This window comes from Hetaerina americana, unplaced genomic scaffold (genome assembly GCF_022747635.1).
Source record: "Hetaerina americana unplaced genomic scaffold, ioHetAmer1.1.p SCAF_1, whole genome shotgun sequence".
Taxonomy (NCBI): domain Eukaryota; kingdom Metazoa; phylum Arthropoda; class Insecta; order Odonata; family Calopterygidae; genus Hetaerina; species Hetaerina americana.
This window is the reverse complement of record NW_027286069.1, coordinates 57810204-57882292: the sequence shown is the minus strand read 5'-3', so window position 1 is coordinate 57882292 and position 72089 is coordinate 57810204.

Below are 72089 nucleotides of genomic sequence, written 5' to 3'. Positions count from 1 at the left end.
TCTTTCTTAACTCCGCACCTAATTAAAAAGTGAACTAAAGATAGTGATGGTAAAAAGGGGGAGAGGAAAACAAGAGGGAGGAGGAATCCCTTCCTTATTTCCAATCACATTCCTTTTATTACTAAGATTACTCTTTGATCTCTCATAATTAATACTCAATGAGTCCAGGGCATGTATTAATGCTGCGAGCGTAACATCTGATATTAAAAATGACGTTTTATTCGTAATAACACCTTAAATAACCTTCGTGGCTGGTAGATAATTTATCTTTCGCTGAATGACTGCACGGCGGAACATGGATAAGGCTGTAAAACGGCAGTTACGGATCGAATAGAAATCCTCTTCAGTTCCTCCAGAGAAACTGACCTATTTTATTTCCGCGAATGAGAACTCAACAAGCTAGTTACATAGTTTTACATGAGTTGATAATGTTACCGGTTACCTAATAAAGCTCATATCTAAAAACTTTCAATTATTTATTTAAAAGTATGCGCCATATTAAAAGGATGTACGAAGAAGAGACACTAATGTAGAAAACAATAATAGCTCCCATCTTAATTTTACAAAAATATTTTAAGTAATTTACCATATTTGGCTATTTTGGATTCATTTGAGTCAATTTTAAACAGAATTAGGAATACTATTAACATCAATTGCTCTTTGTCCTTGTTTATCATTTTTAAAGCCCACTTGAGAAACTAAGCCCATTGGGTTTGGTGTTAAACATGTTGGAGGCACTCAACACATAAATGTTAATTAATCAACCAACTTCTTATAAACATTGTTGGTGGCTTGATTAAAAAGTTATTTGTCTCAATTTGTAATTTTCTTTTTGAAACCGATAACACGTGACCACCGTAGAGGTATTTTCTACACTATGCAACCACAACTTCAATTGGAAATTTGTTTCAGGTTAATAAAAAGCCGCACCGATAAGATGAAATTTTTCCCATTTTAGTGGTTTTGGAGGTATAAAGCCCTTTCTTATAATGCGTCGGGTGTAACTCCATTCACTTATTTGTGTTACCTTGTCCAAAAGATAGAAGATCAAAATTAAGAATAGATGTCAAATTTTATTGTTCCAAAACATGCCCCATCTCCAGCAACAAGTTCAAGAAACGGTGTCCAACAATATTGCCTCTGATTACCCAAGTACCCCTTTAGTTGAAATACCGATTTGACAAGCGAAGGTTACATCTCAAATGGAATTATTAACCGACCTGGTAATGATTCCGCAAAAGTTGATTACATAGATTACTACGGTACGCACATTACGAATGTCGATCATATTTCAATGGATTTTAAGATTTATTTTAGTGAAATTTAAATCATTAAACCATTTTTTTATCAACCACTCTAGAATATCGACTAGGATTACATACTAATTTAACTGTGTATCAATGATAATGGTTCTATTACAGTTGCAATATTCATGCTGAAGCAGTTTGGATAAAAAATCAAAAACTTAAATATGTTACCTATGGATCCATCCGTTTACAACTGCATTTAGGTGTAGCCAGTAAAAACCTACTTCTCTATTCTTCATTAGTAGCTTAAATACATAAATGCCAAAAAAATAAATGCAAAAAATTTAGAGTAAATTTTTCGCAAAAAAATGATTCAAATGAAACGAATCTAAGGTCTATTTTTCTAATTTATTCTTTGTCAAAGAATAATTAGCAGTTCTTTTTCTGAATGATTTTTTCCAACGCAATTGGTTAAAAAATACGTCCCTTCATCACCATTCAGTAACGCTCTTCCTGTTTTATCCCTTGTAATTTCGCGTAAGCCGGGTGCATCAATTCAAACAAGGCCTCAATTCTTAATACATTGCTTTATAACGCCTCGGAATATTTCAATCCTGCGTCATCTTGTCCCATTGTCTCTCATACCTCTTTCGCTGTTTATCTTCACCACTGCGCCTCCCCGTGATTCCTTACGCTACACACCAGATATCCCTCTCGCACCCCTTTTAATTTGTTCCTCCTCCGTTCCAATAACTTCCACTCTCTCTGCTTCTCTCTCGCCATCCATATTTCTCCATACCCTTCCTCTTCCTCGCCAGTCTTCCCATCCTATCCAACCCGCATCCTCCAATCTCCATTCTCCTTTCCATCTATTCCCTCTGGCGATTTTCCGCTTTCGAAAATTGCACGTCAATATTCCCGACAACTCTTTCCCCCCTCTTCCTTAGCAGCAGCCTTCGCATTTTTTTCTCATCTTCCAATCTTCCGTTTCATACTTGCCGGATCCGTATTTCTCTTTCTTTTCCCTGGCTACTGTTGAAATTCCCTTTTACTCTTCTTTCTCATACCCACTTCTCACTCAGCGTGTTGCCACCCTCGAAGACAAGGCTCCTCTTGATACGTCCAATTCGGTATGAGCGTGCGGGAAAAGTATTAAAAAAATCTCACGTTAGCTAGATATTAATTTTTTCCCATCTTATTACATTTTTCCAATACACACTTCTACATTACGCCACTTGTGAGCATATATATATATATATATATATATATATATATATATATATATATATATATATGTGTATATATATATATATGTGTGTGTGTAGGGTGCGTAAAACCGAATACATTTTTTATTTATAGCCGGCGCATGTATATATATATTATATGCACACACCAGCCACCGATGCTTCACTATCCAAGGTAGCTATATACGCTTGTGTTTTTCACCCTAGAGCATATAATTTATTTTTTCCTCAAATCCATCTCAATCTTTGTGCACGCGTTTCCTTCATCTCATCTCCCCTCAGCAGTTTTATTCTTTCCCCTTCCTCGAAACTTCTTCCATCGCCACCCGTTTCGCTCCTCACCCCTTCCATAAATGCACCTGTGCATTTTCCCACACGGGGTGAAGCTAAGGGAAGTGAGGATAGGAAGAAGCGGGGTCGATGGGAGGGGTAAGAGAAGAAGATTTAGCTGCCGAGAATTTCTTCAAAGCCTCCTTAAGCTTGAGGATTCTTTACAGGCACAGTTCCCCCAGCCTTACCTTCAGCTCCTCTTCCTGGCCCTTCAAACTCTCCACCTCCTCTCTTATTTCCCTTCTCCATCTTACGTTCCTCGCTAAATTTTTAGGCAATTAATTTTTACCTTCACCGCTTCCAATTTCTCGTTCCCAAGCCCGCGCCTATGTTTACTCTCACCCCCTCGATCTTTCCTCTCCCCTTCGTCTTTCCTTCTCTAAACAAACTACGCTGGATAATTGAGTATCCATGAAGACCCTCCATGCTGCCTACGAGCTTCTTCGAAGAAAAGAAAACCGAGGATAAAAAAATAAATAGGACTCGGATTGAGAAAAAAACGGGACGATTTCAAAATTAATTGGTCATTAAGATGAAACTCCGCGCCTCCCACAATTTTTGTTCCTGGTTGGAAACTTTTCTCCTTTTCCTGTTCTATATTTCTTTGGTCTGTGCATACATTTGAATATAGAAAAGTATAAGAGATAATCTTTCGGGCGATTCTGATGGTGAATAATTGCTTCTTTATAATGAAAATAGTTTTTTTTACTGTTTTCATGGATTTCCTAGAAAAATTTAACCGGCGTTTCTTATTAATTGCATGAAAAAATTCAATTAATTTCCACGGAACTACTTGTACCAGTAAACTTCAGGAAAATAGACGATTAATCAAACGAAAAAAGATGGGCTTAATTATTTGTAAAATATAAATTAAATGCAATGCTGCAGATGATTGTACAAGCATCTCTTGACCATCAAACGTTTATTTCAATAAATTTGGACCTTTTGAAGGATTCAACTCTCATTATTAAAATTAAGCTGTATTTACCAACACATTAACGAGAAGTATTCTGTAATTATCCCCACCACCATTTTTTTCAAATGTTTGATTGCTGTGCTTACTGAAATATTAAGAGAAAAAATAAAATGTATCGGCTATCCTAACCCATAACGTTTATAAAAACAATTTTATTAAATTCTCGTTCGACTTTTACATTTCTAAAAAATATGGTTTCCTTTGTAAATATTTGATGACACGTAGCCATGAATAAAAATTCTGAATTAGACCGATGAAAGCTAATGAGAACCGTGAGTATTGCCATAACCGTCCTTTGTCAACGCAACACGAACAAAAACTAACATAACGGTGACATTACTTCCGGACTCTCTCTTACCGAAGAGCTCTTTCCTAAATGTCGGCTTAAGGAATTTTTCTCCAACTTTTCCTTCTTTACTAACTTTAATGTTCATGTAGTCGCGTCTCTCACTACTTTTGATATCATTTTTTGGTACTTGAATTTTTCATGAATCATGAATACCGATTCCTAGCAATAAACGTCATGAAAGCAATCTTTGGGCCATAAAGGAACATAACATCACGCGCGTTCGTTATCCTATAAATTAATCCTTACAAGTGTGCAGGAATATATTTCATGCGTAATCACCTAATGCGTGAAAAATCGCCAAGGAACAAGTCATAATAAATGTTCAAAGCACAGGATTATATTAGTTCACATACTGTTACACCTCTGAAACGTGGATATGCACCATTTTCTCCTAGTGGTTGCAATTTTATGAGAATATTTTAATAGATATTTAACAAAAGTATTCCTCAAAATATATAGCATTCAGGAATTTTAATTAGGTCCCCCATGATGTGGATTTAAATTTTGGCATGCAAATACAAATAATCCTTTGTATTTAGTAATACTGGCCTTTACAACGATATTAATTAAGCAAGTAATTCATTCAAGTACCTCAAAAAGTTCAAAAGCTTTTAACGTATGATTTTAAGGACTATTCTTTCGCGAAATAAGGCCAAATATTATCGTGCAATCATATTAATATAGCAGCTGGTATGAAAATTTACTTATTCTTATTATAAAAATCCTGCCGTTTGATTTTCATCTTCGCACTGTACTTTCAAAAGAGAGTGGAGGAGCACATAGGCCGATTTCCTCAAGAAACACACCATGATGATTCTTTATTACACTCCGGTATTGAACTAATTCCTCAGAATAAGAAAAACCTAAATATAATTCCCTCGAAAAGGGTTATCTGGCAAAATTGCAGTTCTCTAAATTGCGTCTGCTACCCCGTTCGATTCCTCCCATTGGCACCATAATCTTACTTCCCACGAAGCTCCTACCCCACTCCGTCATCTTCTCACTGCTTCTTGTGTTCCCATCCCCATAGTTCTCCCCCCCCCCATGGTTTTGGGCCCTCCTTCCCTCAGAGAGTGCGTCTGGCAGTGGTTATGAAGGCATAATGGCTATTCTCCCTCTCTCGGTCCTCACGGCACCCACCTCCATCCTCTCGGTAGTTCTCTGTCTCCCTCCACGTATGAAACCGCCTTTCACGCCTACCCGGGCTTTCCAGGAGTCGTTCCCTGATTATGCAGATGACTACTCCCGTTCCTACGAAATGCGCCCATTGTTGGTCCAATTGCACGTGTAGATGAGCACGATGGGAAATCGCACCAGATGATTAGGTTGGGTCACAGATTAGGACACGGCGTATGAATGCATGTAAGGTGGATAGCGCCGGGGGAAGGGTAGGGAGAGGAAGAGGAGGGGGAACGGCGGTAGGCTAGACGCCGATGGCGAGCTATAGATTCGCAGGACAATCTGTGGATGAATGGATCACTCGCGTGAGTACGGCTGTGACAGAGCACAATGAGACCTAGTAGCACGGGCTGGATCGCATTTCTTATTTTGGGCATGTAGTGGTTATTCGCGACGACACAGGGAGTAAGTTTCACACTTAAAATATTTCAAGGAAAGTGATCGTATAATTTAAGTGAGTTTTATATCTTGATTGTAAAGATAGGAATAATGGAAAACTAGGGAACGAATTTACAGATTTTTAAAAGGAAAATATAACAGTAAGAATAAAATATTGAACTAAAAAGATGAGGTTTTTCACGGAAGAGTAATTGAAAGCATTTGAAAAGCCGTACTGTAAATATTTAAGTATTCGGATTAGGATCTGGACGGGGTATTACGATTTTGCCAAAAGTTTAACTCGGTAAGCCAAATAAGTCATCTAATTAAAAATACCGAGATCGGTTCCACATCTTATGAAGTTCTAATGAAATTGTTACACAAACAATTACATAATCTTATTCAAAAAGACTGGTTTCCCAAAACTAAGAAAAGTTACACCTTGTAAAAGACATTATGATAGCGAACAAAGGCGAATTTTTTTTAGAATATGGAAACAAACGATCAGAAACACATTAGAGTTGGACAAAGTAAGTTGAATATCCTAAGTGACCATCATTTGAATATATGAAGAAGTTAGTGTGGTGGCTATCGTACTGGCTTCCCACCTAGTGGGCCCTGGTTCAAATCCCAGCGGTGTTGAATATTTTTTAGTGTTATCTCGATCCCTACTTGAGATGCTTTGTGGAGAGCACTTTGAGTGAGTACGCTGTCCGTCGGATGGGACGTTAAGCTGCGGACCCTTTGGCGCCTTTCGTAAGGAGTAGGCCATTACCGACGCCGGGTTTCACTCCAATCTTCATCCTTCCCTAATGGCGCTAATCAATTAATCCAAGAGTTTAGTCTCAAATTGGGGATTTTACATTAACAGTTAGTGCCATTTCCGTTTCTGAATTCAAGTAAGAACTATTTCTCCTGAGAAAATATGTTGATTATGATAACTATGTACTTATTTTGTTTGATACTTTTCACTGATCAAATATGTTCATCATGATCATCATTTTCACTGATCATGATTCATGGTTTATAAATTTCACTGATCATCATGGTTTATATATTAAAAAATAAAGGGACAAATAATTTATATTATTCTAATTTATCCTGTAATTCTATGAAACCAGGACAAGCTTATTTGAATACTTCAATCTCTGGTTTCACATTTATAGTCAAACATGCGTTATTTCTCAATAGCGAACACTAAATGACTATGTTTAACTCGGCTCAAATTTTATTTCAGTGAAAAACAAAAAATCATGTTAGCGTAAAAACGGCTTCCAAATGTGTATCAATTTAGTAAACCAATACCAAACAACATGCAACTATTTCATTCGGTCTCTTACACAAAAAAAATTGATCCAAATTTTTTGACCGAAGCAAAATAAGAAAAAGGGTGTTGTCAGCTAATTCTCTTTTAGCGTTCATTGCTGGCGACTGAATTCACTTCCGATACAAAAATTCCTATACTCACTAATGTGTTCCTCCGAAATAAAACTCACGCTGCTCTAATAATATCTGACAATCGGGCGTTTAAAATGTTACCACATTTTAAATAATTTATAACATGCTGGAATCATATTCACTTTGTTTTTCACCGGATTGCGAAAAACATTCTTCAGCAAAATTTATAAGCATGGCGTGAATCCCGGGAATGTGCTCGCGGAAGCCAAGATTACCAAAGAAACCTGGCCGGTAAGTATATTGCAGGAATCAAAGCGTTCTCTTACGCTTAATAATTCCCTTACGTTGACGAATAAGCTATTAAAGCAGTAAAAAGAAGGGCAATTAAAAATGGGAAATACATTTAACGACTCGAAATTATAAATGAAGTTATTATTTTGGAAACCAAAAGATAAATTATTATCTTACTAAAAATACAATACATTAGGATCAACATAATGTTACTAATATTTTACTAAATGATAGAATAATAGGAGATAGTAAGAGTTAAAATTTGTTATCGCAATCAAATTTTTATCATTTATATACTTTAACAGTGTTTGTGTGTGTGTATATAAATATATATATATATATATATATATATATATATATATATATATATTTATGTTTGGTAATTGGTAAGCAGTGGAGATATACATGTAGAATGAAAAGCAGAGGCTTGAAATTTATCCTCAGGAACACTTCAGATACTTTCCTGAGAAGTGGCAATTAGCGTCAATAGTGCCGCTAGGTTTTTTGTGATGTTTATTCAGACAATAAAATTTCAAGCAACCATCAAGTAGGAATAAAATTGTTCAATCATTACGTGTCTTTTCTGACAGGCCTCCAAGTTTCAATAAGACTTCATCATTTTGCTTCCCAGAAATAAAGCTGCTTACTATAAACATTTAATACGAAAAAGAACCTCGCCAGATTTTGAGTTAAGCATATGTAAAATTTACCTAAAAACATTGATTTCACGCAAATCATAGTCTGCATACAGGCTGCCTGTATAATCTACGAAAGATACCCTTTTTATTTAAATAGAATTGGAATTCTATGGAGAGAATATCTGTTGTAATCCAAACGAAGAGGCAAATGGCAAAGTAGTAAGTCAAAAGATCAAACGAAAATAATTATATCTCTAAATGAAACCTCTTTAGCATTAGAAAATCACAAAGGGATAAAGAAGGAGCATCCCTCGTAGTTTCAGGCATCTGCGATTGTGGAACGGTTTATGAACTCCCTATGGGAGCCAAGAGAGAGAAAGACATGATTTACATTCTCATATCCTTCTTCCACGTCACCGGAAAGCGACGGACACGTGTACCAAGGGGTTCCTTTCTGCCTCCGGTGGCCGATTAGTGTCGAATGATGAAGCGAGCATGTGATATCGGGACGTTCATCCTTCACTCCCCCAGTCGCCCCATCTACCATCTTTCTTCCTCTCTTCCCACCCACTTTGAGCGCCGACGGTCACATCCCAGCCACGGGAATGACCGAGTGACCCCATGAACTGCCTCCAATCCACGTGCAACCCATAAATACATTGCTTCTCTCTGATGTCCCTCCTGGGAGTTCGACGTCCTCTATGGACTCCAACTGAAGACCTCCAAGTTTTTACCATATGGGACACGTCCGGCAATCATACGAAAGGGTTGAGCAAGCGTGGATAAACGCAATTGACGTAACACATAAATATTGTGTATGAAAATCTGTAAAGCATCACATAAAATGCTATGGGTATTGCAGACACTTATTCTATATAAATTAATATTTCTATTGCTCAAATCAAATAAAATATTCATCCATGTTCCACTCTCATACATACTCTCAAATATTGGTGCATTATAGTTTGTTAATCGTTAATTCGCAGAGGCCATTCTCCTAATGTCAATGAAACTATCTTAAATATTTTTAAAACTTTATTTTAAGGAGCCTATGAGTATCAATAATTCATTTCCTCTTCTTTTCATGATGATTATTTTAATTTTTTCATCTTCTCTGGGATTTAATGACTTCATTGACTGAACTAAAGTTGAAATTGATCGCATTATAGTAAAAACTACGAGTACCCTTTCGTAAGGTAAATGCACATCTGTATTCCTTTAATGAACTGCTAAATTACCACATATGTATTCCATTTTTGCTCTTCGATTGATTAAGTCAGGTTTAATGGACCTTTCAAGCACTCTTATTCGCAAACAATTGTGCAACGTAAGTTTAGAAGCAACTATCGTGCAGCATATTGAGTTTATTTCTAATATTTTATTCCATTCACCCATTCTCTATATATATCGAGCGCACAGGAAGTTAGAATTTTCCTTACAAGAAATCGAAATATCTTAGGCTGCTTTTTTGATTAATGAATATAATTTTTAATTAACGTGTTAGAAAATATTTTATAAGACAATATTTATCGAAATATCCGCTCATTTTCAAAAACCACACGAAGAAACTTAATTTACTCCTATTCACATATATCAAATAAAATATCATTCTTCGCTCTCGACTATAAAGGAAAAAGGAGAAAACACCATATTAAAAATAATCCATGTCATTTTGTATCCAAGGTAAGCTAGTGATGGACATAATTGATTTCATCATAATTTTCTGCTTAAGCGATACATTTTTGGAAATAATGACTTGCACCATTTGGGTGTAGAAAGGGCAAGTGTATCATTTTAAAGCATTACTTTAGACAGTTTTAAAAGTGAAATTTTTTTGGAGAAAATATCAATATTCGACATAGCGGAATTGCATTTTATATAATATCATAACTCGTAAGTATTCCTTCAAAACGGATATTGCCCACATTAAATCCACTGATTTTATTACTTTTACTACGGCAACTCAAATATGGTTTTTCCATGGAGCAACAATAATTGATCTATTTATTCTCAAACGATATCTAACGTCATCAGTTCCATTACGATAGAAATGAAAATATGTATTTAAAAGAATAATATCGGAAGAAGTTTCTGTGATTCATTGTTAGTAACTTATGAATAATTAAATGAGTGGCCGGTCTCTCCAGCAATAAGTTTTTGGGATCATCGCACAGGCAGATCTACGAATTTACACACCAATACATTGGAATAAGATGATATAAAATAAAGATAATGAATTTATCAATTTCATCTTTTGAGTTAACTGTATCTTTTGAGAAGAAAAATTAATGAGGACAATAATTATGTGAATGTAATAATAACCCACCAGTTAAATAAAGCTAATACTTTTATTTCACTATCAAACCAATTTAAATTTCACTTACATAGACTTGTGAATTTTGAAGCACGTTAGCACTTGCTTGACCGATATTTCAGAAATGCCATAAGAAAATTAAATACGTGCAATAAATTTAAAGGGCATTGTAAAAAAAAGGCAAAGGAAAAATATATGGATAGGATGGATAAACCTGGCATAAGTGTCGGAGAGGATTCTCTAGCGGCCTCGGATTCTCTGCCATTGACCATTAACCATTAATCCGGCACGCCTTAGATAAATAACTCAATAGGTTCATTCCAATTGATGTCGACTGATTGCACAATGGCTCCCGGATCAAAAATGCTCTTCTCCATTTCATTCCCTTCTTTCTACAATAATGGCAAGATGTTCCCGTGAACTAATTCAAAGTACATTAAAAGAGAGGCATAGATGGCTGTATACATCGTACCATAAAGAAATCCCACTCTGTTCCACGTCCCACATGTTTAACGGTTACGGGAGAGAATATTCGATTTTAGATTAAACGGGTACAGCTTCCGAAATGCAATATTATGAAGCCCATGTGCTTTTCCCGAGATATATGAAACAAGTTATTGAAACTTAATGCCATAACAGCCATCAATGGCTTATTTATGACCACACGTTAGACCAGCTGTTATACTCGAGACGCAGCAAGCTGCGATATTACAGCAGAGGCGTTTGCTACTTCAGGAGCAACGGGGGAAAATAACGTCATTTCCGACGGTTCATCATTTATCGACATTTATTCCAACAAGGTAGCGGCTAACGGGGGATACCCTCTTCGTTTGTAAGCTTAACATCCATTTTATCTGGTAAAGATAAACTTTTAACAAGGAAGAATTCAAATTTTTAGATGTTAATTTTGATTTAAATTGTCTTCGTCTAGGGGTAAAATAGAAAAATAAATGGTGCGCCCAACTTGCGAATTGTGGATGCTAAATGAATACTTTATAAATCAAAACCTACAACTGCAGTTTACCGGAAGTGTCCAAATAGAACCCTTAGGATAACATCGGCCACGGTGCAATGGAAAATATTTCATATTCCTTTTAGATTGTTGCACATAATGGAACCTGGTTCAAAAGGTATTCACGCTATCCTAATGCTAGCTTCATTTGTTACGTTTTGATTTCTTAAACCATACCTGTTTTACGGAACTCGTTTAGTATCAACACTATAATAAATAGGCTTGCAATAAAAAAATTGTTTTTCAGGTTATGCTATCATATTATAAGTATTTTTATAATGGTATACAAACACGATCATGCTTATGTAAAATTAATTTTTTAAGCATGGGGTACTCAATATAAGCCGTGAATATAACTAATGAAAACCAAAATTATGGAGGAAAGTATTAAATGCTACACCGTCACTCCATGTTTATAAAGACACAAATGAAACTTCGAATATATTTATTAAAGATAAAATTAATGTTCATGGTAATCAAGCAATGAAATAATCCTAACGCAAGATCTAAAATTTAATAATACGAATAGATAACATGAGTTCGTCTAAATTCATGTGCAGCTATGAAGACATTTCTTCATTGAGAAAGCGTAAGTAATTATTATGTCAGAGCGCGTTGTGGATTATAAAAGTATTGTTAACCGCCAATAAGTTAACGTCCTTATAACAAATAACCATTCGACCCTTGTGAATCTATATAAAAGGAGATCTTTAATGGTGAACAATTATAGACGCCTGAAGATAAAGCTCTACCGCTATAAATGTATTTCCGTAAATATTTAAAATCAATCAGTTTTATCACACAATTCCTAATTTTAAACAAATAAAATACTCATGCTCTTCTTGAAATTTTGTGACGATTATTAATTTTTTCCAGAACTGGAATTGCGACAGTTATTGAAATCGCGAATTGATGGCGCAACCATGAAACTGTACCTCATTTCTTATTCGCCAATTTTTTGTACATGAAAGAAGAGATTGAGTGCTTCAGCTCCCTTTCCCCAAAACTGACACGTACTAGAGCTCAGACCTCCCAGAAACTACTGCTCACTACGCCGTCGTTGTTTCTCCTTCCCTTTTGAACGGTTTTTTTTACAGGTGGTCATCATTTATTCCCTCGTCCTGTGCTGCATTGTTAACCGCGCTCATTTCCTAATCTCTTCCTTTTTCTCTCTCCTCATGCTTCTCTCGTTAATTTAAGATACCTAAACAACCGCTACTTTTTGCTGTATGCTGGAAGTCCTCGTCACGTCAGAGGGAACAAACTGATTGGATGTCAATTATTGAGAGACATTATTTTCTTTTTTTTTAAAGAAAAAATGTATTCATTTTAAAATTTTTATTCTTTGAATTATATTGAGCTTGGGAAAATTTTCGTAATTTTATTCGCTCTTTCAAAACCAGTTTGAAAACCTGAAGGAAAATGAAAGATGGCAAAGAAATACTTGCCAAAGCGCACGCCAATATCATCTGGATTATTCAATTCTCTCAGAGAAACAATTCTGTCTGGATGTTTATATCCTTCTCCATCGCTACTTCCTTGTCCCCTCTTAATCCCATGTGCCATATCGTTCCCCACATTTTGGTGCTATGTTCAGATGAGAGAAAAATCAATCTCTACCTGCTGCTGGCGAATGTTGAGAATGAGTGAAAGCTATTGCTACAAATATTTCTACCCGCGGCCAAAAAGTGTATTTTAAAGAAGCCTTATGATTGATTAAACGAGTGTCCAGTTAATTAAGTCAATCAGAATAAAGAGACAAGATAGCGGCTCTCTTGTTTGAATAGTTTTATTTACTAACACACTCAATTTAATAAAACATTTAGAGCATCTAATGCATGGTTCTTTGTGTTGTTCAAAATTTTATACATTTTTATAAGTACAAATAAGTCATAGGTTAACTTTTTCTTCAAAATTAGTAAATTAAAAACCTTGAAATAGAAGTTGGTTGCATTATATTATCCTGTCATAATATTTAATGCTGAAATTCATCAGGAACAAAGTTAACGAAAGCCAATATTATAATAATTAAAATTTATTATCTTATAAAAATTTCCTTACTAGGGATGAGACTATTTTTAGGTAATTAGAAAATTATATTTTACAGAAGGATCTTCAAGACAGATGAAGCCATTCACGTAGGAATAAAATAAACGGGTTTCATTTTATCTGATAAAGTACATTCCCCTAGTTAAATTGGTGAAAAGTATAGTTTTGATATTTTATGAAAATTTCATTGAAAATAATGCACAATTTTGGTGCATATTAATGACACACACTTAAAAAAGATATGCTGGGCAAACTCCAATGCCATAAACGATTGGGTAGCAGATCGACAAAAAAACACCCAAAGATGATTTGAGTACACTCCTGGCCAGCAGCTGATGGGCGAGGCTGACAAAGCACAAAAGCAACCTAATCCAAACGAAGATTGGCATTTAAAAGCAACCAGCGCCCATTATAAATTTTATAATCGAGGACCTTGCTTTTCTTCCTACTTAATCTCGCAATTTTCTCGTCCAATTCAATTACGGCAAGAGAAAGGCACAGGACCAGGGGGGAAACGTAGAAAATTCGACTTTCAGACTCAGGGGCGTAAAACTAACTGGCGCTACCATACTGAGGGCACGTGGGCACGACATGTAAACACAAAATCCGCGACGGCCTTTTTATCCGCCTCAAACTACCCAAAAGTCGACGACTCGAGAGAATTGAAAGGGCAGAGAAAGACGAAGTTGGTTGGCAAGAAGGGCACGTGGGATCGAGGGAGGGATGGGGGTCGGTCGGGGGGAGTTCCAGTGTGGGCGTCGTCGGTGAAGGAAATATGAAGGAGGCATGGGAGATGGGACGAGGCAGAGCTGGGGAGGGGGAGAGGAAGGAAAGTGAGGAAAGGCGGGGCGTGGAAGTCGACTGCCGTCACCAAACTCCTCACCCCACTCATCTTAATTGGAATCCGTCGGCGCCGTTTTGTTTTCGCCACCGTCCCTCATCGTCAGAAACCCCTCCTCTTTCACTCTCCTTTTCCTTCACGTCACCACCCTACTCCACCCATCACCGTTCTCCACCATTTATCCTTTATTCTATTTCACCGTCCATACTTCCCATTCTTCCAAAATTTCCCCTCCTTCACTCAATAACGACACATCTTTAGCTAATCGTGATTTGTGTTTCATATTCTAAAGCTTTGCAACATTACACATTAGCTTTTCCGTTCATGACCAGGATGATCTTTTTGGCAGGAAGCAACGGATTAGGATACGGGCGCTCAATAAAAAAACTCAAGGAAAATAATTGTGTATAGCTGTCCTCGTGTTTACCAAGTAATATGGCTGGACCCTGAGTCCAGATCCTTAGAATCCAAGACTTTCATCCAGCGAAAAATAACTACTACACGCTCGTATTCCTAAGTTAACTGGTTGACTTTCCAGCAATATATTATATACTCATTTCTTTAAACCTATCGTTTACCTGAAATATTTTATCCCACATCTAGTTGGTACTTTTTTCTCCCTTTCCCATTTCAGGGAAGCAAAAAATGCCACTGAAAACGCTACCATTACTTGGGTTGGGATATTTTGCAATAATAATAATCATAATAATGGATGTCTACGATATTATTTATGTTAATGATTAACACTGATCTATTTAGAGAAAAAACTCCTTCTCCAAAAGCCTTTGTTTTTACAGGTTTCTACACGCAGCATATTTATGCGTGCCAATAAAGACCTCAAAAAGAAGGGAAATTTCCGCAGACGAGTCTTATATTTGAACTAAGTTACAATAAAAATCTTGCACCAGGGTTTATTCCACTAATTTATATGAAGCACAATTTTGGTTAAGGGATTATAAAATGAGAAATTTAAAGCGGTGGGGTTCCAATGTAACAAAAATCATATTTGATTTACTTTCATCAGGGAATGAAATAGAAAAGAACTTATATATAGTTTTTTATAAATAAAAGGTTCATTTGTAGATATTATTGATTTTTAGTGTAGTGCGTACGCATTGATGTATAGTGAGTGCTCCCTACTTCGGCCATTCATACTTATCGAAGCAGAGAGTGTGTTCAATTTGCATGGTATTTAAGATTCTTATGTCATACTGAGCATTTGGTGTAAGATTTTATCAGAGGCACGTATCGCGATGGTGAATGTTAATGGATTCATAAAGTTGCCGAGAGTGAAAATTTTCATTATATCCCGTCGCTTTAAATAGTGAATTATAGAGAGTTATGATGTTGTTTTCACTTAAAAAAGATTTAAATTTTAATAAATTTTCATTAAACATCAGGATTACCATTATCATTTGCTAATTATGGTAACTTCCCATGTACTTGGTTGGTTCAAAATGAGGAGAAATATTCCTCCCTTAAATAAGATAGGTTCCTCCCTTAAATATTAAGTTAGAATTTTGCTTTTGGTTTTTGCATCTTGGCTTTATTTTTCAACGCTCAATTTTCTTCCACCTACAATTGTTTTACGTACCCACTTTTATACGTTTTTCAATCCCTGCTTCATTCTCAGCTTATTTTAGAATGCCTTTCTCAACTTATTGCGCATCCTATTATCTCTAGGCCACCATTCAATAATTGCTATTCTTAGCATATTTCATTACGAGGCCGGGGATAGGTTGAGAAGTGTGTGTTAGCGTATTATGAGGAATAGGAGTGTGGAGAGAAGGCATCCAAGATTCGTTAGGGAAAAAATGAGAAAAAAAGGGAAGACTGAGGTAGAGATTGCGGAGTAGGTGGATAGTGGGATAACAGCAAAGAGGAGACTCGAGTGGATGGATGAGAGAAATGGATTTTAAAGCCGACACCTTCGCCGTGTGACGGGAATCCGTGTTTTTATGCTTCACGAAAAGATCAATCTTCTGTCTCCACGAAACTTGAGTCTAATCGAAACTCGACTCCCCAGAAATCGGTTCGGGGTTGATTGAAGAGCGGAAACTTGGAAATGATGGCATAGGGGAAGTTGCTTCATGTAGGGGTTCAGGGGTACGGGAAGGGAAGGTGGTGGGAAGGAAGACGGAAAAAAGGAGGCGGGAAGACTCTGGATAGGGATGAGGAGGAAGGGCTTGGGGATCCTCCGGCAAAGAGAGGTGAGTTAGAACCGGAACTGTGGAGAAAAAGAAGGGAAAGAGATAAACAAGAGATTATGCTACCAGCGTGAAGACAAGGAAAGGGATATTAAAGAGCTTGCTGCCGAGAGAAAAGAAGTAGAGGAAAGAGGAGCATTAGCTCCGCGGTGGAAAAAAATAAGGGAGGTTACCGGAGACGAGAATTGGACTCACGTAACGAAGGATAACTAGGCGTATAAAAGAATCTTTTACTCCTGGCTGCTCATTACGGGCTGATACTTTTTGAGAAAGGTCCTCTATAAATTGGCCATCATAAACATCATAATTCATCGTTATGTCGAACTGGTTTTACGAAGAATAACGCAACTCGAGTTAATTAGATTGACGAGTTTTCGTTGGATGCGTCTCTTTCGATTTGAAAACACGAATAAAACGAGGGGTATCAACGAAATTAGAGAAAGTTTCTTTAAGGCAATTAAGAAGAAACTTTGGAGGTGTAAAAGAAGACGTAAGTCATGATAGAAAAAACTATGGAGCGGCTGTAAAAAGATATTGTTCGATATGGGTGACTACATAAAGTAGATGTAAGTGGAGTTATCAGATATTAGGATAGAATAGGAAGGATATTACCAGAGCAATAATACAAAACTAGCAGGCACAAAAAAGAGAATTACTCGTATTACCCAGTGTGGCGACGATATACTATATGCTAGCGCGTTGAAATTAATTTATAGGAATCCATTCCGAGCATGGATAAACTTCACTTACCAAGAATTTAATTTTCCGTACTTCATCATCATGCTAGTTCAAATGGCACATTATTAAAGAATTGAAAAAAACGATTTTAAAATCTGCATGAGTTAAATAGTGACTTAATTATGATAAACACTTAGAAAAATTATCTAAAATGATGTTTGACGAAAAATGACATTTGGAAAAGAAAAACCTGCTTGGTATTCATCAAAATCTAGCACTATAAGGAGGAAATAACTGAAAATAATAGATTTAAAGCAGAATGTCAGCTTTAAGCTACAGAAACAAATTTTATGCATGGAAACTTATCGCAGCATTTAATTGGCAAAAATCAAAATTATAGAGTATTTTCCGGTGGTTGGCCAATCCTAAAAATAGGTTAACTTGAACCACGAACTCGAGAATAATTTATATTTTTTATGAATTCGTTGTGATTTTTAGATAAATTAATTTTAAATGGGAATGGGTATTTGGGAATGGGTATGGTAAATAATGAATAATTAATGTGAAATAGTATATGCAGAATAAATCAGGTAGAAAAGGGACTCGGAAGCCGATTGAAATTTTGGATCTGGTGGCATTGGAAAGCAGTAGAGACCCTCTGAAAATATTCCACAAAACTTATGAGAGGGACGTCAGAAATCAATACTGAAAATCATCTAATTTACATCACTTAGTGTAGAGGATGTTGTTAACTATATTTTGAAATTCTCATTGTGTTTGTGAGAATAATTGGCAGTTACAGCCGACATCAATTAAAAATAATGAGGGAGAGAATCACGGTAACAGTGACATCAAATAGGTAACTCTCAGTTGTGACACAGGGAGAGTTGTGAGTTGAATTATAGTGGAAACATTGTGAAGAATTATACTTGAAAGAATACCAGGTGACAAAACGTCTTTAGGATAATCGGATTAAATTTCGGGAAATCAATTAACAAATGCAAACAATCTTTACGAAATTAATTCAGGAAAATATCGCATAATTATAAGTATACGGAGTCTAAATTAATATTATGAAAGGAAACACTTCTATTGCTTGCATAGCGCGAAATAAATCTTTTATCACCGACAATATTCGATTTACTACTAAGCTATTAATGGATATTTAAAATTTGATATTGATCAATATATTTTAAGAAACTTCTGTGCTATAAAGTACAGGCGATATTGAAAGCCGTGGGTCAAAGATCTACGTACAACAATAAAAAACTGAAATAATGAAAATCCGTTTCGCATACAGACTTGATTTCCAGACTCAGTTTACAACTTGTAAATGTATCCAAATTATTTAATCTGAATATATTTCGTATACAATACATACCTTCAAGATCTATTTTTCATTCCCATAAAAGCAAATCGTTTATATAATGTGATAATAGTTTTCAAAAGAATCGAATTTTTTAATATAGCCTCACATATAAGCCAAATAAACGCTTCCTTAAATAAACAGTTGGAGACACCGGTGAAGGCATAAACAATAGTTTCCAAGTGCACATGTTTTTACCGAGAAAATTTACTATTCACTTTCAGCAAATAAAGAGCACCTTCTATTATTCGTCTTTTATCAATGCCGTTTTCAATTTAAAAAGAAATAAATTCCGCCTTCCTTCCATAATAAACCTAGTTTCTCATTCTTATCGATTCTTGGCTTCTTTTATCTCTATTAAGCTTGGCTTGGAAACTCTATAGTTACATGCTACATCCAAGGAAATACATGAGCCAAGTTATATTTTTCAGTTACTTGCATCTTCATTTTACTACGATTATGGAGTGGGGGAAAGGAATTCCGAAAAATGGACTCATCAACTAATGACTTGAGTTTCAAGACGATTTCCAAGAGAAGTCGTAACTCTAGTCTCCAATTTAATGGAAAATATTTCGAAGTATTCATATGAAACTTCAGAGAAGGGAATAACTCGACGGAGATGGGAGTCCAGGAGGACACGCTACAATCGAATGAGACCGGCGCGTAAATGAGAACGTGAGGTCAGAGTGCAGAGTCGACATACGGAAGGACTCGAGGAAATCAAAAGGGAAGGAGTGATAGCAATGGAAATAAATACACAGTGAACATATTTTCTCGGTCAAATGAATAGGAGAGAAACGACATAATCTCGAGGAGAGGGTTAGTTCATGCACCGATAGCGAAGGAAGAGGGGGAGAACGAACGGGAGATCAGCGAAAGGATTGATGAGGATTGTTGGGATGAGGAATAGATAGGTGTTCACACGTTGGTGGGAGGCGGGTCGGACTAGATTGCGATGGAGGATCGAGGAGGGAAAAACCAGAGCAGCTGTGGAAGGAATGAGGACGAGAGAAGGTAGAAGAATGCGGGAATAAGGAGAAGGGGAAGATGGAGCAGAAAGAGTCCACGAGTGAGATGTGAAAGATTGATGAGTGTTGGGTGGCGTATCTTTGCCTCCCGGAGCTATTCGAGAAGAGTCGTCCCTCTCCCCTCATTAATGCCTCACTCCCCTCATCCCTTATATCCTTTCGGATCCCCTCACAAACCTTCTACCCCACCCCTCCTCTGCCATACGACTCTCCTTACCCTCCGGCCTACCCCTTCCTTCAATTCCCTATAACACCCTCTCTGCCCCAAAACCCTTTCCCCCTTTTTCCTATCCCCTCCACCACATAGTCCCCATCCTTCCTTCCACCTCACGACCCACCTCAAGGCTTCTCTTTCGGAATAAAGACGGGAGGAAGATTACTTGGGGAAAAATAATATAAAATGAACAGGATGGGACAAGAACAGAAAGTAATACGCGGATGAAAGACCTTTCCCCTGATGGCTGCTTGCTTCGAGGAGGGTGGTGACACGATTCTGCCTCAGCCTACGTTTTTAACCTACGTTTGTTTTTCATCATATTTTTCTCTCAATTCTATCCCCATTTTTATCCCGTTACCTGCCTTTTTATGTATTCAATGTTCTCCTCCCCCACTCTGGTTTCCTATTTTCTTTGTGAACTGTTTATTCTACCCCATTTCAAAACGGATAACACCCCATAAGTCACTTTGACGAAGGAACACGGAGACGATCGTTCCTCGTTTAACGGCGCCTGTGTTCAGTTATAGCTCTGATCCGGTAAGAAAAGAATCATTGGGATCTCTTAGAATAAGCTAATAATTGTTGTTCCAGACTAGTCCAAGCATTAAATTCGTATTGATTTCTGTGTATAAGAATGTATCTCACAAATACATCCATTTTACTCAAGAATTAAGAATCGAAGTTTGGCCAAGCATTTGGGTAAAAATTTGAATTATTGCAACAATCGTTTCTGAAAATTTGGTTTGAAAATGATAATTTTATAATTTTTTATTCACAAGTAGATTTTCCTAGTTTCTACAAATTGAAATAAAAAAATCATTCATGAAGTCCGCTATTATCTAAAACAAAATTTTATTTTAAATAGGTCGATTGGCTCTAAGCTCTGTTCAGGAGAATGCTTTCCTTCTGACATGTTATGTTAGTACCAAAAGTAAACCACTTAGGCAAATTACTTACAGATATCACCATCAAAATTATTCCCTCGTGCAGAGGATGTATAGGCAGAGAATAGAGCATATGTAAAGCATTGATATCTTTAGGATAAAGTGCGCATTATCTAGTCGAGGACATAAGTAACCCTAGGTCTGTCTTTTATATGACATTAAAATTGAAAATAAACAACTTGGCTTTTCCACATAGACATTTTAGGTGGAAAATTCTATGCGGAAAACCAAGTTGTTTATTTTCAATTTCAACGTGAAGATTTTCACGTTGAAACAAGTCACGCCAAAAACTGTTTTATTTTATATATCACTCAAGTTTTTTATTTTATTTTATATATCACTACACCATTTACACTATCACTACATACAGGGTTTTACAAAATCATTACGGTGGTTTTAAACATTGTAGTGTTCATTTCATTTATCTTACAATTATAAATGATACATTGTATAAAAGAGCTACGAAAACAATTATGTTGGTACACCTGCTCACGCAGTGTTTCCTCTGTCGCTCCTTAGAAAGTTCTAGTAGCTAAGGTGGCGATTAGTAAACAGAGAGCGTTTTGTGTTTTACAATTCACAAGGACTGAATCAGTAGTTAGTGTGCTACGTTCACCCATTCAATATCTCACGCCATGTGATTTTTACATGTGGGGGTTCTTAAAGGATCATGTGTGTACCTCCATTGCCAATTGATCTACCCATTACAAGAAACAGGATTGAAGCAGTTGTTGCAATAATTATTCCTGACACACTGATCAAGGTTTGGGAAGAACTCGCCTATCGACTCGATGTGTGCCGGGTGACAAATGGAGTGCCACATTAACCACTCGTAGGAAAAAATGTTAAAGCTGCTCTTATATAAATTGCGTCGCGGTAGTCCAGGGGTAGAGCGGGAAACCTTAATCGACAGGAGGAAAAGACCTGGCCTCCTTACCCTCATGGGTGTATTTCACACGCCGTCGGGCTTGATGCAGGGTTAACTCCACCAACACCAAAAAACCAACCTTCGCCTTGATTACTTGTTTTGTGGATATATATATATATATATATATATATATATATATATATATATATATATATATATATATATATATATATATATACCTTCTTTTCCTAGAGGAAGGTGGCTTGGCCTCTGAACATTCGGAATGTGTGTGTTTCATTTGTATGTTTTTCTCTGTGTTTCTGTTCACCAGCGCTATCCTGCTTTTTAGTTTAAATTGTTATTCACTTCCAAGAAACTTTCCTTCAAGATGTTTATACATATATATTTATTTATTTATTTATATTTATATTTATACTTATATTTATGTTTATCTGAAAATTAATTTATTTGTGTTTATTTAGTTGCCACCAGGACAATTGCCTATTTGCAACGTAATTCTTAAATAAATAATAATAATTTACGGACCAATCACGCCAAGGAGCCTTCGCAGATAGTGCGTAGTAGGGCTTCTAATTTTTTGCATAAATAAGGTAAACATTCCGAAAGTAACATAGGCTATGACCGATTTTGATATCCTTTTCTGGAAATTTGAAGATTGAAAAACACAATGAAAAAAAATATTTCTTCGTATAGAGATAGAAGCACGCATTTATCTCAGAATTAAAATATAAATTCAATCACTTCCACATGGAGGGACAATTAAATCATCCATTATTTCTCTATTTATTATATCTTTTACAAACGCATATTATGATTTTTGGCGACAGCTGATCACATACGATTCAAAAATTGCAAAAAGCTGCAGCAAAATTCAATAGTCCCGGAATATTTCTGTAAAAGTGCATAATTTTTCAATTATCTGCCACTACCAGCTTCGATGGTATTAAGTTAATTCTTAATAGATAACTTTTAAGTGTATCAGTTCGTTGCTGCAAACTCGTGATCATTATGGTAGGGAAAATGTCTCAGGAACGCTTACAATTATTTCCTCTGATCGTATACTCTCTCGAATTATTTATCCTTACGTTGATGACCTGCTAACATGTAGATCTGATCAGTGACGAAGTTTGTTATTCAACTTTCACATCAATAAATGATATTCAATGACCTAACTGCTCTTTATTCAATAAGCTTATCTCTATTCGTTAATTAAATAGTACTGCAATCACTCACCGACCATCTCCCTTACCGCTCTATGTTTATCTCATCTACATAATACCCCCCAAGGGCTTGTGGTGGGGGGTGCTAGATCACGACCCGTAAAAGAGGACAAAACCACATGCAAAATCAACACATCCACGCAAACCACCGCCCACAGTGGCGTACACATTCATACAAAAACCTTTTTAACTTACACGCATGCAAACACATATACTATCAATTAACAAACACATGTGCCTAAGAATGTATTCAAAATTTATCCAATAACGTGCCAACTAGGCTTTGAAAAGTAAGAACACGAAATTTCACCACTATATGGACATGCAATGTACATTGATCTCCTCCCCCAACGACAAAGTTAGGGGGAATGTGACCCAACGCTTCAGATAGCGGAAGGGTCCTCCCACAGAGAGAGACGAGGGATGGATGGGGAAACTTAAAAACATACAAAGCGAGCAATACTGTAAAGAGCTCTAAATTTTTTAATGGCACTCAAATGCGGTCAGGCGGGAAGGGTTTTGACATCAAAACACACGAGGCTAGTGAAAGTGCATGCAATTGAGTAGAACTAATTATTCCCTGGACGCTGTGGCAAATGGAATTATTGCTATCTAAAATCCTACAGTTGCTATCCCGTATTTTTCGTGGGAAGGAGTCTGCTAGTTCTGATATCTTTATCCCGAATTTTATATACATGATCCAAGCCACCAAAGTATATAAAAGTGCGAATAATTTGCAAGAACTCGCCGCTGAAATATGCAGATCTGAATTCATTTAGTAAGTTCAACCTAGCATTGAATCGTCTTCCTTCTAATGATTCCCACCCCAATTCCAGAAGCATTTCAGTGACTCTATTAGTTTTATCGTAAGGTTTTTTAACATAACGGGCTGCCCGGCATCGAACCTAAATTTTACAAATGAGGCCTTTTTCAGTCGGATATCATACATCACATTCTAAATGAGGCCTTAGAAGATCGTGCTAACAATGTTCCTTGACCTTCGAGTGACTTCTGCCAACATTCCCAATTTTTTATATGCTTGGCCGCATATTTTACGCATGTGGGTACCCCAAATTAAGTCTTTAGTGATTGTGGCGCCTAGGTATTTTAACGTATCAACAACTTCTAGGTCAACTCCAGCTAATTTGAAAACAAATCTCGTTAACCTTGTAAAGAAATTCACCACCGAAAATTTATCAAGGTTTAATGACAATCCCCATTTGGAACATCTAATCGAAATAAAGTCTAGATCCTGTGCTAAAATGAAACAATCCTCATCCTCAGATATTTCCCGATAAATCATTGTACCATCCGCGAACATCCTAATCTTACTTTTCACTTTGCGGTTCAAACTGTCAACGAAAATCAACAGCCCGATTACACTTTCCTGAGGAACCCCCGAGGTCACTCATACGCTGTAGATACTAGCGCCATCAAAGGCTACAAACTGTTCCCTCTCTGACAGAAAGTCTTCAACCATATTTATTTTTCCCTTGGTTATACCTGCGAACTTCAATTTATGAATTAGTTTATCATTGGGAACCTTATCAAATGCCTTTTGAAAATTCAAAAAGATCGCATCCATTTACCTACCACTTTCACCCGATAAAAGCAAGTCACGTGTTAATAATCCTGATTGGGTCTCACATGATCGGGTTTTCCTGAATCCGTGCTGATTGTTACTAAAAAGATAATTTTATCGAGGAATCTCACTATGGAACTGGCAGTAATAGGCTCCAAAATTTTGCAGCATATAGAAGTGAGAGAAATGAGTCTTCAATTACTGGGGTCAACCATATCACCATTTTGGCGTTATTCGCGCGATTATCCAATTCTTAGGGACTTAGCACTCTTTGAAGGATTTGTTAAAAAGAACTACAAGATACGGGACGATGTTAGGGGTTAATGACAAATCCTTGTTCATCCGCTGTTACATTTGCCATGGGTGCAGTATGCATTGCTTCTGGGAGATACGCGATGGCAACATCGTTCGTGTAAACGCCTTGAAAGAATGTATGTAGAATGTTAGCTTTTCCCTCATTGTCAGTGTGAATGGTACTGTTACAATCTCTTAAGCAAGCCACGGTTTGCTTACCCACTTTTACTTCCCCAGCATTTGACTAGAAGGCTTTAGGGTCCGTGTCCAAAAAATCGTATAGTACTTCTCGTTTTAAGTCTTGTATGGCGCCTCGTAATTGCGTTTTGGTTTCAATTTTAGAGGATCTATACTTGTCTAATAAGCATTTATTCTCAGAGAAAAATATGTTCACGCCTGCTTTCTTTACCTTCGAGTGTAACACTCTCTGCTTTGGAAGGGTTTTCCGAACACCTTTATTCTACCACCTGTGGTCGCGATTTATTTTAAAGTAATTAATAGGAATGAAATCTGTTATGCCTTTTTGCATAATATTGACTCATTGTGTCCAAGTTTCTTCTACGTTGGCATGACTGAAGCGCGTATTGAACTTGGGTAGTGAAGAGTTTAATTGACTGGCAAAATTTTCAGTATTTTAGTAAATCACGCCAAACCAAACCACACACATCCAAATTATGACACCAGTTATCCCCGCTTTCCTTCCATCTCACCTCGTGCAGCACTAAAATATCCATATTTACTCTCTCCATCATCCGCTTTATATTTTCATTCCCTTGTTTTCAACATCATCCTAGAATTCCAATCAAGTATTCTAATTCATTCAATCCTCGTCTATATCTTCTGTGCTGCTCCTTCAAAATATGATTATAGAATATGAATATGGATAGAGAAGCATATGAATAGGGAAGGAAAATTTGCTCTCTCTCAATAAGGGAGGTATGAATTTTTATATTGGAAAACGTGGTATTTGACACCAGAGCTTGAGTGTAAACTAGAGACATCTAAAATATGCATATATTTGCATATGTAGGAGAATGGACGTGACAGAATACAATAGATGAAATGAGGGAAATTTCAATTCGATTAGGAAATATGAAGAATAAGGGACAAAATATTTGTGGGGGATAACGTTATGAATATGACGAAAATGTTAATTAATCGAAGAAAAAGGAATATAATGGACATTATTCACTGAGTACTATGGAGCAATCTAAGAAAATAAATACCGCTTGGATTTAGGAATTAACTTCATAGTGGGTTTTATTATTCCCAACAATAATCACATTTTTCATAAATCACAAAAAACCACCATCTCCCGAAAAAGTAAGTGATATTAGGCCTTATGAATGACTCGTGCAGAATAAGTCCGAGTTGAGGTGAAAATTCGTCGATGTAATATCCGAGTTCTACGTATACGTATAAGCGCCTCTAATGAGAAAAGAACTCCTGGACCCTCGTCCAATACCGATTTACAATGTCCCATAAATGTTCAAAGTTTTCCTTCCAGGGACATCCGAAATCGTTTTCTCTTATTGATTGTTTGCCTTATTTCTTCCTCCCTGTGATTGCTTATTGGCTTTTACGTAGACCTGAATAATCACCGTGGTGCTTGGTTCAGATTATAATTCTACTGATATTTTATCACTCGGATTCCCAGTTTACGCCTCTTCCAATCTTTTTACGCAATACGATTGCCGCTCCACGCAATTCTTTACAGAGTTAGTTATACGAGTTATACGAATTCTTTACAGAGTTATGTACAATACAGTTACCGCTCACGCTGCTCTCTTCACAATGCCGCATATTACTGTATGGCTTTGTACTCTATAATCCCCGCTACCCTTCTATCAAACCTCGGAAAGAATAATAATATTTACATTGCCTATCTCATGAATCATGTTTTTATATTTCCCTGTTTTCGGTGCCGTCGTAACATTCTATGTCCCCTTTCTAACTGGCACGGTCCTCTCCTTTATATTTTGTGCTGCTGCTGTGAATTTTGCTTTTCAAGTATTTTCCATAATGGCTCATAGTTAAATAAATGTTGGCCTTTTTTTCGTGGGATAATTTATTTAGGTGGTTACTGGTTGCATCTCTTAATACTGTTTTTAACGGACACCATCAAGCAAACGTCCGCCTCGATGAGATCAGGCGCCTTTGAAGTTCCCTCACTAAGGAACTATTTTAGTAGCTGGGTGATTCTGCTGATGATCCTCATTTTTTTTAATTTTAGCATTTGAGGGGACCAATTCTTTTCTCGGTCGCAATCACATCCAGAGACCTTTCATTCCGCCATTCACTCTGCCTTTTGTTATGACATATTAGGAGAATTATACCTGAGAAAATGACATTTATTTATCTGAAACATGATAAATCACTTATCCATGGCTCATGGTTATTATTATAACCCAATAATGCATAAAATTGGAGAGATGGATATTTCATGTGATGTTTTTCATTCCTTTATGAGACAAATAATTGTTGATTAGTATGTGATGGCGTCATTCATAATGGATGTTCAATGAAATGACAACATTTACTATATTAACTAATTATCATTATCTCCAAGTTTTATCGTGGAAATTATTTCCTAAACCTATTTCACTGGGATTTATCATTCATATAACTGCCAATATTGTTTTTTGGTGCAACTAAGCAACCTTTCAGCTTTATGCATATATTTAGAGCTATACCTCCAGCCTACCAATGAAAGCAAAAAGATCACTGGAAAACCCATGGTAGATAGTCTTCCTAATGAATTCCCATTCACGCAGAAAAATTGGCATAATAAACACAGATTAAAAATGAAAGAAATCTCAGCATACCAATTAGTGATGATGTCAAATACTGCAGAAACAATATTTGATTTTGTGAAAAAAATAGGTAGCAATTGGTGCCAGAATTTCACTAAAGGTTCCTGAAATGATGGAGGTAATATTTTTCCTTGAATGCCCATCGATAACTTTCACTCGACCGCTCCCTCCTCCATGTATTCCAATATCAAAATAATTCACGGAATGACGTGCGCATTAGGAGCTTTTATCAAATTAAAACAATTAATATTTTTCTTTCATTTCCTGTGCTTTTTGGACCGCTCCAGTGGTCATCATTTCATTGTGACACATACGCTTAGTTACCCGCACGGAGAGCGAGAATAAATATGCTTTTAAGCAAGAAAGTTATTTGATTGATAAGTTTTTCTCTGTCAGTTGTCCCATAAAATATTTCAGCACCATTAAATTTACATCTGCAGAGAAAATGACAGTAATTTAATTTTTCACGGGAAAATAATGTCCGAGCACGTAATCCAGCAGCGAGTTCAGTCAAAGCTGCCTCTAATCTGCCCATCCCTCCATTTTTATCCATTCTTTGTCCTAAAAAATACATCCTATCCCCTATGAGTTTTATGTGAAATTTACCAAGTCCAGAATATCGTTTCTGGTTAAGAAGCGAACCGGTTGCATCACTTGAGTAAATTGGTTCGTGCATAAACTTATGCGGCAAAATTATTTATGTATATTGATTATTGAAGCAGGATTATAGGCTTTTGGAATGTGGGCGCTAACTAGGATGGAAAAGGTTATGTGGTCTGAAAGCAAAACAAACGAGGAAATATCAGGCATGGTGGAGGAGGAGAGGATATTGTTTGGAGCAATCCAAAAGAGGTAGGAAAGATGGGTACAGAATAATTTGATTGGAAAAAGGATGTTGAAGACTGTCATAGAGGGGAAATGTAAGGCAAATGAGAAAGGGGCAGGAATACAGGAAGTTTCTTAGGATAAGGATGTTGGACGGAATGAAGGGAGGGAGAAAGTATGCGTAATGGAAGAAGGGTGTATTGTAGAGTTGAATTTTGGGTTGTGTTTTGCTAGGAGAGAAAAATGAAAGTGTCGTTCGAAATCTCTGCCGTTTGGTAACTTGTATCCAAAACATACCTTAACTGGCACAATACCGATAGTAATAATTGATCATCTATTAGTTCACCAACACTTTTCTAGGAGGAAGAGAAACTTTCTCGTAGGAAGAAGGAAGTTAGGTTCTAAGGTTTCAGGTTCTAAAAATTAAGAATTTCTCTTACTTCCAAAATGTTTATGATTCCAGATACATGTGCGACAGCATTTGGTATTTGGGCAAAAAACATTAAATAATTTAAATGATGTGTAAGAAAAACCAAATGCAGTATCAGGGAATGTATACTATACAACAAATTAGTATTTTATTCGTCAAAAACCGTAATCTTTATGATTCATTAATATTATTTGGATACGGTGTTATTAGGACCTCGATTGGAAAATTGATTGGAGTGGCTGGCTTTTATTATGCATGTACAAGTGACGCTTCAACGCTCTTCAATAATGGAACTCTGCGCAAATGAGGGCGAACTTTGTGCAAATACACCAAACAACGTTCCCGCTCTTTTGGCTGAAGAGTTCTAGGAGCCTGAGAATTTAAAAGCGATCTCCAAAATAGCAGTTTACTACTGTGCATTAAAAATGCTACTGATGCACCGGCAAGGGTTGGTGTTCCTCTCAAAAATCACCCCTACTCCTCAAACGGTACACTACAGTCGAAGATGTGCAATCACGCTAACCTTGCGTCGTCACCTGGCTTGGATGAAGGTGTTAGGATGCAGAAGAGGAGTAAAAATTGATGAAGTGAAAATAGTATTGAAAATTTGTAAAACATCTTCATTGTAGTGATTAACCCGAAGGTTGGTTCTTGATGGGTGAGGACACAGTTTACTTCGCATTAAGCATTTTAAGGCGTGCTAAAGTTAGAAATTCAGAAATTCACACCAGAATATATGAAAGATTGTTAACAAAGCAGAATTTTTATATTGTGAATGGTAAATGGAGGTTATATGGACAAGGTAAAGCATAAATCAGTTAAATTGTGCTAAGAAGTGTACGAAGAAGTTTATTGGAAAGCCTTGGAAAGATCAGTCACAATTTCTATATTATAATAAATATGACCTTCCTTAAAATGATTTAAATCGGGAAAAAAATGAAAACAGTAATGTATATTCATTAACAAAATGCGTCAGTGAATTGAAAACAATGAAAAATGGTAATCTTAGAGATAGAAATTGGTGTCAAAATTTCCCAGGTTTATCTTGTTAAGGTTATCTTAGAGGAGAATGCAAATGTGGCCTTATTTTAACAGACTTTTGAATGATAAATGCTGATTATTATACTTCTTTCAGAAACCTTTACCTTTTTTTCACTTTGATTATGAATATTAAACTAAGTTTGGGGCTTATTCTTAGTTATTAGTTTTAATTGTAAAAAACCCTTATTTTTTATTAAAATAATTTAAAATTGTTTCATTGTCCTTCAGAATAGTTGCCATGTTTGCCAAAGTATTGAATTTGTTGAACAAGAGTTAGTAGTAAAAAATAGTTAATTTTCCTGTTTGGAATAAACCTTGAATTGAAGGTGGCGTGATTTAATTACTGAACATTCTGGGGCGCAAGAGAAAAGGTAAATCCGAGGCAATACTATGACAAAATAATAATTGCAAAAGCGTCGATAAATTTATTTTTTGATAAATTTAATATCTTTCTGATTTTTTGCCTCATATTCCAGTTTTCTGTTATTGTGGATCTGAGTCGAGTCGTTGGAATAAATTATATATTCCGAGGACGAACCTCCGTGCACACGATTTGATATCTCCCAATCTTTATCACTGAAGGGTAGTATGCACAAAATGTTTCCATTTCGCTGTTTAGGATGTCTAAGAAGCTGAAAGAATACCAAGCAATAGTAGCTTGGGACAAAAGAAAAGACGTGAGGGAATCGATATACCCATACAAACGCACTCAGTAAGGTGGCGCGTTCTGGTCGGAGGCGCTGCTTCATGGGTGCACGACTGCGAAGAAAAGGAAGGAGATGGGCCAAGCAGCGGTAGCGGTCTTTTCGAGGGCGTATTCTGGTAGCTCAGCACCCCTCTTTTCTTCTTCTTTTGATCCTCATTCTTTCTGTTTTGAAATTCTGACTAAATTAATTATCAGTGTTTGCTTTGCTGCAACGTTACTATAAAACATTCATATTCAAAGTTTTTCTGCCTTTCTTTTTGCCGTTCGCAGTCTGTTCCGCTGGGACATCGCCCTTCTTCCTCAGGTGCTGTTTTCGCATACATGTGTAGTATCTCTGCCGTCAGTGAGTGTAACTACTGCTTGAATGCGTTTCACACCGATTCACTTCAGTGCTTCTTATCCTTAAACTATTCTAAGGAAAATCCTCCAGGAATATGTATATCGGCAACATTCTAAGACTATATCCTCATTGATATATGGGTATTGGAATAGGTTACCTTTGAATTCATTCAAAAAATTCGGACAAGTTCGCAAGAATAAAGCAGGTCAGAATTTAAATGCATTTATCATACAAAATACACTACTTCCGACGCCTTTTTGATTTTCTACGAACAGAAACTTTTACAAAGAAATTGTTCCGAATACAGAAATTTGAAAATCGTGTTGAGCAGTATAGTTAGACAAGTTCAGTGACTGCATGCATTCATTCTATTTATGAAGAGAGTAAATTTTATTCCATTATAAATTAGTATGGGGCAAATTGCACATTTTACTTGGCCTATTAAAGCTGGCCTGTAAAATCCTATCACCTAATAGTTTATTAATGCTAATTCTTCATTTTATTTGTTACAGTCAAAAGCTATTTTATATCTTATGAGGAATTCTCAATATCAGGTCAGGACAATGTTAATTATAAGGGTATATTATATTTCTTTATGTGAATTTACAGAATCGGCTGATAACTCTGGCCATTTTCAACCAAAACTAATCATGTATGAAGGATGAGAAACACCCACATTAGATATTTGTTTAGATCTTATTTTTACATTCCTCATTTTAATATTACAGATATTTCCCATTGATAAGCACTTTAATATCCATTTTTCTGAGATGTTCCTAACTATGTGAAGCCAAATAAATTTAATTTCCTAATAGTCAGTATACGTTTTTAATTACCTTTGTGATCAAGAGAGCGTTTTAAACGCTAGCGTAACCAGAGATCACAAATTTGGCACGTTTCACAATCAAATATTTTCAGTTAGAAAATTCTCGCTGACCCTTAGAACTCGTTTGAACTGCCAAATAAAAAGTAAATTTCGACTTAACAAAAGGCAGTCATGCAAGCCGAACATTGATTCAAGTTCACTTTAAAAATTTCAATTCGGATTGAAACCTTTTTCACATCCATCTCTGTCCTCAAGCCACTCTCTTTATTTTATTTCTTCTAATTTTCACACTTCTCATTTACAAATCGGCTTCTATTCCTTTTTCTTTAACATCCTCTTACCCCTTACCACACCTTCTTTGCTTCCGAAAGCCATCAAACACTCCTACACTCTTTGCATCCCTGCCAGCCGCGCATAGCCGCGCCAAACGACCACGCGCACTTATCATTCTGCTCTTCTTTTATTTTCCAATCTCAAATCCCTACGCCCCCATTTCTTTCTTCTTTTCCTTCGCCTCATTCATCTGGGTCGCGTCACGACGGCGAAAAAGAAATTGAGGGAGGACGGATCTGAAAAACTTTGCCTAATTAAATTCAGGGGAGGTGCTGCCGCCGCACCCGCTCCCTCGTAGTCTTTTCCTTGTTTTCCTCGTCTGAGGAAGATGTGTAGGAGGCGCGCACGCGTATATCTTTGAACTTGCAAAATGGGTCGGGCGAAAAAAATATCGGAGATTGCTTGGCATTTTTATCGAAGTAAAACTTTTTTGCTCTTGAGCGTTTACTTTTTTTTCTCCAGGAATCCTTCCGTTGACGAGGATAAACGCGCCTGCGGCGGAAAAGGACAGAAGTTCTCCTCTCGTGTTTTATCAATTTTGGGTTTTGGAATTCGTTTTTGGATTCACACTTTTTCCTACTTTGGTCTTGTCTTTTCAGTCACGTTTCGAGCCTTACATAATTTCTGCAACGCTGTAGCTCTTATACCGGTGCTCCTGGTTTTATCCAATTTTACGAGACGTTTTCACGAAACAGATTACTGATCACTTGGAAACGAAATTATATTGGGACACTCTACTATTGCGACAACTATTAGGAAAAAATGGTGCAATTCTTATAAAAAAATTACATATAGCAGTCACGTAAAAATTTGAATGTTATATGTAATTCTTACATATAAAAATGAGTTAATCCAATGGCAGCTAATAATTGAAGAAAAAAGGCACATAAAAAATTAAGAAAATTTATTTGACTGACGTGAATTGGTCGCTAGCATTCTTCAAGACAATTATTTTTCATTCTATTAACTTAATTAGGAGAGCGTTTTTTGTACTTAAAAATCTCTCTGACTGATTTTCTTACATTCTTACTGTCCTCTGTAGGCTTCTATTTTCATTCACACCTAGAGTTACCTCTTAATTTTGTAATCGGTCTATATATTTTCCTTTAATCATTCTTCGGTATCATAAAATGTCATCGCTTTGCCGTTTTCCGTAGGATTGGTGGTCCATTTTGCGCTGAAATACCGATAATATCGTCACTGTTAATTAGGTTTTCCCGGGGTTTTAACCTCCAGAGTTGACATAAAATCCAAGCTCGAGGCAAAAGTCTAAACCTCGACCACACGGTCAGCGGTTTCCTCAACTGTTGCCAGTTTATCTGTCTCATATGGCTAAACCAGATAAATTGTGTATATTTATACACTCTTATGAACAGCAGACCACTTAAGATACTCCCATCAACACAAAAATTAGTATTTCTGACAGAGAGCCTACTTTGCTTGTCTTTTACCTCTTATCTCCTTCCACCTTATTCCATCGATCATGACAATGCTACATAAAATAGGATAATGTACAAATTTGCTGAAATTCGTACTTTCCTGGTTTTTATAATAATAAATCTTCCTTGACTCGTCCACAGATCAGTAAGTGTGGCTAATTCGTCATTTTTTCCTATTCCACATCTATGCTCTGTCTTCAATTTCGTAGAAGTTTGATACAATAACACTAAAAAATTGTAATCCTGATTTCTACATCTAAATAAAAATTCACCTTTGTACACGGTAGGCGTATTCCAAATGGCTTTCATCTTAGACAGAGAATATTTCCCTCTTCATATATAAATATTTTACAAATAAGATACTTTTACAAATTACCATACTTATACACATATTTTTAGCATAATCCATATCTTTTAATTTTGATATCCACAGTCCTAACGGAACTTGACACACTGTATACGAAAATAACTGTAGTATTCTATAAATAACATTGGTCTTACAACGAAATCTCTCTATTGCCATATTTGAAAGCTACAATTTAATTCAGAAATACGTTATGCGCCACAGCAGCATTCGGACTTGATTGACCTGAGTGCGTTCGAACATTTTAATTTAAAGGTTATTACCCTCCAATATGCAACCGTTAATTTTATTTAAAAACAAAATGTCTTTAAAATTGCATCTTTTAGCTACAGATTGAATTTATGTAAAGGATTATCGGAGAATTTCTAACCTCCTTCATGTCTTGTCTTCTGATTTGGCCGATAAATTGGGATTAAAGGTACGCCCTTTCTTGAAAAATTGTAAAATTGTCCCACATTATCAATAAACTGATTCTATAATATTATCAATGAAAAGGAATTTTATGGAATGGCTTCTATTGACTGAATAAGGGTTAATACGTTAAATAGAAGGGATCTGTCGGCCTATGAAAATACCAGGACTATCAGTCAATGCTGTGTCATCTTACTTCGGTTTTAATTTACATGGCGCAATCAGTTTAATTACACCAAAGCTCCCTGAGAACTAGGAAACAAACGGTTAAAAACCCTAAATGACTAACAAGAAGTTAATGGAACCATTTCACGTGACTGTCACCTGGTACGAAGATGGAAGAGGTTCGTTTTCCCTTGAAAAATCGCGTAGGCAGGTAGTGAAAACACCGGTCACAGAATAACTATGGTGAAATGACGGATCAAAATGCAATTTCGGGAGTACTTACTTCCAAAAGTAAATGAGAAAAGCAATCAAGCAACCAGTCCTGAGTTTAAAATTCTGTTGCAGAGGGTTCGGGAACAGCGATAAGCGCTTTAAAATATCTTCAAGGCATGATTAAAAAAAACTCATCTTGTGCACGACGACGCGAAATGATTGCAGAGCTCAGGGAACGATGACGATCCAAGGATTCCTTCCGGCGCCTCCACGTCCGCCAGTCCGCCAGCCCACCCTTGCATAACTCCGCAAGAAATTTCGTTACCCTTCCATCCGCTTTAATTGTAACCCGCTCTCAACCTCATTTCACGGAGTAACACGGCATCAAGTGCTTGAGTGCTCTGGTGATACCCTACGAGCTGTCTGGCTGGGGGGGGGGGGAGGTGGATGGGGGGGGGAGGGATGATGGTAGGAAGTTAGTACGGGATGGAGGGGAAGCAGGGGAATGAACGTGGTAAAGAGTGCCATCTTTGGGCCAGACGCGCAAAGCTGTGTGCCACTTAACCTCCTTCGCACCCCTCTCACCCGATCGCTTCCGCTCTCCCATTATTTGAACTCAACCCTCACTCCCTTGGCAACCGACGCCATTCTCATCCCCCATACCCCCTCCCTCTCAACTCCTAACACTTGATCCCATTCCCTTCTGCGCCAATTTTCTCCACTGCGTTACGTTTTCATCTTCTAAAAACAGTTTTTACTCTTTTCAACCCTCTCCTACATACATCGAATTTTTACCTTCTCACTGTCGATTTTAACCGCGCCCGATGTCTCCTTTTATGGTCCGTATCGCCCTACCTCCCTTAACTACACGCACACTCCTTAGTATTTCTGACCCTCTAAAGAGATCTTCCACGAGTGGAATTCTTTTTCTCTCGCCCTTCCATCCCCTTTCCCTCTCCATATATGTATGTCTCCGCGCACGACCCACCCCATCAACGTTTTACCTCCCTTACTCCGTTGTAAGCAATCCACCCAGTTCGTTCAACTCTCCCCCTAATTAGCGACTGAGCGGACGTCCACCCCTTACTTCCGTGTATATTTTTTATTCTCTTCCAAGGCGATGGGTTTCGCACAAAAGTCACTCAACAATCCATTACCAAAGGTTTCCACGCCCGCGCAGCCCCTTTGCATCCCGCCGATTTTACATTTATTCAAAATTGCAGAGCGGTATTTCTCCATGTCCTCCCATTGCTATCGAAGCAAACTACTACCTAAATTTAATGAAACCTTAACACAAGACGGGAGTGCAGAAAGGATAATAAACATCTTTCAAAAATGATTTAACTCTCCAGAACGCCAATTAATCCTGCAAACAATGGAGCTGGCATTCCTTCTCGTTAGACTTGGGAGGTTATAGCAGAACCACTTAATGCATAACTTATTTCAGAAATGTATACATTTTGGTTCAAAGTCATACATATTAAAGAGCCTTGTGAGCCACCTTGTGAATATATTATATTAATGTAATATGAATTTTAGAATACGAAGTTTCCCATGCATGTCCTATCACTGGAACCCTCAAAACGTAGAATACTATAGACAAATTTCATTGAGTTTGAAATCTGTATTATACTTTATCTAATGTGACCATGAGTGAAAACAATAATAAATATTATTGATGAGGGATCATAAATCAAGTTCGGCCCACTGTAGATTCAGCAATATATTCCCTATCTGGACCACTTACACAATGTATATTATGATAATCACAAGTGATTATCATAATACATACCGTGTAAGTGCATACTGCAGATAATACATACTCCATACTTGAAAGATCATCACCGGGGTCCAAAGGGTTAATGCGTGATTAGGTCGTGTTAACTCTCTCTTTCATATCAAACCATCCTCCAGGTTAATTGATCAGGTTTTTACATTTAAATGTTCCCAAAAACCATCACATTATGCAAAATTCAAATTTGTTGAAATTTATCCTAATTCCTTATTCATGTAGAATAATGTGTGCATCTTTATCCTACTTCTACATTTCCGTCTTTGTTAATGAATTTCATTTCTCATTTTAATTAAGTTTTCAGCATCCGACACCATTTGCAAAAGCTTCAAATATTAAAATGAATTGAATGTAAAAACCAATTGAAATCAAGATTAATCTAGTAAATACACGTATAAAATTCTGTCAAATTAAAAGATGAGATACGCAAGAGTTTCCTACGCATTGGGTCAAAATTTCAACGACACCGAACTGATTGAGCAACATCGCATTAAACGTCTACGTTTCCGAAACAGGTGACATCAGTATTTAGAAACGAGTATTTTCGTTCTTATCGGTCCAAATTTTGACGAAAATATCATTGCTTTACCTCTGGGAGGTATTTTTGGATTCCGTTGATTCTGAAAATTATTTTCTTTTCTTTGCTAAATTTCGTTTCATCAGCAGAAGTCAAAAGAAAATAAAATGATTCCGACTACTTTTTGCATGCCTAACGAATTATTTCCGCCTCACTGATCAGATGATTTCGTTTCTTACGAGGATATTTTGCCGCAACCCTTGATTAAATGAATACCTCTGTCACTGTGATTGACACACTGCGCATCAAAAGTCTAATTCCGTTTCGCAATGCATAAATTCTAGCAATCATGTCTCTTTTTAAACTTTTAATTTAATCCTAAGACCATTTTAAAACTATTTGACATTCTTCTGAGACGCATGGGAAACATATCCGGGGTCGTTAATAATGATGTAATATCGCTAGCAATAAGTAAAAGTTTTCATTCCACCGAGATAACGAGACTATTTTAATCTATCTTGCATCTAAATAATCGCTCGGCTCGCATTTGGTCCCAGACCATGATAACGCTCTAATTTTTGCCGTATAAATACCGTATACCGAATGACGCGTTAAATCTGTCACCTTAAACAATAATTAAATGCATCCTATTTAGACTTCGGATAATGTTTGTGTTTCAAGAGTTTTCACTACCATCTAGAGTAAAATGCAAGGCATGTTTTTTAGCATTATGCAAAATTACCCATTTGAAACTCACTCGAAGATATGATTCCCTTGGAAAAATTCCCCCTGACAGTAAATTTAAAATGAAAAAAATACCAAGATTATGAAATACAGGAAGCCACATCCAAAAGGCTTTTAATATTTTTTATAACTGTTGAATGAACTGAAAGACCACTTAAATACGGATACACTTCTGTTTTTCCGTTATTCATAAAATTGTGAACTCCAACTCCAAAACATAGTATCTATCGATGCTGACATCGAAGTAATATTGATGGCCTATAAAATGGCTTCAATCCAGCCAAATGTTGCATGATAGGTGAGCTGCGTGTGAAATTAACATATTTGGGAGTTGAGTTGATTCCTTTCCCTATGTATAAGTACATGATGCAGTATATTAGGAAGTTTTGGAAAAATTACAAAGCCTGGATAGAGCTGATTTTGTCCAACGCTTTTTAACCCGGGCAAAACTTAGGGAGTCAAACAACCTACTTTGTAATGCACCATTCCAGAGTTTACGTATAGAATTATATATCTTTTAAACCGTGTTTTCGGTAAAGCATGCCATCGTTTTTCACAAATGTTTCCTGCCATCACGTGTCCAAAACAGTTACATCTAATTACGTAGGTGAAGTGAATTTCCCAAACGGTTTTTCGATTTTTGTTTAACGGTTGCAAAAGTTGGTATCATAATGAAACTCACAATTTACTCCGAGATCGCAGATCGATGATAAAACATATAATTAAAAAAAGAGATGAAATTTCTCTCATTTGATATTAGTGCTGACAAAAGTAATTCTTACATGAATGTGGTGCATCTGCTACGAGTGAAAGAAACATTAGATACACTAATTTCCTGTGTCTTTTCAGTTAGCTCAACATTAGACACATGACGTAATGCATGACTAATAATGAGATGGAACTGCAGCTTTACACTTTTTTGCCCAGCCCCAACATTCCTCAAAATCCTCCGCACATACTTATCGTCTTCCCCTCAGGTGATTTCCAACCCTTCCGTCCTCTATTCTCCGTCCCCTCCCTAAGGAGACCTTCATCATCCATTACTCTGGCGTCCTCGCCATACCCGCCTCAGAGAGCCACGCCCCGCGCATCCCACCCCAAATCTCTCCCGTCCCAATCCATCCCTTATCCCCGCTGCCACATAGGGTGTGACCTGGCACTCCCTGGAGCACGCGAGTCACCTGGCGGGAGGCCACCCAATCGCCCGGCGCACGCAATCGCTCCGTATTCCCATCGCAGGAGACACGCACGCGACTCCCTTGAGTGATAGGGGCGGTCGCTAATACGCCCTTTCCTCCTTCCTCGACGTTCGTCTCCTCCCGTCCGCTTTGGTCGGAGACCCAAAGCAAAGTTCCACCTATAATCTTTTCCTCTCACTACTAATAGCCGCGGGGGATTCAGGGAGGACGGTTTATCCTTGAGACATGAACAAAGTAGAAAAAACAGTCATAAAATTATATTCCTCTCTGGGAAAGTGTAAACGGCGACGGATGCGCCAACATACGCTGTTGCCGACAGTGTGTAAACCTGTCGTCACTTATAATGTCTTCGACCGTTTGGAAACTGTTGACCAGAAGCAATGTCGCCGAAATATACATTCCACTACCAGGGTGGGTGTTTGGAAACTGGTGAATGAGAGACGTTTACGAGTAAATACAATTTCAACATTGCGAGAGTGGGTTTTTATTATTTACACAAAGTAAGCATCCTTCAATTTTGCTAAAAAAGGATATTTTGTTTCAAGTATAATTTTTCTAATCGAGATCAATTTCAAATTCTAATTTAAATACTCCGCAAAATATATATTTAATTTTTAATTACTTTAACTGTAAATAGTAACATTCCATGCAGAAGATGCTATCGTACGCAGTGTCCACTAAACTATAATGCTGGTCGCACACATATAATAAGAGATGCATAGAATGTCTTTGCAGAACGCATTATTTATTCCTTGGCATCAAGCTGTTTTTTTCAAATTCTACCTTTCAATTTTCTAAGAAGAATTGGGATGAAGTAAATCCCAGTGTTGCTAATATTGATTTATGGACAAAACTTGGAAAAAAATCAATATAACGCGTAAATCAAATTATTATTAAAACAAAACCACTTAATCAGCTGTGGGAGGAATACGAACAATTAAGGGGAATGATTGTTGGAGTTCCCGAAAGGAAATATTTGATAGTGATTAAGTATTTAAATGCGACGGTAGGGGAAGAAAGAGAGGGTAGTGAGATAGGGGATCTCCTTTAGGAAAACTGAATAATCGCAAAAATGCTCTACTGAAATAGTAGTAATGGGAAGAATAGTCGACTTATACGCAAACTGTACAGACTGTATTGGTATATGTGTGTATATGTAACTGTATGAGACATGAAGACATTTATTACTTTCGTACATAACTCAGTATACTTATGCAATGTTAATTTAATGGCAGATATTCTTAATTGTATGTAAGTATAATATTATGTTCATGTAACTTTAAATGCCTGTACATGTAACTGTATGACTCAGGTGGTACTTGCGAATGAAGAGACGAGATGGGAAGTGTCAGGAGGAGGGATAAAACAGGGGGGTCTATTTTCACTCGTGCATTTCAACTAATATGTGGAGTTAATGGTTTAAGAACCACAGATGGAGTGAGGACTGGATATAGGAATGAAAGCTGATGAACAATTTATAAAATTATTTAGGTTTGCGGTTGATCAAGCTTCACTTTGAAAGTCAGCCAAGAGATTTCTAGCACTACTGAACTTACTGGAAAGTCATTATGATAGGTATAAAATGATAATAAAGGTAAACAAAACGAAGTTAAGAGGTTTTCAAAAAGAAGAAAGGCTAAGTAAAACGTTAAAAATGGAGGGCGGTGACTAGAGCAGTTAGAATCGTTTACCTATCTTGAAAGTATTTTTGACAAGTATGGTCATAGCATAAGAGACATCAGTAAAAGAATCACGTTAGGTAAAGAAGCTTCTAAATGGAGAGAGTTAATGACAGACACATCGAGTTAGGATGCTAAAAAAGATTAATGAAAATATTAACAAGGAAGATGATGGATTTCTACGTGGCAGAAACTTGGTCATTGAATTAAGATAATGAGCGTAATGGTTAAAAGGGGTTTTAAATGAGGGTGTGGAGAAGGATGGAAAAAGTGAAGTGGGCAGAAAGGAAAACAAATGACGAAGTGCTAGGAAAGGTGGGGGAGGACAAGGGATTAAAATAGGGAATAATCAAAAATAAAAATGAAAGAGGAATGCATAGCATTTTGTATGGCAATGGGATGTTTAAGATTATGATTCAGGAGAGAACATTAGGCTGTCAAGGAAGGGGTAGGAATAGGACAGTCATTTTGGACCGAATGAAGGGAAGAAGAAAATAAGCGAATAAACTAGCGGATTGAATGGTTTATTGTATTGATGGATGGCAGCTTTTGCTTGGTTATGGGAGGCAAATAAATGCATCTTTGTACCGTTATCTAGTCTGTTTGTATAAACCTTCTTAAACCTACCTTAAGCGGTAGAATGCCAAAAATAATCAACCATAGGAACGAACATATATTGCAACCATCATCAATTACATCGCATATATTGTTATAGACACGTATTGATGATGGTATATTAGTATTATTGATATTCTACCGCCTGATGTAGTTTCAAAACCGACGCAAAAGTACCATCGGTCTCTTTAAAAGACACTAGCTGGCACCCCACCCAACCTTTGATTCTTCTTTAATTTCAAATATTATTCGAAATAAAATTTCAAACGATCTTAATCCTTTCTTTCCAATATGCCCTATCTTTTCCTTACCCGACGTTGCTTGTTCAATGTCCTCACCCGCTTTCTCAGTCTATAACATTCTATGGCCAATCAAAATACTTTTCATCTACTGTACATTCCTCCTTTGAACCTCTCCGAACAACCGTATCTCCTCCTTCACCATTTCTAGCACTTCTTTGTTGGTTTTTCTTTCCGCCTATTTTGCCTTCTTCTTCCTCTCCACGCCCACGTTTCTAAAGCCTTCAATCAACCCTTATCTTCTTGCTTCTAGGATCATATTTCATTTCGTAAAAAACAATATTCCAAATCAAAGGTGACAAGATTTTTTCTTAATATCCTTTCTCAACGTTCCATTAAATCAACAAACATCAACTAATTGAAAAATGCTTAACCTAAAATAAATACTATTTGAAGGTGCACTACGCATGTAATTAATATTATTTCGTTCTCGAGTTTATTATAATTCGTACGCCTCTAAGTAAAAGATATAAATTTTCAGCTTGATGGTACCGTCGCGGGATAAACGGAATTGCTTGGCTTCTGAACTCCAACTTTCACATGACTGCATTTACTAAAATGGTATGGCTTCTTTAGATTAGGAAATATGTCCTTAAACCCTTCATAAGTAGTAATGTTTTGTAAATAAATACACACAAGTATCCAAATGTTTATAAGAAAAACTTGTTTTTACCCAAGAGAGAAACTACTCCCTGTAATTTAGGCAAGTATCAACTACAGATCCATGTATTGTCCTAAATTCTTGCTAGGGGAATTACAGAGCGAACTATTTTATAAATAAAACGACCAAGGTGCTAAAAATTAACCATTTTTGCAATAGGTATTCTTGGATACATATTTATGAAAATATTTCCTGGGAAATTCACAACCCACGAGTAATGCCTCAAGTCACGTAATGTCCTTGCAGTAAAAATTATTGCAACAGAATATTGAATAGCATCGAAACATCATTAAATATAATATATTGCACATTTATTCGCAGGAATACTGGGGAATGTAAATTACATACATATTAATGCCAGCGTATTGAATTTCGATATAAGGAGATTCATCCATGAAACTACCTTTTTATATGATTTCTAAAACTGAATAATTCCATACACACTATATAGAGTGTACCCGATCTTTATTTATGACAACCAATTTGAACTTGTTAATTCGAAGTTGGAGGCGTCTTGCATTCCAAAAGCGCGAAGAATACAATATCATTATCAAATATCAAAGCTAAGGGCTAACAGTGGAAGAGGAAGAGTAAATGGAGGATGAGGAGACGTGGGATGTCTAAGTTGACCTCGGTGCAAATGCAAGAGTGCTGCTGATAAAGTGCGACTTTTGCGGGGTCTAATCAGGCAGCGGTGTTTCCGTGAAACAATGGCTCTGCATTGGTGAACAAAAGGGAAGACGTGGACCATCTACAGAGGAGGAAATAAAGGTTAGCGTCTTAAAGGAGTCTATTCTTCCACGAGATAAATGATCTCGTTAAAACTCGTCTCCTCTTACTCCACCTCCTCTCTGTATCAGCCTTCATCCATTACTGGCGTAACTTTCAACCAATCTCTTATGCGCCGTCGAAGGGGGAGGGGAGGTGGTAAAAACTGTCAGATGTTAATGCTGGAGCTCCTTATAATGAGCCAGAAGCGAGTGTTCTTCCCCACTACAACCCAAAACTTCTTCAACAAAAGAGGTTTTACCCCTTTAATGGGCTATCAATCAATAGTAAAACAGTTTAATTCAGTTTAATTGCAGTCGAATGAGGTCACAATCTTCTTTTCTCATCCTCGAATAGAGAATGAAATTCTCTTCTCGGATTAATTTTACTTTAACTTGAGGGATTTTCAATGGAGATTGAAGTTTGCCCGGTGGTTTTGTAAGTCTACTATTACATAATTAAAAAAAAATATTTTTTAACTACATCCAGTATAAAGACAAAGAACAATTGAAATTCTCGTTTCAAGGAAGGATGTCGTATAATTCTATCGCTTAATTGCTTTTAATTTTTTGCGTTCCTATAAAGCTAATTTTGGTAGCGACGGTAACCTTTGCGTCGTCGGTTCTTACTCCTTACTTTCGGGACGTTGGAATTTCTGGTGATAATTCATGACGTGGAAAGCATGGTGAGCACGCCTCCTTTCATCTTTTAACTGACGTTGCAGAGTTAGTATTCGAGTGAAATTTAGCTTTCGACGACGCTATCTGTAACATGAGTGACAAAGGAAATGTAGATTAATGCATCAACTTATGCAGAGGCGGCTAAAATCTAATGCGTAATGATATTTTAGCTGGAATTTTGCGCTTTCGTGCTGATCCAATGTTTCTGACAATTTCACGCCGTCGACGTCACTCAGATTCCATAACATTATGCTTATGTTTATTCTGAGTCCTGCTAAGTACATTCAAGTGTAAAGCTTTCAAAGGAGATTCGTATGGATGATATCTGAGGAAATGACAAAATTCAATTTAGTCTGAGGAGACTGACACCTTGTATTATGTTTCAAGACTATCAAAAAGCAGTTATTTAAGAGATAAGAATGATTGCATTGTCATAAAGTAATGATTTAAAATAAAAAATAATAATATTACTGATAGATCCAACGATTTTGATTCAAACCCACAAAATACAGCAAATTGAGTATTAAGTAAAAGTAGAAAGTTCCCTAATTCCCCATTCTCAAACATTTGGTACATGTCGCAATACCTCCGTCCCTATACGTTTTATATTGGCCACTTAACACTTTTAGATTAATCTAGTGGCTTTATTCCATCAAAACCAAATTATTCACTCCGTAGAGTATTGAATTTTATAACGTCTAGCAGGTAATCACATTTTGGAAAGAAAAGACAACACTGAAACTAATTAAAAAAGTGATGTAAAAAATGATAACAAAGAAATAGCTTTGATATTTGTCACTTTCTTGAGGTAACTTAAAATATGCTATTGTTGCGTTGGATACTTTTAAAGGGCGTTTTACTCATGAATTGCAAGAAGGGAGCTGCTACTGAAAATATTTTGTGCTCAGCTTAATAGGGCGAACAAATTGTTAAACCAGGAGTGGGAATAACTCAATGAAGGTTGAAGTATTTGATTAATTCCTTACATAAATTTGAAGCAAATTTATTTCCTAACTATTATGTACATATATAAACCTGTTTTGGACACAAAAGCCACCCAAAGTTGAATGGAATAACGACTGAGGAACTAAAACTTTAGAAATGTTTTAATACACGAATTCCAGTGTGACATGAGTTCTAAAGATGTACTGCGAACACCAGGGTTGAAGAGTACCGATATTATGTAGCCTAATTTTACCTATCATTTTTATATAAAAATTGGTATCAAAATTTACGTATCCAAGCGCTATCACATTTATATTTTAATTTTATTACTATTTAAATACATACATGATGGTGTCGTAAAGATTGTTTGAAGAATTCCACCTTCTAGACTGTGTGATTGCCAAAATAAATTAGGCGCAAAAGAAGAAGACCACATTAGTTGGAATAGGAACGTGGAATGTTTGGACAATGATGAGGACAGGTAAACTGGAGTATATTAAGCGAGAGATGGAAAGGGGAAATACAGATATTTGAGGTCTATGCGAGGTGAGATGGAAGGATAGCGGGGATTACAGGAGTGATCAGTGTAGAATAATATACAACTGCGGGGACGAGAGCCAACCAGGGGTTGCCATAGTATTAAATGAAGAGATAGGAAGAAGCAGAGTCAACATAGAGAAGGTGACGGATATATTATTACTAGTAGAGATAAAAGCTGAACCGACGAACTTACCATACGGAAGAAGAGGTCGATAGGATATACGATCAGTTAGAGGACATAATCGCGTGTGTTCCCGCAGGGAAACATTTGATAGTGATGGGGGATTGGAATGCGACGGTAGGCGAAGGAAGAGATGGTGATGAGGTGGGGGATTACGGTTTAGGCACGAGGAATGATCGCGGGGAGAAAGCAGTTGAGTTCTGTAGGAGACAGGGGTTAGTCATCACCAACACTTGGTTTAGACACCACAAAAGACGCAGGTATACATGAAAAATGCCAGGTGACTCAGAAAGGCATCAGTTAGATTATATCCTGGTTAGACACAAGTTTAGGAACAGTGTGATAAATTCGCACAGCTTCCCGGGAGCGGATGCAGACTCTGACCACAATTTAGTTGTTATGAAATGTAGCTTCCGTTTCAAAAAGATAATGTAGGGGCGGCGGGTTAGGAAATGGAATATAGAAGCATTAAATGGTTTGAAAAGGAAGGAATACAAACAGGCTGTAGAGGAAATCATGGAGGATGGTAAAGAGCTAAGTGCTGTCGAAGAAAAATTGGAAAATATCAAGAAAGGGTTATCTAAAGTCGCAAAAGACACTATTGGAACCGTTAACGCTTAAAGGACTAGGAAACCATGGATCACGGATGAGATGATTAAAAAGATGGATGAGCGGTGAACATGGAAGAATATAAATATAGAGTTAGGCAAAATGAAGTACAAAGAATTGAGCAATAAATTGAGGCGGGCAACAAATAGGGCAAGGAAGAATGGTGGAAAACGCAGTGCGAGGATATGGAAAGTTTGCAAAGGAAGGGTGAAATCGGTGCGCTGTACAGCAAAGTTCAATCGTCATCGGGAAGTAAGAAAGGAAAATCTATGCTAACAGTTAGAGATAAGGCGGGTAAGGTAATATCTGACGCAGGAAAGATCCAAGAGAAATGGAAGGAATATATAGAAAAACTGTATAGTAAAGAACTTCGACCAAATAAGTTAGATATTGAAAAAGAATATGATGTAGAGGAAGATAGCTTAGGTCCAGGCATACTAGACGATAAGATAGGAAAGGTATTAAGGGAGATGAAACTAAGTAAGTCCGTGGCAGTGGATAACACTCCCGCGGAACTATTGAAATGTTTAGGAAAATGTGGGAGGATGAAGCTATAAGGGCTGATTTGTAGCATCTATGAGGAAGGAATCTGGCCGGAAGACTATGTGAGATCGGCTTTAGTTCCTGCTTCGAAAAACGTAAAGGCTACATCATGTGAGGACTACAGGACAATAAGTTTGATATCCTACGCAGCTTAAGCTGTTCTCAGGATCATGGCATTGCAGTAATGAGATTATTAACCGAACGTAACATAAAATACAACTAGGAGGTATTCGCCGGTTTCGTAGATTTAGAAAAAACGTTTGATAGAGTGAATTGGGAAAAAATAATGAGTATATTGCAGAAAATAGGAATAGATTGGAGGGAAAGGAGGCTAATCCGCAACCTGTACATGTCTCAGACTGCTCAGGTGCGAGTGGGGAACGAGGAATCCGGATGGGCAGTGTTAGGAAGAGGTGTAAGGCAGGGTTGCCCATTATCACCGTTGCTGTTTAACCTGTATGCAGAGGAAATGATTAAAGAGGCATGGGAAGAACTGGAGATAGGAATGAAAGTGGGCGGAGAATTCGTAAAATCAGTTAAGTTTGCTGATGACCAAGCTTTAGTTTGTCAGTCAGCCAAGGGGTTGCAAGCATTGCTGAGTGAATTGGAAATTCAGTGCTACAGGTATGGGATGAGAATGAAAATTAATAAAACAAAGGTTATGCCATTTTCTAGAATGAAAAAGACTAAGGTAAACATTAAGATAGGAGGGCAAAAACTAGAGCAGGTAGAAAAGTTTACGTATCTCGGTAGTGTTTTGCACCAACACGGTCAATGTAGTAGGGACGTTAGGAGAAGAATTACGCTAGGTAAAGAGGCTTTCACAAGGAGGAGGGATTTGATGAGAGTGACATTGAGTAAGGATATTAAAAAAAGACTTTGATATGGAGCGTAGCTATGTACGGTGCGGAAACGTGGTCGTTGAAGCAGGAGGACAGACGTAGATTGAAGGCTTTTGAAATGTGGGTGTGGAGAAGAATGGAGAAGGTGAAATGGACAGAGAAGAAAACAAATGAGGAAGTTCTTGGTATGGTGGGCGAAGAGAGGGGTTTGTTGGGAGAAATCCTATGGAGGCAGGAAAAGTGGCTGAAGGGGGTATTGGCCGGCAGTGGGATGTTGAAGACTGTAATTGAGGGGAGAATGTTGGGCAAAAGAGGAAAGGGAAGGAACAGGATAGGGATGTTGGACGAGATGAAGGGAGGAAGAAAGTACTCAGAGATGAAGAGGGACCTGATATAGAGTAGGATGATGGATTTTGTGTTTTGTTAGGAGTAATAAAATGTTTGTTTGGTAGTTGTGTCCATCCAAAAACCTACCTTAACCGGCAGATTACCTAATAATATTAATAAGTAATAATATATTTATATATATATAGAAATATATATAGAATATATATATATATATATATATATATATATATATATATATATATATATATATATATATATATATAGAAATATATATATATATATATATATATATATATATATATATATATATATATATATATATATATATATATATATAGAAATATATATATATATATATATATATATATAGAAATATATATATATATATATATACATATATATATATATATATATATACATATACACATATACACATAGAAGTTACGAATTTCCTTCCGAATGGCAAATTTCAGTTTTTGTATAGCGCAGTTACAGAATCACAAGTGATGATAAGTTTCATTCTACATTTCACGAAGGAAAATTTATGGCAATAAAACAATATTGGAACTCGTGGATTGGTTTTGGTTTTTCTATCCAATGGTTTTTGGTTTCGATGGTTTTTTTATTCGATGCAAGGGAAAATCGAGACATGTATAACAAAAATGAGATTTCAACTTGGAAGAATATTTCTAGCTTAAATATTTGATAGAAATACATAAATTATGAACAAGCGATTTCATTTATAAGAACATAATACATGCTCATGATAACCGAATTCAAACAAAGATATTTTGAAAAAAAGTTTCAACAAACTTGCCCTAATGTAATTTTTCTTGAGCCAAGATCCAACATATTTAAAAAAAATGAAAAATTTCACTTGTGCATAGCGATTGAAATTGGAAGACTTGGTATAACTAACCTATTTCCTTCAATGACAGCGGAAAAGATTGCTTCAAGAAATGGATCGTCAACGAGGCTCCATTTCTTGAAGCAATTTTTCATTTTACGGATCAATGAGCATGTTTCCGCATCCATTTCCACGGGATGTTGACGCTGACACTCCGGCTTGTTTTTCTGCCTTTTTCCATGGTGATCAGGCCTGCTTCACCAAATTCACCGTCACTTTACTATTCCAGTAGGGCGCGTCGTTCCCTATCCGCCACTTTCATCCATTATACTGAATGGTTCCAGCGCCATCAGTCTCCTAGCACTTCATTCCGCTCAACCTCACAATCGACATATCGTCTACGATTTGCTAAACATCCCGCTTTCCTTATCTATACTTAGATTCTAATCTTTTCACTTATCTTGCTCATTCTTTGTACTCTCGTGAGCATTCGATCCATTTGGACGTTTTAATATATTATTTGTCTATTAACAGCTTATGCACTCACACATACAAAACAATAATTAATTTGATTAATAACATACTACACACACTCACGCACACCCACACCCACATATATATATATATATATATATATATATATATATATATATATATATATATACACACATACGTGTAAGAGGTCTGTCAGGAAAGGATGCAGTCATACAATAATTTGAGAAAAATAGCCTAGCTAGAATAATAAGGCCTTAGTCCCCTTCAAAGTACTCCCCTTTGGACTTCACTCAATTTTCCCAGCGCCTCTTCCAATTTTCAAAACAGTCGGCAAAGTTCTTTTTCGGATAGGTCATCAGCTGCCTCGTCGCATTTCTTTCCTCCCGTCAACGTCACGAATTTCGTGCAGCAGTTGCATGGGACTTCCCCCAAACCACAAACGATGACCAAGGTTTCCCAAAAAGGGTCAAAACTGGAGATTAGTGATGGGTTATGACCTTGAAAAAAAACCAAGTCTACTCGTATATGCAACATAAAATAATAAAATTGAAAACATCATTATTTTGAAGTCGGCCGAGGTTATTCCAAAACACAATCCAGCAATTTTCGTTATGTATCAGTTTAAAATTTTGGTTGAATTATTAATTACATTGAAGCAGCGTTCTGCACCGAAAGATTTGCAACATTTTAGGATTTTATCGTCTTGGAAGGTTTCATGTAAAAATCTGCCTCCATTTACTAAAAATTCAAAGAATATACAATTGGTAGACTCGTCTCTTTTAAATATCCCATCCCTGTGGGAAAGTGCCCCGGTGTAAAGTGCATGATAGAAAATCATAAAGCTAAAGTTTTAGAATCCTTATTATGTTATCTCAATCAGAGAGAAAGACATTTTAAAATTAGCATATAAATTCGATACTAAATAAATACTAGTTTTTCCAAAAAGTAGATATGATATGACAAATACCAAGGTAAATCCTATCGGCAATTAAGCTTACGGCTTACAATTTCGGAAATTCTTTTTTCTTTTTAATTTGACCTCCATCGTCAATTCAATAGTCATAGTCCTATATCTTCTTTAAATTATGTAACGAATGAGATTTAACGAGTAGATATATACTATTCACAGACTCTCACGAAATGATTATTTGTTAATATTTAATTTACTCACCGTTGTTTCCACTTGCTTAGTCATGATATCAGACCAAAGACCACAAAGTGGAAGTAAGTAAAGAGATTACAATTTTGTTTGCTAATACTCCTTTCTTTTGTTTCACTGCTCCAAGGCATTCAAGTTTTTGTGTCCATGGTTAGATGAGACTACGTTAGTTTCCCGGTAACGGACATAAATAATGGTTTTTGTAGAAACCTTTGCTATCAATTTTACTGGGCTCACAGAACCTGTACTCTTTTATCACATGGATGCAACTAGTAATGATAGTAATCAAAGAAAACTTAGTGAGCGACTTTTTTTTCCTTTACTACAGTTACAGTTTTATTAGGTCTTAGACAACCGGGTTAGGCATTATTTCTGTCAAATAATGCCTGAGGCGGTTGGCTAAGATCTTTTAGGTTAGGCTTAGTTAATCAACATCGTAAAATAATTATAATTTTCCGAACATTTTATCACAAATGTGGTAGGTATAGGTATCAAAAGCTAAAAACAATGGTTCGATTAAAGTAAAAATGGAAGAGTAAATGAGATAGCTTCTAATGTTTCTTGCAAATACGCTCAAACACGCAATGCAGATGCGCCATTCCGTCCCCCCATCCTCTAAACTCTCCATTCCTTTTTATTTTAGCCAACCATTCCCACCGTCTTTGTCCCTTGAGGCGGAAATTTGGGTTTTTTTGTTTGTCTTTTGTTTCTTTCCGATGTCGTCGCCCTAATTTTCTACTCGTGGGGAGTTTTCAGAAGGACACCTACCCTCCGCACACCGCTTCCTTCCGCTAGCACTCAACCTCTCGCTTCATAGTCACGCAACGCGCTGTTATCCTGGCTTTCTCCCCCACCCTTCTCACTCTACATCTCAAGCCCCTCAATCTTGTCGCTCCCCTCACCGACTCCTTCTTTCCCTTGGCCTCCCTGCTAGTCCTTAATCTTCCCTCTCTTCTCAATGTCGTGCTCCCATTTTACTCAATCCGCCTTCATCTCTCCCTCCTCAGCTCGTTTCTCTCGCCGTATGGAATTTTTCAACCTCATATTCCTTCTTCCCTTCCCTAGAGTAAAATTTTAATTTTGCCCCAAGATCCCCATTTTTCCAATACCATTCTGATACATATTTCCGATACATTTATCCGTCACGTCCCGATACACGTTTCCGATACAAAAAATATTGTTTACCCTATGCGAGGGCTCTTCAAAAAGTCTGCCCGGTTCAGAACTTCTGAGGATATTAGTGGCAACGTCGGAATATCATAGGATTGCAAATTAAACCCTCGGACTTTAAAAAATGATAAAATTACCTACTAGATTGCCTCTTAATCATGGCAAATAGTCACGTGGTTTAAAAGAAGACATAATAAAGGTTCTTTTCAATGATACGGAATATATGCCTGCAAGTAAGGAAAAATGTTTTGCGAAAAAAACTCTTTTCGTTTCGAAATTATTATTTTTCGAAAGAAAACCTTCCAGGACATTATTAATCAATAGCAATCAATATTAATCAAGTATTTATTAATTTAAATGGAAATAATTACGACATTCAGTCAGCGCGTTGTGCGCTACAAGTAAATATGTGGAAAAGTACACATTTTGTTTTTCTCATAATGACGAACTTCCTATGCATCACCCCTGAATCTCTTGAATGTATTCATTTAGGCTTCCATTCATACAGTATTTTTTCAAATTCATATCACAATTACCATTACTAGCATGAAACCTACAGGCGTTATCATGATTAATGATAACAAATATTTAAACCATATGATGCTAAATTTAATTATTACATGTTTAATTTTGTTAGTCATAAGAACTGTTAAAGTTCAAACGGCAATCAAATGGTTTTATTCAGTGCAATAATGATTAAAGAAGTGTTGCAATGGAATCAAAACTACATCTCAATATTATTTCCTTTATAAAGAATTTTTAAATAATAAACAGCATCTCTACCTCCACATTCGTAAATTTTTACCAAAGAAATCATACTCACAAGCAACACAGAAATGGTACAACTTATCCTCGTTTCATATTTTTGCAGGAAGTCATTTCAATTCATAATATTGTTTAGTTTTACCGATTTCAACTAAAGCAATTAATTAAATGCTAACAAAAACTATTCAAAATGTGCCAATAGTAATGAAAAGTGAAGAGCGATTGGCTGCTGGGTGCTATAGTTTACACTTAAGGAAAAGACAAACAATACCCCTAAGTTAACAAAATCAACTAATTAAATTCGAACAAGTGTCAATTTTCAATAATCAAATATTTTATCAATTTTAATTCGGCAAATTTGTTCTTAATTAAAATGAAACTTCATTAAAAGGAAATCATTCTCATAGTACGCACGTATATCGTGGTTGTAAGTAATGAGTATATCGACAAAGTGGTAAATAGTGCATAAGAGACTCATAATGATAATGCAGATTGAAGATAGCTTCTAGCAAAATAGATCTACCACTGAGCTAAAAAGCTATGATCAGAGAGATGAACCTTTTGACATAATGCAAAAGGAAACATAATACAACTTGAATTATAGTTATTTACACTTGACCAGATCTTATAGGCAGTAGATGGTATGATAAACAATCAAACCCATAGTATATCAAGATAAAAAGGTGTGTACCTTTGAATTAATTAATAAGTGAGCAGATATGTAATGTTTTTAAGTGTGAAGACAAACACTCACTGCATAATATCATAAGTTGTCTGACTGAAAGAACGGCAAATTTCTTAAAGGTATAATTAAAATTACGAACATAACTTGAAACTACTTCAGTTCGTACAATCTGACTTCCCATAAAGCTGTTCTGGTGGGAGTAAAGACAATTGATCTTCGTGATATATGGTCAATGTCAGTTAGGTTAAAATGTAGCAGCCATTCGAAAGGTAGTTCGCATGGCATTAGTTCCTCAGTGAAATGGATGCAAAAGACGTATGACCCCAGTGGAATGGAGCCTTGAGCGATGGTGTCACGTTAAAAATACTACTGGCATAGGCAACGGGTAACTCCCACAATCAATTACAACATGAAACAATGAAAGGCATATTTAGCTATGTCTTGGTAACAACGGGACTCGGCTGACTGGTGCTTGTATAGCGGTGGTCACCTCAAGTAATCCTTGCGAAACGAAATCGAAGCGACAGTTCATTAGACATATAAAAGCGTCGAAAAAGTTAGAATAATACTGAAAATATTAGGACATCAATGAGAACAGAGAAATTAGAAAATGTACAACCGAAGATAGAGATAGGAAATAGAAATATTTTGGGTTCTGCAAGGTGAGTTGGAAGGATAGTGGGGATTGCAGGAAAGATAGTTATAGGGTAATATCCGGCATAGTGGAGGAGAGCCAGCGTGGGAAAGCACTTTATTGAATGCATGGGGGTACCCAAAAAGGAACGGAATAGTGCCGAGGTTGGCGGAGCTTCCCTAGTACGCATTTCTTCATCTGGAGTTCTTCGCAGGTAGCTGTCTTCTAGGAGGGCTGTGTTCAGTAACAAGAATTAATTTTGAAAACCAGTTTGAATCGCTCCTAATCATAAGGGTGGAAAGAGGGTAGTAAATAGAGCAGTCATGTAATAAAATATTATCAGTGCAATTAAAATCCGAACTAACTACTTTGGTGATAATTCAGGCCTATAAGCCAATAAATAATCATATGGAGAAAGAAATGGAAAGGGTAAACAATCAATGAAGGAAATTATTTCGGGGCTCCCTGGAAGAAAAAAATTGAATATTTATTAGTTATTGAAACGCATTACTGGACGAAGGGAAAGATTGCAGGGCAGGGAGGTAAGGGACCACAATTTAGGAATAGGGAATGGCCGCGGTGAGAAAGCACTAGAGTTCTTCAAGAGATGCGGTTTGATTAAAACAGATCTCGGTCTGTTTTAATTAAACTCGGTTAAAACGCCACAATGCCATTAGGTAAACGTGAATATTTCCTGTGAATTCAATTAGATATGAATAAGGTTATATGATGGCTAAACAGATTTTGCGACACTGTGGTTGATTTGTACAGTTTCCAGGAAGTGGATACGGATCCGGATAACAATTTAGTATCAATAAAGTTTAAGGTCACATTCAAGAGGATAGGTACATGGTAAAGATATTAGGTCAGCAAGTTTATACGTAGAGAGGGAATATGTCGTAGAGAAGATAAAATAGAATCATGTATGAATGACAATCATGTATGAAACTTCTAGGGAAGAGAAATACAAAGTTGAGCGTTAAAAGTCATAAACGAGTGCAGGGGAAAGAGTTTGCTAATCATGGAAGTATTTCAAACATTAGAAACATTAGAATTAAGCTATGTAAACGAGGAATGGTTAAGATAACTATGGGAACTTTGGACGGTTTGAAGTAAGGCAGGAAGTTTTTGGAATTGATGAAGGGTTTGTTTTACTGTCGAATATTAGGTTGTATTCCGTAATTTTTACAGAAATGAGGTTTTTTCAGTCTATGCCCAGTAAGTACCTAACTTAAACGATAGGTAACCTTAATGAAAATAATAATTACCCTTTAGAAAATGTTCAGCCTTTTTATTTATCAATCTCGTAACGTTCTCGTCCTAAATTCCTACTTCACGAATGACCTACTTATTGTTTTAAAGTTTATTTTTTCATTTTTGCAAGTAACTGGAATGCATAATTTCTTGAGATAGTATCCACAAACGCATAATTTGTTTTCCCATATCAGTCTCTTGATAATTTTATCTTAGATATTATCATTTTTACTTTAAATTGGCCTAGAGGCTTATAAATCACGTGAGTTTTCAAATTAAATGCAATAAAGTTTAAACTCTTCCCTATTTTCTTCAAACCAATTGATATGAACCAAAAGTTTTGGTTCCTTACTTTAACTGAATCGCATATTATTGATATAATTTACAAAAAAAGATAAATATGTTTATATTTGATCAGGTCTGATATGATATAATTGTTTTGAAACCAAAGTTTTTATGTTCCATATATATATATATATATATATATATATATATATATATATCTAACCTGAAGAATACCTCAGAGAAGGCGTAAAGCTAAAACTTTCTAAAATATGAGTGTCCTTTTACGTACTGTATACATACGAGGTCTATTCAAAAAGTATCGCGACTTTTGTGCTTTTTCAAAAATTACTTAGTTATTCATGAATATCTTTTTTGTCCCCTTAAGTAATCCCCATTCGATGTGATACACTTGTGCAAACGTTTTTTACAATCCTCGAAACTTATAAAAAATCATTTTTTGTGATCTTGTTCAGCTCCTCCTTCGATAGAGTCTTTATCTCGTCTATCGTAGCGTAGCGCCGTGCCTTCATGGGTCTCTTCAGTTTCGGGAACAAGAAAAAGTCACTGGGGCCCAGATCTCGGGAATACGGTGGCTGCCGCATCATTAGTGTGTTGTTTTTGGCCAAAAATTCGCGCACAAGTCAGATGTGCGAGCAGGGGCGTTGTCATGGTGCAAAAGCCAATTTTTGTTCTTCCACAAATCCGAGCGTTTGTGGCGGATTGCTTCGCGCAAATTGCACATAACTTACAGTTGATATTCATTATTTACCGTTCTACCATGTGACAAGATGTGCTCATGATACACCACACCCCTGCAATTGGAGAAAACTCTAAGGAAAACTTTCACGTTCGACCAAACTCCGCGCGCTTTTTTCGGTCTTGGCTCGAGCTGCAGCTTCCATTGGGATGAATGAAAATTATTTTCCACGTCATAACCATGTGTATATATACATATATATATATATATATATATATATATATATATATATATATATATATATATATATAATGTTATTTGTGCTCTATTGTGCCGTCCAAATTTTGTACTGCTCGTGTGAGTGTTTCTATATCATCGACACACACACACACACACATATATATGTATCTATATATATATATATATATACATATATATATATATATATATATATATATATATATGTATGTATGTATGTATGCATATATATGTGTATATATATATATATAAAAACACATGTACATTTTTAGAATATAGAACGGCTGTCGCCTTCAGAATGGCGTTCTCGGGGAAGAGCGGAGAGGATGTGCGGGGGAGAGGTGGGGGAAGGAGAGGTAAAGGGACCAATAGGAAATGAACAAGGGGGTGGGGGGGATATGTAGGGAGCCATATGATGCATTCAGTGGGCTTGGTTCAGCCCGGGCGGTTTGAATGATTGGGCCACCTAGATATGCGCCATCTCGCGGGTTCTCACCTCTATTATACTCGCAGATTTGGGAAGGATTTCAATCACCGAAACGGAGAAATAGTCGTCAAAAGATTGATTGTGGGAAGCGGTGTGAGTAGGGATGGGATAACTAAGAAAGGCGGGAGATTTGGTGGAATATCGGTGGTGATTCATGCGGAGGGAAAGTGCGGTCGTGCATTCGCCCACGTAGAAGGCAGGGCAGAAGTTATAGGAGAGGCGATATATAATATTTTTTGAGGTACAGGTGGTGAGTGGTTGGGAGTTGGTACTGAGTGAGGGGGAGGGTCTTAAAAGATGACAGCATTTGCAGCGTGGGCGGTTGCATGGTGCGGATAGGGAGAGACGGGGGTGCTGGAAGTTGGATTTGTGGACTTGAAGATGTCTCGCAAGTTCGACGGGCGTTTAAACGAAACAGAGGGACAGTGTGGGAATAAAAGTGATGTGGACTGAGTGTTATTGATAATTGGGAAGAGGTCACAGATTAGATGTTTAATTTTGTGTGTTCCGGGGAAGAAAGTGGTGATAAGAGTAGGGCATTTTGGGCGGTTTGGTTTGGGGAGGGGAGTGTATTGGGTTGACGGTTTGAGGATTTTACTATTTAGTAGTTTTTCAGGGTACCCACATTTTCTGAGAGATTCATGCAGCTGGCCCAAGTATTTCTGTTGGGAAGGGGTGTTGTTGCAGAGACGGAAGCCACGGATAGAGAGTGAGAATGGGATGGAGCGCTTTGTATGAGGTGGATGGCAGCTGTCGAAATGAAGATATTGTTGCTTATTGGTTGGTTAAATGTGGACTGGGGTGTGAAACGTGTTGTTTTGGAGGTGAATGTCGATATCTAGGAAAGTTATGTTCGAGTCGGATATAGAAGAAGTGAATGATACTGAGGAGGAGGAGTTGAGAGAGGAAATGAAAGAGGATAAAGTTTCGCGTCCGTGGGACCAAAGGAGGAAAATATCATCGATAAAGCGGGCCCAGAATAGTGGTTTTAGGGTATGTTGTTGCAGAAAGTCGTGTTCTCGGGTAAACTAGAAATATATATATATATATATATATATATATATATATATATATATATGTTTATATATATATATATGTATATGTATATATATATATATATATATATATATATATATATATATATATATAAGGTCGAAGTATCTAAGTATGTTTTTATCAAATATTCAGCCATTAATTTCCCATAACTATCTAATCTTACTCTCTCGGCTACCATTGGTTTGAACTTTGGAAGGGTGGTAAACGTTGGAAAAAAATTTCAAACAGAGAATAAATCTTACTCCCGGCTGTAACATCCACCGAGAGCGCCCTGGTGAGCGTGTTGTTTATCTCAGCCCGAGGGACTCCGAAATTTACGCTCCCTACTGCGTCCTTCTTCGTCCCATTCCCCATGCCTAGTACATTCTTAGTGGATGCTCACAAACTTAGTCTCTGTTTTCCGTACCAATTTTTTTCTAATCTCTTCCAATGACCAAGCATACCTACCAACATTCAACATTTGCCATTTTAAGGGTACACCGTTTACGTCCTGCAATGTCGACTTATTCAAATAGGCTAACAGGAATAAGCAATGCACTTCATTCATCATACTATAATTAGGTTCTGAACTATTATTCTCAGCATTACCTCTTCTGAATATTTTAATAAGACTCTCTCTTACAACTGTTAAAATTAAATCTAAAAACGAGAATTAAGGATGCTTCCTTTTCCGTTTATAGAACATCAGTCAGAAATAAGTGGCATAAACGGGATGAAAAATAAATGTTAAAATCAGATCTTATTCTTAGTACATTCTGTTCCTGAAAATATAGGCTTAACTTAATTAACTGTCTGAGGCTTAGAAGAAGGATTGCATTCCGTGTGTTTGCTTAAAATAGAGAATTTTGAACCCACTGCAAAATTAAATCAGAAATTCTCATAAAACGTAAAAATCTAATCAGCTGTTTTACCGCAATAAATTCCATTAAAATGCTTTAATATAGGAGGCCTTATTTGTGCACGCTCAAAATTTCACGACAAAACTCGATTCCTTACTGTCATGTAAGCCTTTTCGTCAACCTATTTTCATTCCTAACAATGAATTGGCATATGACATACAAAGGCACACTTTAAATGAAATTATTTATTATAACTTAAGTTAAGGGAAATGAAATAGGGTGGCATGATGACCTAGAAGTGAACGTGCATAAGACATAAAGGTACAGCGCTACATACATTCGCCGTTTACAACTATAATCGATACTTGGCTCCAATAATATTGGACTAAAATGCGTACATAACGAATGGTTCGAGAACAGCAACGCAGGCGCACAACTCTCTCCCTCGACCGGCTTTCCAATGCTGTCTTCTTCCCGTCCCACGATCTTCTTCACCTTTTTCCAAAGTTCCATTCTCAACGGGGTCTCTTCCCTTCAACTCAGTCTCGCCACAGTCTATCTGCTTCCAAATACCGGACCCCTGTTTTATCCCTCATCCGTAGCGGGCCTCGTTGATACGAGAAGCAGGAAGGAGAGAGATAGCGGCGAGGCATTCCGCCGCGGGGGACGGAGGCGACGGGGTGGGATGCGAGGGAGAGCGAGATGTCCGCTCTCAGGGTGAAGGGTTTTGAAATTTTATTTATTATTCTTGCGGGTCCACGGACGACAGTTATGTATTGGACGTCAGTTTTTTCTGAAGTTAAAAAAATAAATCGCAGCAGAAAATGCACTGGTAGTTTCAGGAAACTAATGAGTAGATAAATGTGTCCATATGCTTTATTTGATTACTCGCTAGGCACCTCCCTAGAGTATACTTCCTACACTATAGTTACTCAACAATGAAAATTTCATACAATATTTGTTGTTTACCTGAGTAATATAGGCAATGCTATGGGTGATAGTGAAAGGTTTTTTATCAGATTAACCTTAATATTCAGCGTCTCAAAATGTTTACTTTGAGACATTGTGTGAAATGATTAAGTAGGGTATACCACGGTGCGATAATGACGGCAATGTTGAATGAGTGAAACCCTGAAATTTTCTTTATAATAATACTAAAGGGGATATTTTACCTCCATTAATTTATAATCTTTTAAGGAATTTCGGAGTTTTTTACATGAAATTAAATTCTTGGTATGATTTTAGCAAGTAATTTGATGTTAACACGAGGTATCTACCATAGTCTCGGTCTGATCTTGCTAAGCTATACGCCTAGCAAGCACATTTTATTACATGATGAATACCGGAATTCCCTGACAATGATTTTTACGCTCTGAAAATGTTGCATTATAATGCATATTCAGCCAATGACTCCGTTGAAAGTTACTGCCGCGGCATCTCCGGCAATTTCTTGGAATAAGAGAATTGTCGTCATGAAAGCTAGATGCCGTTATGATGTACGAGTACATTGCTATAAAACTTGTACTTTTCCGGAAATACAGCCACAAAAAAAGTTACAATCAGCCGGTTTCTTTAATTCATATTACTGACCTTTTACATTTTTTGAGTACTTAATTAAAACCAATGAAACGTCTCGCGAGAATGAAACGCATTTTGAAAATCATAGGAATTCTCACACCTCATTATGCCTTTTAACCATAAATTTCTTCCTCCTTAGCAGATTGATTGAGGAATCCTTAAACACATTTTTTAGCGAAGGATTTAAAGTATTCTTTGTTTCCACCAGTATATCAGTCAATCAGGGTCAAAATTTTGTGAAATTGAGGAAATCTATGATGCTTCCTATTCTTTATCTGAAATTGTATCATTCCTTTTCTTTTAGCTAGTTATTTCGGCCACACCCGATTAAATTTACGAGAATTATGAATGAATAACAAGTGATTTTACAGAATCGAAGAATGTTTTTCAACGCTATGGCTACAACGTAACATCCGATAGTTGAGTCCATCTAACAATGACTGGTGCTTCTCTTTTTTAGTAGCCCGTCACAATTTCCGGTTTAATTTTTAAAGTCAAAAGCTAATTGGAGACGTTATTTTTAAGAAATCAGATGATTTTGAACATCCCAAGGTATATAAAAAATACAGCACTACAGATTTTGTTCAATAAGTATCGGGACTAAGTCGCTGTAGCCTCAACGGAGCAGTGGATGGGGGTGCGACCAGTCGGCTCGGTAGAGGGGTCCCCCACCACTCAGGCGCACTTTAGTACAGTCGCCTCCGGGCATGCGTTGAGACAGGAGGTGGTGTTTTGTGACGTGTGATTGTTTGTGGTGTCATCGCGCCACCATTGAGCGCACCGTCGAGCAACGCAACGCTGTGAAGTTTTGCGTTAAACTCGGGAAATCCGCGTCGGAGACACTTGAACTCATTAAACAGGCTTATGGGGATGATGTCTTAAGCCGCACAAGAGTTTTTGAGTGGCAAAAAATTTTTAAGAAGGCCGGGAGCTCGTCGTAGACGAGCACCGCGTCGGATGCCCGACGACCGCTCGAACCGATACTCAAGTGGCCAAATTAAAAAAACGTTTTGGACCTTGACAGGCGAGGAAATTTCGCAAGAAATTTTGGTCTGCTACCAGGAAGATGAAGAGTTTCTCGACAACGTTAATACCTCAAAGGATAGCTCAAAAGGAGCCCAAAGAATATTGGTTCGATTCCATTAAGGCGGTTCAAGCGGCGATGACGAAGGCTCTCTGCAGTATTCCGGAAACCGACTTCCAGCGGGCTTTTGACGAGTGGCAGACGCGCCGAACTAAGTGTATCGATGCAGGAGGAATGTTTTTTGAAGATTATTATGTAATTGTAATAATAACTGCAATAAAGTTTGATTTTTGGAACCAGTTCCGATACTAATTGAACGCAACCTGTTCATATCCATTATACATTTATGCATAACTATTATAATGTTTCACGATTCAAGAAGCTCCCTTCTCTTTAAGTCATAACTACCCTTTGAGTTCCTGTGTACATCTTTTACTGCATTATAATGCCAGCAAATCTTACTTTTACTAAGAATTGACAAAGCATTTCACTCAGCACCTACACAGAAATATTTCCTCAACTAAAATACAATCTTTGACCCACTAAGCAAATTATTGAGCGGCTACAAACATTTTTCTATGGTTTAAGAAAAGGAATATCATACTTTAGTTTTTAATGATTGATGTTGTGATGAAAATTCTCAAGAAATTTACGATTATACTCCCAGTTAATTATTTTGGTAACCGACGCTCCCAGTGCTTCCAGTGAGATTTCACCAATAAATATTGAACGTACTAATTGGTTCCACGAATTCATATGTATAACCGTAATTTTAAATTAAGAAGGAGCTAGTTTAGCTGTAAGTATTCAACCATGATTTATTAACCACCAGGTGGAAGACAATCTCCCGGAATTACTACATGTTGACATATTATGCTGGTGTTGTTTCACCTGCTGCGATGAAAGTTTCCCCGGGCTAAACAAGTACCTTGAAGACGCCAGTAGCTGGGAACAAATAGTTCTAGTGGAGATTAGACAAAACATTTTCTTCAAGTATGTCATAGAAAAGCATATCGGAAGTCAGGCTTCAATATCAGAACATGAACACCATTAGAAAACTCCTGGGGAAAAACAGCAATCGATCGTACAGAAATCTTCCCGCAAACGAAATGTAATCTTGCGATTAAAAGACACACATGTATCATAGATTTCATTGTTCTTTGGTGCATATCTTAGATTAACTGGCATCCATTGTTAGCATCTACAGACACTATAAGTGCAAAGATTGCTATAAGAAGCTGTATTTTCCACTCATAGTTGATTACTTCCATATTTAAAATCGTCTAAGAGCTTAAGGAATGTGTTTTAAGAAAAGTCTTCGTCAAAAATCACAGAATTTATTTCAAGAATAAACTTCTAAGAAGTTCTATGGACGGAGGGTGAAATTTATGATAGATGATTCAGCGGTTCATAAATTTTGCATTCGCATCATTATCTGGGCAAAATCTTAGTTTTATAATACTCTGTTAGATTATGGGGCACTTTTTAAATGATGAAAGTTTCACTGATTTGACACCAGTGTTGCATCACTGCACCAATTGCAATTTGAAACATGTTTAGTTCAACGATAACGGTGAAGGTAATACGCGAAGAGCAATACGTTGCATTGAGACTTAGCGCTGTCGTGGATAAACCATCAGCCAAGGTCTATGTTCTACAACTAAAGGCTTATGAACAGTATTTTCTTACCTAGCGCACATCTAGAAGACAGTTTATAATATTTAAAGATGAAATACAATGAATTTCAGAGAAAAAAGGACTTGGAGCTCCAGTCAAAGTAAATATACCTATATGTAATAACAATAAATATTCTTTCTGCAGTAAATTTTAATACCGCCACTGTCATTGTAATAAAATAGCATCATATAATGTAAATATCACGAATAGAAATATCGATCATTTCATTCAGTGGGGAACTAGGAAATGCTATATATTTTTCCAGGGTGTCACCCACACATTGGTAATAGAAATATTGCGAATGAGACATCGGTTTGGGCTAAAAATTCCGAGGCTGTTCATTCCCGAACAATATAACGTTGACGAGCAGGTTTGTGTGAAATTGCAGCTGGTATTTCAGGAAAAGTATTAAAAAATTAAAGGAAGGTTATCCGCTGCAGAAGAAACTTGGCTACATCATTTTTATCCTCAAGCAGAAAGAGTATGTATGTGAAATTCTCTTGCCCCTCCATTACCAAAAATAGCCCAAGAGGTGGCTTCTGCTGGAAAATTTATGGTCGTATCATCTTTCAATATTCAGAGAATGGTAAATCAACATACCTCACCATTACAAACAACTGCGAATGGAGCATAAAATAGGAATCTACCGTATATTCACTAATGTCACATCAATCAAAAAAGGCCACATTACAAAGCAACAGGCTAGACATTTCACCACGAAAATAAAAGCGCGCACATCGCAATTGTTGCAGAATATCTCTCAGGAAACCAGTGGGAAGTGTGAAGTGAAAGCACTCACTCTATATCCCAGACCACATGGCTTCATGTGACTTTTCCTGTCCTAAAATGTGAAGGGACACCTTCGTGGAAAGCTTTCATCTCCGTCAGCAGCAACAGCGAAGGCTGCTAGGCGATTTGGAATGACTATTAAATAATGGCTTTCAGCATTAATTCAGGAACTGAAAAAAGATGAAAATGTGCATCGAATAAGGATTACTTTGAGAAGGATATTTATAATATAGCGGATGAGTAAAGGTATTCTTTAACAAAATCATGATCATTTTTTGTTGAAAAATATTCATGAATACGCTTTCTCAAGAATAAGAAGAATAAATTGCAGTTTAAGTGTGTCACTGTGTCTTTATCATTGCTAGATCTTTTGTGAATATTCTTGACAAATTCCGAGGCAATATAAATAATGTAAGTCTAAAGTTGGTTTTTCCTACGCAGGCGTGAAACAAGTGTTATTTTTGAAAAAGAATAATGATGTGCATTTCAGCGTAATCACGTCTGCATTGCATATCGTATCGCAGGAAGAATGACGTATATCTTTACAGACTTTCATATCAATTAAACGAAAAGCTAGCATAAATGATCAATAACCCAATATGCTCTTCCGTTAAGCAAGTAGGAAACACATAACATCAAATATTGAAATTGATCAATAAAAATTTGCTAATCAAGTTATCAATTTATTAATTTAAACGTATACCTCTCAGACAAATTTGTGAGTTGAAAAATTACATCAATTGTTTGAAAATAAAACAAACCTCTAATTCAACTCATTTTCCATACAATTTTGATGTATTAAAATCTCATCGCCCGCATAGTTTATCTCAACTGAAGGAATTATATTCCGTGATTACTTTTCGCCCAACATTAGAGTGTCGATTCACCATTTTCACTGCCACAGTATTACCATCGCTCTCTTTATAGGGTGGTGGGCGTGGAGGCCTACTCACACCACCCATCCGCGAGGAAACGCATCTATACTCCCTCTCTCCCATCGACCTCTCCCTTATAACCAATTAGTCTAAATCAATATCTTGCCTCGGCCATCGGAGAAAGATTTGCGGCACCAATCGACACCGGTTCTCGGCGGAGAGAGGTAAGGAGAAGAGTGGAAGGGAATGAGGGATGAGAGAAGTGTTGGAAGTTGGAACAGCGAGGCGGTCCCTTCAAGACTCGAACGACTCTTACGGGTTGCCTGTGAGTATTGAGAGTGCCTTGTTCCTTCGCGGTGATCGGGAAGTCAAGAGGAAAATAAGATAATAGGATGAGTCGATCTTTTTCCGATGACGGTGGGTGCAGAATATCGGAAAGGGATACAGAAGGGCCATGAGGGTGCAGAGTAAAGACCCACTGAGGGTAGAGGAGGAAAGTATTGCGCCTCTACTGTCGTTGCGGGGTTAAAGGGTAACCATAAGTGTACTCTGATTGGGTAAAGGGACACTATTTGGAAGGCAAACGCTTTGTGAGAACAGAAGTCTTAATGACGTCCTTTAAATGCAAGTTGCCATATATCTTTTTAACTGCTGACCCGTGTACTGAATTTATTGGAAACTGCGAATATTTTAAACACTTTAACTGATGACGTACATTTAAAACCCCCTTGTCTGCATTTACTTACCCAAATAGCATTTAAACATGAAACGAATCGGGGTAAACAATTACGACCGCCTTAGCAGGGCTATAAACATGAACGAAAAATTCGATTCATTTAGAAATAAATTGCAAATAATGGAAAACTATTAGACATAACAATCAACATCTGGTGCAGACAACACCACAGACCTAGTTACATGCAGAAAATGACAGAAAAAACATATAGGTAGGTTAGATTACATTAAAGTCAGACAAAAGAGAACTCCATCGCTCTCTCAGCGATGGAGTTCTCATTTGCCAAACTCTCAGGTTCCCGGGGATATGTGAATTCGGATCACATTTTAATGTGATTATTAAATGAAATTTGCAATTAAAAAATAATTGGAGTAGATCTGTACTAAGGAGGAAAATTAGATTTTTTATCGGGTGTTAAATGAAGTAATCCAGAATATCTTAATAAATTTATAAATAAACTGTTGGTTAACTATCAGAGAGATTGCCAATGAAGTTGGCACTAGTGTTGAACCGTGTTTCAACATATGTTTTGATAGAAAATTTGGTCATGTAGCGCGTCGCACTCATATTTGTGCGACGAGTGATAACGGATGAACAGAGGCAGAAACGTCTTGACATCAGCTAGGAAGCTGAGCGATCGCTCAAACGGCGAACGAGACTTCTTCAAAACAATGGTCACAGGCGACTAAATCTGGTTTTATGGTTATGATACAGAAAATAAACCCACAGCTTCACAGCGAAAAGGATCATCTTCTTCATGCCCAAAAAAAGCTCGAATGTCTCGATCGATAGTGAAGGTGATGTTGATCGTTTTCTTCAATTAGAAAGGGATTGTTCATTATGAATATGGCTCCAAGGGACAAGCAGTGAATGGTTAGGACTATGCACAGGTTATGAGTACTTAATTTAGTTGAGAAACTACCAAGGCCGAAGTAAAGCGGTGGAAAGGTATATTTATGTGCGTATTTAAGGGAAGTCGGGTGATAGTAGGAAAAAACTACAATGATCTAACGAGATGAGGCAGCAAAACTATTAATGAAGCCAGAAGAGATTCAGGAAACATGAATATAATATGTACAAAACTATGTTAGAAACATATGGCCACCAAGTTTACTGATAGACAATGGATTTAAGGATTGCAAAATAAAATACGGCTGTCTTTGTGTGCTTCGTGACTTTTTAGAAGGAATGCGGCCGAGTGGGAGGGCACACAAACCACAACCCTGAGATTTAAAGTGGGTGGATGTGTGATTACGTCAGCTAGGATTGGATATAATCTAGCAACAATTATTCAAACAGCCAATCGGCTTCCATTACTCTTCAATGATTTAGAAAACCATGAGATAAGTATAGGATGCATATTAAAAACAAAGATGTGATGGTTCACGGATACAAAGTTGGACTACTGACCGGAGGGGCCGGGTTCTATTCCCGGGTACAGGTATACCTGTTTGGGCACTCTCAACTTAACCCAAGCTGTGTGATTTCTGGGGTACTAGAACTTTCTGAAGAACCTAGGTGGCACAGGGAAAGTAACTAGCCCCCAAACCCTGATGTGGGAATTTTACACGCCGCTGGGTTTAGCATTGGGTGAATTCTACCCTAATCTATCAAATCGACCCTCGGGTTGATTACCGTACCGATGCTTTATTTATTAATAAAAAGGAAACGGAAGCATGCGGTTCTTGAGAAATGCGAAAGCCCATCTAGACTTTTCACGATCAGGTATTCTCTTTCTTTCCGAATTTTTTCCTCGACTTCAATAATAGGTGGGTTTTAACAAGAGCTTTTGGAGCAGCTCATGTATTTTGGTGGTAATTTGGAGGAAAATGAGCGTTAGAGTGGGGAAGCTAGGAAAATATTTGCATCAGCGGAAGAATCAATTGCAAGAAGAAGAGTTTTAGTTAGTTAGTTTAGAGGATTAGTTAATACATTGATACAGAGCAAATTCTTGTGTGGAACTAAAACAGGTCCCTAAGACAAGATAAATGAGCGCAGATAAATAGATTTGAGATATGGGTATGGAGAAGTATGGAAAAACAACGAAGTTTTAATAATGGGGGGAATGAGCCAAGAGAGAAAGTTACTATGGGAAACCCAATAAGGCAGAAAAATTGAGTGGGGAAAATATTGATAGGTAGAGAAATAGTGTCGGCCGTGATAAAGGGGAAAATGTTGGGTAAACGGTGTGGAGGAAGGAAGCCTTTAAGATAGCAAGAACGTAGATATAAGTAATGAAGTTTTTGCTATTGTTGGAAATATTTTTAAGCCATCGACGTTAAATCACTCAAAGTCACTTGCACAGAATAACATTTTTGCATCATTCCACATATTTATATATGCTCGTTTAAACCAACCAGTACTATTTTTAGAATGTGAATTGACTCTCCTTTCAAAACCAATGCAGAATAATAATACTTTGTTTAGCCATATGTCCTGATACCTAATATTGTATATTACCTTGTGTTTCAACCTTTTCTTCTAATAAAGGAAATAATTATGCAATTCAAAGTTCGAATTTTAATTTTAAAATTTTTTTGACGCGAGTGTAGTAATACGGTCAGCTTCTCTAAATACGCTTTTTGATGACTTTTACTCCACTCATTGAGTCAGCCACAGCAGAGTTTACCATGTCTCACGCAATCTTCTCTTCTGTGCAATATCGTTACCTCTTTCTCTCGCATGCACACGCACACCCATCCTTATTTACCGGCGTGTTGTCATTGGTGATTTCTCATTCTATCCCGTGCTTCATTGCGTCGACTCCAATGGGTTGTATTTATCCTTCAATTTTCGGCCGCGTTTGATGCATTGCTTGAATAGTGTGCCTTGAGCGGTGTTGAAAATCTCTTCCCAATCCTACTCACGCCCTTGTCTTAATCAAAAACATTTGGCGGTTCACGAAGACGATGGAAAGAAAAAAAAATATTATGTTGTTGCTGCGGGTGTTTATTTGCGCGGGATGAAAATAAATCCGTTGAAGCTTTATTTATTACCTCCTGCGAGTTCACTGGTGGCAGATCTTCTCGGCGCAAAATAATGACCGCTGTAGTCTGCTATTGATGAACACATCAAGTTGTCAGTTCCTTCCGCGATGAAAGATAATTCATTGCTACGAAGTTCGTCTTAGAAAAGGAGTGTAAAGATAAAAGAGGCACAAGGAGCTCAAACTATTCGCGTGATATTGATAATAAGCTCGCTCTCCATCGTTTTTCATGCGTGTGTGTCTGCTAGTATAAACATTTATGCGCGGAATAAACTGTCTATTTCTTATAATCGATTTCAAGGAGAACTCCGCATTTCAATACTTCATTATTTCCTGGCAGCTAGTACAAATCAATAAAATATATTTTACGATGCCTCTACAAAGTTTCGGTCTTTTGCTATTCAATTCACACTTTACCTGAAAGAACTGTTAAATTTTCATTCAAAAGTTTTTCTATTTAAGATTTTCTTGCCTAAAAATATTAGAATTATCCCTATCCAATATTTTTAAATTAATTTCAATTAAAACTTCGTAGTGAGTCTATTCACATATCTTTATTTGGTCTTCGTAGCTTTCCCTTATTACCGTTAGCCATAAAACCTATTCTAATTCCTATCACAATCCTAATCAATCCAAAATATCCCTTTTTTGTTGTATCCAACTCATTATTGCTTAGCGACCTGCGTACCATTCCTCTCTTTCAATTTTCTAACCACCTATTTTGTTCGTTCTATTAAGGTTTAATAAATCTTTCAAAATTGGCGCTTATTCGTACATTTATCTGTTCCGCCTCTTCCATTGCCACAAAGCACATATGGGTGTTTGCTGACATCCAATGACCTTCAAAATAGTGCCATTATACTATGTGTAACTAGAGTAGTGAAAAAATCAGCTGATTTCTATTGCATTTTCTCAAAGAAAAATATCAACCTGCAGTTTATATCAGCAGCAGCAAAGGATTTTAGTAATCTTACATATTTTTAGATATTCGCTGTTCACTATCCATTATTTGAGATATTCACAGAAAGTTATGCCCCTTCTCAATTGCATTAAAGTATCTTAGAAGTATCCTCTGCTACAATTACGAACGATGTCATATACAAAACGGAAAATGTTAACTACTCTACCATTCACCGTAATTCCTTTAATAAATACATATTTACTCTACTGCCTATCTTCCCTTTATTAGTCATATTCTAAACAATTACAGTGAGAGGCTCATCTTTTTATAGCCCTAACATTTATTTAAGGAGTAAAATATTCCTCTCATTCGTCTTTCGTAGTATTATGACCTTAAAGATTAATGCAGTTATGGTTTAAGAGTTTAGAATAACAGGTTTTTGACATGGCTTATGTTTATCTAGCATTAAAGTTAGACAGTAAATGGCCTTTCTCGTTCCTCTCTCTATCCTCAATCTGCATTATTTTTCTTCACTGCATACTTCTTTCCTTATACTGATTATTCTTCAAAATACTTTGGGTGCAGGTGATACCAAACCCTATCTCGTGCGTCCTCTTTTACTTAATTTAGCAAAATTACCTATTTTTGAATCTCTCACTGTCTTTCATATTCAAAATTTCCTATAATTATTCCAAAAACTGTCTCGCCTTTATTAAGTCATCTAACAGAGGACCATGTGCGTGATCGGCGATTGTCGTGACACACGCGCTAGTCCAATTAACGTAATGCATAATGAAAACTCCTCACTGTTCTTAAAATTTTCCTCTTTGGAACGAGCACAAAGTGAATCCTGGAGGTAACAAAAATCATTGGCGTGATGTCACTTATGACTAGTTAGCTATGAAACAGAGGAAATCGCATAATGGGTGAAATTAGAGCTCCAAGAGTGAAGTGGAATAATATAGTTGGCTCGAAAAGAAGGGATTAGCGGCAAAGGAAGCACCAATAAAAATAATGGAGTGGATATGAAAAAATTGCAACGGAATAGGAGGAGTTGTAACATTAGATAGCGATGAATAGTAACGATTATAGTAAGATTAGATGCAATAGAATGGTAACATTATATAGATGAAAAATCGAGATTAAGTGGGATGGGCAAATCACCGAAGAAGAGGTCAGTCAGCGATAAGTATTGTAAGGAATAAGTAAGTCCATTAAAATGATCGCATTTATGACGTAAACTAAGTATAATTCAAGAGAAAATCAGCTCCTTTATACAGTGACTGAGGTCAAGCAAAATTGGAAACATTGCAATATAAGGCGAAGAAGAAATAAATACTTAAGATGAGAAAAAATGTTTTATGATTTGCCATTTAATGAAGAAACTAGACGAGAGGACAAAGTTGAACTTCGAGACAACTGGTCTTTGAATTGGTAGAAGAGTACCTATTACGTTTTTATGCAATTGTGTTTATGGTGAAAGGCAGTAATTTCACCATTAGACATTGGTGGCAGACGGAGTGGGTTGGCCCGACATCAGCTGCCACAGCCGCGGGCGAAAGTGAAGTTCACATTATTGGCCGTATTACTACAATGTGGAAGGCCAGCCAGTACATTATTCTTCCTAGATTATGCAGCCTTGGATTCAAATAGAGTAGAATGCAGTAGCTGCAGTAAACCAATCCTAGGATTGAAATACTGACGATGATGATGATAAATTGTGTTTATTTTAACAAAACTCAGGAAAATTATTTGTAATAAGTATTACCTTTTCCCAATACTGCGGAATTTGCCACTACGAACGCTTATCTTCTTCTATTTAATATTAGCTTTATTACCTCTTATCTTCCATGCCGAAATCACTGATGCGATCATAATTATGGGCACCATATTTTTTCCGTCGCGTGATATCCACCCAATTACCTTTGGGGACACAACTATTATTGGGGAGACTTCAAAGGATAATAATGTTACTTTACGCCTTAATTATGGATCAGGATACATTCTTGCTCTCAAAACGAGATTATATTTATAATGTATATTTTTTCTGTTCAAATAATTTAATTCATTACTGAGATTAATTGGTCGAATCTCATTTTAAATTGCCAATCATCATCAAAATGCATAATACTGTCGTCAAAATAACTATTAAGGTTTTCCCCACGACGATCTCCCCATGAAAAAGTGAAAGATTGGCATCCGAAGAAATGATATACGTAAATATATTTAAGGTGACATCTTTAGATGACAAGAAAGAGTAAAATAGAGAGAGTATTAAAAAGGTATCAATAATGCAGAAAGAAAAGTTATTTAGGGACGGAGAAGAGAAAAAACTAGGTCTGAATTTCGAAGGTTGGCAATTACTCTCCTCTTTATTATTCACAGCATTGATCATTTGACTTAATTGTGAGAAATTATGGACGCATTACGTTGAAACTCAGTGGGATGAATTATTTATTAATTTGACCCTTCTAATTAATCTTTGTTAATAAAAACGATCTGTTGGTTTCTGATGAATAAATTTTGAGTTCCCTATATCTAACCTAAAAACTATTTATTATGCAATCGGCACCATTGTTTACCAATAACTAGTAACCTGGGAAGGAATTAATGTCCGACCTACCCTTAGGTTGCATGCTAGAAGCCCGAAACAGGTTGGATTCATTTATTGGGATATATACTGTTTGAAAACGTCGACGGTAACATTTTTCGCATTAATTTTCACACCATCTATCGACTAGCCATCAATAGCTTTTACATTAAAATACTTCTACAGTAAATCATTGTGGAGTTATACAATACCAGTTTGTTGTCTACCATGTAAATTATAATGAATTTGGGTATTTGAATTTGAAAAGAAGCAAATATACTTTTAACTAACAACATATGAACTTTTTTCCAGAATACCTGGGGGGGGATTGCTGGGAGAATACCAAAGGAGGCCAAAAAGATGGATATAGAGCATTTTGATTGGGAAGAGGATGTTGAAGACTGTGATGAAGGGCAAAAAAGAACGGAGGAATGAATAGAGTAGGCATGTTGGACGGATTGAAGGGAGGAAGGAAGCATAAGGTATGGAAAAGGTTAAATAATAGTAGTGTAATGGATCAAATTGCATCTTTTTAGGCAAAATAAAGACATTTAGAGAAATGACATTGTGCCCATCCAACACCTACATTAAACGGTAAATTTCCAAATAATGCGCATTTTTATAATGAAGGTTAGGCTATACGAATGGAATATCGTAAATATTACTTCATTTAATAACATATTTGAAAAAATTGTTAATTATTTCGATTGTATTTTATCACAATTGTAACTTATAGTAATAGTACTCTTGATGACCGACTCAT